The sequence below is a fragment of the Oryzias latipes genome, chromosome 4 (assembly GCF_002234675.1).
Source record: "Oryzias latipes chromosome 4, ASM223467v1".
NCBI classification, from domain to species: domain Eukaryota; kingdom Metazoa; phylum Chordata; class Actinopteri; order Beloniformes; family Adrianichthyidae; genus Oryzias; species Oryzias latipes.
The window spans coordinates 18,263,824-18,318,002 of NC_019862.2; the positions used below are offsets into that span (position 1 = coordinate 18,263,824).

General features: G+C 38.8%; 3 protein-coding genes across 4 annotated transcripts; 1 reads left to right on the forward strand and 2 right to left on the reverse strand.

The window, feature by feature from the left end:
* Positions 1-859: 859 nt before the first annotated feature.
* On the reverse strand, positions 860-13,263 carry zmat3 (zinc finger matrin-type 3). Its single transcript, XM_011474183.3, has 6 exons — positions 12,907-13,263; positions 7,859-8,586; positions 7,640-7,780; positions 7,145-7,311; positions 5,853-5,956; positions 860-1,570 (listed from the first exon to the last, which is right to left on the reverse strand). The coding sequence occupies exons 1-6, from the start codon at positions 13,028-13,030 to the stop codon at positions 1,362-1,364; spliced, it is 1,473 nt and encodes a 490-aa protein (XP_011472485.1). The 5' UTR covers positions 13,031-13,263; the 3' UTR covers positions 860-1,361.
* A 3,100-nt stretch (positions 13,264-16,363) lies between these two features.
* Positions 16,364-45,587, forward strand: pik3ca (phosphatidylinositol-4,5-bisphosphate 3-kinase catalytic subunit alpha). The gene is made up of 26 exons (XM_011474185.3): positions 16,364-16,755; positions 17,151-17,228; positions 28,833-28,939; positions 29,084-29,252; positions 29,520-29,646; positions 29,898-30,107; positions 30,228-30,322; positions 30,544-30,699; positions 30,874-31,119; positions 31,712-31,797; positions 32,381-32,486; positions 34,778-34,930; positions 35,105-35,239; positions 36,722-36,846; positions 37,030-37,111; positions 37,446-37,610; positions 38,075-38,178; positions 38,260-38,431; positions 38,642-38,748; positions 39,987-40,108; positions 40,235-40,313; positions 40,396-40,566; positions 40,696-40,813; positions 41,143-41,294; positions 42,167-42,329; positions 42,416-45,587. The coding sequence occupies exons 3-26, from the start codon at positions 28,884-28,886 to the stop codon at positions 42,521-42,523; spliced, it is 3,207 nt and encodes a 1,068-aa protein (XP_011472487.1). The 5' UTR covers positions 16,364-16,755; positions 17,151-17,228; positions 28,833-28,883; the 3' UTR covers positions 42,524-45,587.
* Positions 45,588-45,792: 205 nt separating this feature from the next.
* LOC101173293 (kininogen-1) lies at positions 45,793-50,097 on the reverse strand. Of its 2 annotated transcripts, none has more exons than XM_023954360.1 (9): positions 49,942-50,097; positions 49,683-49,778; positions 48,878-49,024; positions 48,356-48,475; positions 48,173-48,254; positions 46,752-46,921; positions 46,560-46,670; positions 46,377-46,472; positions 45,793-46,277 (listed from the first exon to the last, which is right to left on the reverse strand). In XM_023954360.1, the coding sequence occupies exons 2-9, from the start codon at positions 49,746-49,748 to the stop codon at positions 45,978-45,980; spliced, it is 1,092 nt and encodes a 363-aa protein (XP_023810128.1). In that variant the 5' UTR covers positions 49,749-49,778; positions 49,942-50,097; the 3' UTR covers positions 45,793-45,977. The 2 variants fall into 2 exon arrangements, with proteins under 2 accessions (XP_023810128.1, XP_023810129.1); XM_023954361.1 differs by having other exon boundaries at positions 49,683-49,773; positions 49,942-50,067.
* Between the last annotated feature and the right edge of the window lie 4,082 nt (positions 50,098-54,179).

Genomic DNA, 54,179 nt, shown 5'->3' on the forward strand with positions numbered 1-54,179 from the left:
TTACATTTTGCAAACTAATCTAAACATTACAGTTAATTGCACTCAGTGGTGCTTTTTCCTTTAGAGAGTGAGGGACCCTGCATCAAAAGCCGTTTCAGCAGCTTCAGATGCAGTCTTCTCCTGACACACTGCACTCCAGAAAATGATGATAGCAAGGGCTTTTTTTTTTCCTGCTGATGGCATCAAAGGTTGTACTGCGGAACAAAGATGGCGCTGAGGGCCTTAAGCCAAACCCACACACAAACACAAAGTGCTTGTAGGTCATCCAGCCTACATGGTATAATAAGATTCTTGATAGTTATTAAATAAATATAACATTTTACACATTTTTAAAACATTAACAATAAAGTTTTGATACGGTATTGATTATTTGACTATATTTACATTTGTTATTATAGTGAATATTGTTTACACAGCATTTGTGTCACTTTTTATGACAGACTGGAAAACCCTAAAACAGCACAAATTGTTTCCACTGAAGGATATTGCCAAGATTCTTGATCAGCATCTCATCAAAGTACTGATCAGAGGTCAGCTAAGGCTCAGATTCACGTGATGCCTGTTAGAGTTTATTGTGCTTTGCTCTAAGAAATATCAAGAAGTAGTGCTTTGGATTATTCTAACCCCTGCTATGTGATTAAGATGTTGCTCCTCTATGGCCCCACTTTCATTTGCTGCAGAGCCAGAACAAAAATATTTTAGGTTCAGAAACAAATATTTGAAATGTACATTTTTTTGTCTACATCCTTGATCATTTATGTACCTTGTCTTCCCTTCCTTTAACTTTGCAACTTCATTTAGCATTTTCTCTTGATGCTTCAGTTCTTCTGCCGTCTCTTCTGGCTGCCCCCCCCCCCCCCCCCCCCCCCCCCCAAATCACAAGCTCCGACAAGCGTCTCATTTACATTCACTTGTATCCTGAGTCAGAATGAAAATCAAACTGAGAATGACCCAGAAAAAGTAGAAGGAAAGATGTTCTTCTTTCTTAAGCAATGTGTTCATTGCATTTGTTCCCTATGTATGTTGCTCACTGACCAAATAACCATAATGCCGACCATATTATCCAATTAAAGTTCCCAATGGTGGAGCTGAATTTACCCATCTCTGATGTGCAGAGGAAGGGCAGGAGATCAAACTGTCGATCTGGCACTGAGTGGACAGCTGATCTACCCTTCGAGCGGAAGCCATCCATTAATATGTGCACCTGTCAGGTTTTAATGTCTCAGCCATAAATCAAATGAGTTGCAACAAGACCCGGTGTCTGTTGAGGCTGATGGCTCCAGCTAAATATGCCACTCAAACACAAGGCAGGGGTTTGTGTCTCGTACCTCTTCCTTTATTCCTCTCCCCCTCCCCTCCCTTTAGCTGTAGCCGAGGTTCTCCATCTCGTTGCGATAGCGTAACTCTGACACTTTGGCTTTGTGCTGTTTGCTCTCCAGATGTTGCCTGAAGTCTGTCTCCTGTTCAGCGCCACAGTTGCACATAGAGCAGTAGAACTGTCCGCTGGGAGTCACGCACATGGCCAAGTCTCTGGGGATGCGCTGCCTCGGCCGAGGGTTGTAGTACGGCCCTGGGGAGACAAAAGATATCAAAAAGATCCTTCCAGTAAGAGAGGGATGTGTGCATTGTGGTAATTAGGAAAAACAAAAAAACTGTTATAACTATTTTGTTTTTAACTTAGTTTCTTCTCTTCCCTTCCAGTTCTTGCATTGAAAAAAAGGCATTTTTCTGCATCATTCCACTGGCCTGATCTTTAAAGTTTATCAATTTTTTTTCTTTTCCACCTGTAGATACTTAAATATTTTTTCACACCGCTTCTCCTCCTCACTTTAATGTGGGAGCAGATAAGTCAGTAAACCTAACCCATCCTGGAAATTAAAGGGATCAGGGACATTTCCACATTTGAATAGGGTGGCCAGAAATTGAAGGAGAAAGTCCAAACAAGGGAGATAATTACAGTCCCTGTAACCCACAAAATCAAAGAACACTGAGCAAAAATAAACACGGCCAAAACAGAACCACCATGAAACAAAAAGACGACAAGACAAATGCTCGAACAATGAAGGGTCGTCCTTAAATACACTGAGGGGGCTAATTAACTCAAATAGAAAGTTGTGGCCATTCTGAACTAAAAGCTGCTGTGACTGTGACAAAAGAATCTAAATGTTTGGAAATGTAATAATGTACACACACAAAAGAAAGAAAGAAAGAAAAAAAACTAAACAAACAGCTTACAACCCCCCAAATTCACTCATTAATTTTATAACAAACTAAACATTCAACAAGCATAAACTGCATTGTGTTATTGAAGCAGCAATGAAATATTAAAGAGTTAAAGGCATTACTGAGAAAAAATAGTGTTGATGCATAAAGGAAACAAACAAATAAATATATAAACAAATAAATGGATTCAATATAATTTTAACAAAATAAATGATGACAAATTATTAAGGAATTTGCTTGAAGTTGTGTTTCAAAAAGTCTTAAAAAAATACGTCTAGATATTAACTACAGATTAGATTGTCTGATGCCACCAGGGTTGGGATTAACGCTGTCTGAGTAAAATTGCATTACTAATGGCGTTCCAAGTAAAGTAACGGAGACCATTATAGTTAGTATAAATTGTATAAATCGCAGCTGAGGAAAAATATTAAATTTATTGCTTTATTTTAACCCTTGTGCTATCTTAGATGACCCCACCCTTACATTGACGTGTTCTCCCTACCATGACAAGGGTGGATAAAGGTGGAAAGATTTCATGTAATCCATGGACACCAGTGAAGATCACAAATCATTGAAGAAAAAAGGTTCAGAGCACTGTCTAGTGGGTCTAGATGACCCAACTCCCAACGCTAAAGTGCCTAGGATAGCACAAGGGTTAACTGGCAAAGTAACTTGAGAAGTTACTTTTCTGAGTAACTAATTACTTCTAAGATGCAGTAACTGAGTTACTAACTCAATTATTTTTGGGCAATGTAACTAGTAACATATAACTATTTACTTTTTTAAAGTAAGATACACAACACTTTTAGTCACATGCACTGGTCCTGATGCTGTGAGTTTTGGGCTTGTTCTGACCCGTGGAGGGTTGTAGTTGCAGCTGCATCTTAAGGGGAGCGCAGATGTGTCACAGTAACCTTGAGGCTCGTACGGTCACTTGAAGGGATGTTATGTAGTAAGTGTATCGTGAAGTATTTGTAAGGATTACACGCACTCATGACACATGGGTGACGCTGTTGTGTGGTGTCTTTACGTTGCACTTTAGTTATTATTGAGGAGCGCGTTCTGGCTCCTTACTGACTGATCAAGGTGTTGCTGCAACTCTCACTGTTTTTTGGCTGTTAAGATATGCAATATATAAATGTGTGTCACGAAAAAAGAGGCATGTTGATAAAAAAAACTACGAAATTAAAGGAAAAAACAAAGTACAGTTTGTACTTTTGGGAAACCATAAAATATTTAACAGATATTCCTAAAATAAACAAATTATGTATTAATCATAACCTGATTCACTTCTGTCAGATCAAATAAGGAGATGTTCAAAAAGATAAATCTATCTAGGATTAGTTCAAGGTGGACCAAGAGGATCATTTGTTTGTTTGAAGCTGCATAAACTGCTGAAAATGACTGAAAATGAGAATGCAGCCGCAGGCAGGAGAAAAAGCTATTTTAGGGCTTGCCATCAAAAACCTGATGACATCAGCAGTAAAAACAAGGAGGCTGATAGAGGGCGCATGAGAGAGGACAGGGAAATTTGTTTTTCTCTATATTTCTGATCTGACTTTCATTTTCAACAGACATGCTCATGCTTTTGACACAAAAGTAGAGGAGTTTGGAGTGGCAAGAAGGCAGGGTGATGACGTCGGTAAAGGGTCAATCGTTTCCTTTGCTGTATCTGTTTTCACACGTGCACAAGGGGGAGAGCAGACACTCACACAGGCAATGAAAACTGAATTGCTTTGACTTAAAGCTACAAACCCTCGAAATGTTAGTCTAAGTAATAATGAGCAGTGAAGAAAATGCTGTTAGTATTTTCCAGAAAAGGATCTAAAATTGCAAAATACTGATTCAGAGGGTAGAGATTTGGATCAAAAATGCTTCAGAGTATTAGACATAAAAATGCAGCTACTGAATATGGTTGTTTTAGACTTCAATATGTGACTTCAGATTTAGTGATAGCACTCCTCTGAATTTATAATAGACTTTACAGCAAAAGAAAATAGTAAAATTTGTTGTCAGATGACAACGGCAGACCATGGCATTAGTTAAAATTTAATGAGAACGGAGAAGGAGCATCATGCAAAACAGCTAATATTTAAAATAATTATAATTAAAAAAAAAAAAGAGGTAAGAAAGTTATAAGTCATGCCAGTAAAATACAGGAGCATGACATTGTGTCTTTCATGAAGTTAAACAGATAATGTAAAATCATGCATGTAAGCTCAGTGCATGATTTGATGACAAAACTGAGTTACAACTATCTACACAAAAACATGATGTCAGGGAAGGGAAAATAATACAATAAAAACTTAAACGCTTTAATGTAAATAAGAAAGCTGACACAGGTATTGGTAAAAAATAAGTCAAACGCCTACAGTGATGGTCTAAATGAGCTGTGTTGGTCTCATCTGCAATTTTTATTGAGTAAATATGTAGTGCACGTTTATTTATTTATATGGTAGAATACGTCACAAAGTGCTTTGCCAAATATATAAAAGACATACTTGAAAGCCAATCCAATCCAAATGGAAAAGGAAAAAAAACAAACGTCAAAGTTTGGAGGAATCAACCTCAAAAGGACCGTCTCCTTTTGTTCTCAGCCGAGATCAAGGAACAATCAACAAAAGACTTCTGAGTCATGTTGCTGCACGACTCTGGATTTCAAAGCAAGAATTTTCAATTAGACATCGGAACACGATCTTACATCTTATTAGCATGACATGAGTTCTGTAAATCCTCTCAGCAGTTAAGAGATGCACAACTTTGACAAGGGAAAAGGAGGAAAATTGGATGGGATATTTCTGCTACAGCTCTTGAGTGGATGAATAGTCATCTCTAACTTCCCTTCTACTGTTCTATTCTTGGCCCAGTTTTTGTCTGTTTTTTCAAATATATTTGGTTCCTTTATGGTTTAATTAAGAAATCTGATATCTTGCCAATGTTCAACATATTTTTCTTAGTTGTTTAAAGAAAACCAACACACTAGAATGTGTGTACTATTTGGAATTTTAGCTGTATTTAGAGTGCTACCCACAATAAAATGAATTACATTTGTTACAAAATATTTCACAAGTATCAAAAGAAAGATAACTATTTTATGCTGCTCTTTATCACTTAATATCTGGCTCATGAAGGTTTCCCTGAAGAACACACACTCTTGTAAATAATAAAAGAAAGATAATAAAAAATACCCCCTAGTAATATTATTACATAAACAACAAGACAGAAATGGTTAAAATATCAATAAAGACTTTTTAGTCAAATCACATTTTTATAAAGCTCTACTTAAAGGAGTATATTAGCTTCCAGCTATAAACTTAGGAAGTTGTATAGCCACTGATGTAATATTTTTTTTATCCTTGTGATATTGTTTGGAAATAAAAATCTTCACTGATGTGATTTTGTGACCTAAAAAAACACGTTTTAGTTGCATACCGTACTTATCGGTAAAAGCTGTTTTGGCAGATTTCACTTTCCCAATGTTTGTAATGTGTTGGAAAAGGGGTCAAAAGTTCTTCAAACGTTTTTATACAAGACATGAACTACATGATTTAAAAAAAACTACATTATTTGATATAGAAGCAGGTCTTTTCATGTCAAATAATTTTGTTGCAACCGTTTTAAATTCTTACCTTGCATGGTAGCAGCCATCTGAGGACTGCGGCGGTTTTTCACCAGTCTGTATTCACTGCCATCTTTTCGGTTTCTTCTTGGGACTGTCTCAGTGCTGCTTTCTCTATGTCAGGCACAGACAGAATCACGATAAGTTTGTCAAACAGAGGAAAAGAGTACAAAACAATCCTTTTTAGTTTAAATTTTTGTTGAATATCTTTCAACAAAAATTCCAGTTAACTGCACTTTGAGTGTGACTTTGTGACAGTTGCATATCCCCTATTTTTCTGAAATAAACCTAATTTTATCCATGCACGTTTGTTTTGGAGGACATTCAAAACCTCTGATGTCAACAATTCACAGGCTATGGTGAAACACATTGTCCACAGTACACTAAGCAAGCTACTTAGATGTTCAGGAAGTATTTCAACTTAGGTTAGAGGCAGATAGCACACACATTTTGCATTCTCAAAACATTTTGACATCAGGCAACACTAAGTGCAGTCTTTTCCACACTAGAAATGCTACGGCAAGACTGACTGGAATGGAAATTGATGAGCACCGTGTGTCTTAGCATGGGCATCTATGTTTGTCTACACATGCATTTAGTGTCATCAGAATTCACTGTATAACAAAAAAAAAAACCCTTTTAGGGTAAATTTTATTTAGTTTTACATTATTATTATTAACCAAAAAGAAATCATCTCCATTTGCTCTCAATAGATAATTTCTTGAACCGTTTAACTTTACAGTGATGATGTAACATATACTGTTTTTTTTTTTGCTGCCGTGCCTATTTATATCCTTAAAATACTTCTTGCAAAAAAACGAAAAAATTTCATCATGAATGAATATAAAAACTTCCCTTAAACAAATGCAGGCAGTCGTTGGAGTTACTTTACTGAACCTCTTGAAAAGAAGAAACAAAGTACTTTTTGACCATGCTAATACTGCGAAGTCAGGCTGCAGCACTTGTTGCCTGTGAACTATATATAATGAGAATTTTATCTATTCTGATCATTTTATTTTATTATTACATATTTGACATTGCATTTTCACGCAAACGAGGGTGTGGTCTTTTGAATGACAGCAGTTTGGGTTTACGTGACATTTGTGCATTTAGTACTAAGCCTTAAACTGCTTTTGGCCTCCAAAAATTTAATTTGACAATTTAACTCTGCACATTTTGATCTGATGTACTTCCTGTTTTATATTTTTGAATGCAGCTGAACATATCCTAACAAAAGCCTGAATAGCTGAGTATAAAAAAAGCTTGTTGCCAGTAAACAATTAAGACTTTATCCATACTTACATGTTGTTAGAGTTCTGTTGGGCCTCGGCCAGTCGTAGCCTCTTTGCATGGTTCTTGCCTTGGTAGTGAGCCTGTGCGACTGCCAGGGAGCTGAAGGAGGCGTCACACAGTTTGCAATAGTCGTTTTCTGTAGCCAAGATGACTCGGGGTGCCCCCTTATACAGCCCCTGTGGCCACGAGACAGAGCGGTGCAGTGTTTGTGGTCAGTTAGGGAGCAAACACACCAAAAAAAGAAAAATGTTCATGGCCACCAGATGTTTTTTTATTTCATTTAGAAAATCACCTTCAAGACCTTATTAACTATTACTAATATGAAATGTCTTAAGGTTTCAGTTTAAGCGTATTTTGAATTTAGATTTTCTCTTTGAGACTTTTCAGGTTTAAGAAAAAATGATTTGGTGCTTTCTTGTGTCAAAAACCTCAACAGGTGTTGATGCAGACAGAGATAAATATAATAATGACTCATCCTGTCATGGTGTTAAAGTTGAGCCTTACTTGCTTTCCAGCATCAGCATCTCCGGATCCTAAGACGAACCCCGTCTGACCCACACCTTCAAGGGCTTCTGGGATTCTGATTGCTGGCGGCTGTTTACTACCAGCGTAGAAGTTTCGTAACTTTTTACTGTGGTTCTTTCCCTTAAGAGAAGGAACAGTTTTGGTTTATTTAGTTCATTTGGTTGAATCACATTAATATGCAGCCATCTTTGAAATCACCTGGTAGTGAGCCTGTGCCTGCTGTGCAGAGTTGAGTGTAACGTTGCAGAGTTTACAATACAGTGGTTTACAAAGTTCTTCCAAGCCCATAGAGTCTTCTTGCTCCTCCATCCCCACTGATGAACCCTCATCAATGTCCAGCTCACTGGGTGGGGCTGCCTGAGCTGGTGGTGGACCGCATGCAGGCCTGGACACTGGGGCTGGGATTAAGGCTGGTCCTGGCGGCCTTGGGAGCATCTGGGAAGCCCCAGGGCTTGGAGTAGGAGTTGATGATAAAGAGCTTGGAGGAAGGGAAAATCGTCCGGCCGCTTGCGTCACTACAGTCGGGGGCACCAATGCTCGGGCGGGAGTCAAATGTGGAGGCCCCAGCTGCTGTGTCAGATCAATTGTGGGACGTAGTATTGCCTGAGTGGGGTTTCCAGGTGGAGGTCCGAGAGTGTGTGCCATTGGGGGTTGCCCTGGGGGCATCGGAGGGGGGCCCAAGGTGTGTTGTGGGGTAATAGGTGGAGGTCTTAAAGTGTGAGAGGCAGTTAAGTGAGCTCCTAGACCCTGGGCAGGACCCATTGTCGGCGGTCCGATTGCCTGAGCAGGGTTAATGTGTGGTAAGCCAAGAGGTTGTGTAGGTGCCATTGGCGGAGGCCCCAAAGGGTGAAGGGAGTCCATGTGTTGGAAAGGCTGCTGGGGATGGCTAAACAAACTCAAAGGAGGCTTCATCATGGCTTCAGTACCTGTGGGTGTCAAAATATTTTCAGTTAAAGTTTAATAGTTTTTGGACCCTTGAAGAAAGCCTTCTGCTATGTTCACACTGGGTATGTGACTGACATGGTGTATTACAGAACATTTAAGTTTTGAAACAATACACTGTCCTTGCTTTGCAAAGAGAAGTATCAAATTGAAATTTTTGTCCTAAAATTCACACCTTGGTCTTATTGGTTTCATCAAGATACTTTAGAAGATTATTTGGATTTTATTCTGGTAGCATGCAAGTATGCATCCTCACATGACCAAATGTTAAATACAGATTACAGATTTCACATTTTGGAGAGTTTTGAGAGTAAAGGAAAGTCTTTAGTGAGCTCTATGAGCTTATCATGTATAAGTGCTTGGACTTGTCTATAGTAAGTGATGTTGTTTTTTCTACTTTTTCTTTGTCTAAGTGCATCCTTGCAGAGCTGTTAAAGTGGTTGTGATCTTTATCTGGTTCAGCACAAAAATAACATAGAGAGCAAAGTTGTGAGTTTGTGATCATATGAACTGGTGTTTGATGCCTGCTTAGGGGTTTATTTGGGGAAAAAAAACAAAAAAACGTAAAACATTAATGCAACTGTCAGAATTCTGCAAGAAATGTTAGCTAGCATAGACTACTGGTTGACCAAGCTAATATTTTGTGAACCTAAACAGGAGGAAGTGGATAAAGAAGATTGAAATGAAGAAAACATGTCCAACATCAGGTTTCCAGAGCGGTATATAGTTAAACAAAAACAGCAAATATGTACTTGTTTTACTGACTTAAATTGTGATGCTAACTGGCTTAAAAAGTTCTTGAATACTTGTTTATTAAGGTTACTGTCCACTGCCAGATGGAAACCCTGCGTTGAGGAGTAATGTTAAGAGATGGTTGAATGGAAAAACATATCTACACCGAGGAGGTTTACACTTGAGCAGACATCACAAAGATCAGTCTGCGCCTGCAGTGCCTGCAGTCATGCATACAGGACATCAAACATACACACACATAGAGGCACTGACAAGATTATCCAGGACTTCTATGTAAACGTGTGCACACTGTGGTGTGTAGAATGAATTAAAAAAAATAACGTGAAAAGAAATGTGTGAGTTACACATGGGTGCATGTGTGTGTAGTCAAGTGATAAACTAAATACAGTATATTGTAAAGCTATTGAAGGCCAACAGCTGGGTTAGAACTTACTGCACTGGCAGCTTTTGTTTGGACTCCAATCAGATGGCCAACACTAGTGAATCATGGACCCAAAATAAAACCCTGCAGTGTTTGTGTTTCCAACTGTTGTTCCCTGTCAGTTTGTCTGTCCCGCACCCTGTCTGCCATCCGGCCAGGCTGGCCTCAGCAGAAAAGTATGCTGGACTGCACACGGACCCTTACCATGAGTCATGTCAACTGCAAGATGAGCCGGTAACAGTCCCATCCAATCTAGCTGCAATGCCAATAAAGTTCTGCTGTGTGACATATAAATAAATGCTACTACTTTGTTGCTTGCAAGTGCACTTTATTCTGCTCGTCAAGTCTTATGTATTGCACTTTCTGGAGTTTATAAGACTTAACATCACCAAGGAGAGTCAAGAACTATTTATTATTAGTAAATGAAGCAGAAGACGTTTGAAATTGGCAACTCAGTGGGTGGATGGCTGAGTAAAAGCAGCCCAAACAGTACCATGTAACAAACTGTAGTTTTTGTTTTTTTATATCAAAAATCTACTACAGTTTAAAATTATTACATGAATATCATTGGTTTTTAAATTGATATTTTTTTATTTCATTTATTACCATTAAATTTCCCTTAAATATTTCCATTCATTTATTTATACCTTCATTTTTTCATTTATTTTTCAAAATAAATGTTGGGTTTCAGTTTATAAGGTTCAATTGTGATAGTTAATGTTGTACTTAGATGGAAATAAAAACATTTATTTACCAAGTCACATTTACTTATTAGTATTTACAAGTACAGTGGTCTCTCGTTTACTGCAGGAGTTACATTTTAAAAATAACCCAAAATCTGCAAAGCAATTTTACAATTTTTATTGATGTTTTAGGGCTGTAAACCCTAAACACAATAACTATACACTATATTTATTTTTGTCAGGCAGACATTAACATTTCCACACTTTTCTCTCGTTTAAACTCACTAAGTTCAAACCTTTGTGGAAAAAAACGAATTTTGACAAGAAGACACAGCATAGAGAAGATTGATTGACAATAATCTGTAGTCAATCAAGACACAGAACACACTGCTCTGTAAAAAAATACAAAAAAAACAAGCAAACTGCTGGCCACAAAAGATGAACCACATTTCAGTGATGGGACTGTAAAAATGCCGGTTAAAGGAAGAACATTAGTTAATTTGATCCATAACTCTGCTATATTCAGATTAATGATCCTCAGGGACACTGAAGCTTGTTTGGCACTCTTAAACATATTTTTGTAAATTAAATTATTTCCTTTTTTCAGGAGAAAATTTGGAAATGGACACAATAACAAAAGACACAATGAGAGTCAGCTATTAGGGTAAAAACTGCAATATGGAAACCCAAAATAGGGAAATTAAAGTAAATTATTTCCAAAACAGGCAGCATTCAACATTTAAACACAATAAGAAATAGTTTTAATTATTTTTATTGAAAATAGTAAAATAAAAAACTTACAAAAGATTAAATTTTCCTTCCCTTTATACTGGTTCCTTTTGTCTTTCCAATGCTTTACCTTGTAATCACTGGTTCAACTTTTCAGGCAGTGCAAAGAGAAAAATAAAATCTTCCTTTTGAACAGTAGGCAGATGAGGGAGAGCAATCAACTGTTTATTCATCAAATGTGTGCAATATTAGACCAAACTACCAGAGAGCAAAATGTTCAGCAACTTGACATTACTGGGAAATCTGATGTTTTGGCTCTCTTGGCTTGCCATGAGCTTGCAAAGTTGTATGTGCTTATAAAATAGTCACAGCCATGGGTCCTTAAATTACCAGTCTAAAATCCTTTTTTGCTCTAAATTTGAGGCTAAAAACTGAACTATTAACTTTGAACATCATATTCAGAATAATGTCATATTAAGCCACAAAGTCCAAACCATCGGGCAATCAGTGGATTTGCAGCAGATATGATATGTACCATCCTTTTAATCTGCTGTTGGTTCAAAAGATGTCAAGCTAATCAAAACTGTCAGCATGGGCGTTCATGAGTCAGTCAGCCATCAGAATGGTCTGAGCTCAACTCTGGAATTTGTATCATGCTGTGAACCTGAAAACAAAATGCCGCTTGTATCTTAAAGCCTTTCCATTTCCCAGTCTCTACTGAGAATCTTTAAATAGGCCAAGTGTTCATTTTCTCTAGAGTTTCTCTTGCCCTACTGTGTTGTGTCACATCAATTATGGAGCAATGAGAAGCACATGCCTCCTGCACTTTTTCAATATGCTTCGCTGGACATTGAACAACCAGTTCACTGCAAATACCAAACATGTCCGATTGCAATGTGTAATTCACCTCCTGTACCCTTACAGTATTCCACCATCTCCTCTTAGTGCTTCTAATCAACCTTTCTTTTTTCTAAAGGACTAAAAGCACTAGTCATCTGGCCTACATGCATTACCATCTTGTTATTACTGTGATAATATCCACCCCCCACTTAGTACAAACAGCTCTTGCAGCATCCACCTTTTAAAAGGCTTTATATCACGCTACAGTCTGATGTACATTTGTTTTTAACTAATATTGATTAAGATGTATTATCAAAAATCTGGAAACATTTAGACATTGATTTGAAAATATAGATTAATTTCACATCTGAAAAGCTCCGGTGATTGTGGTTATGGTGTAGTCTCATTTGATTTTCTCTAAAAAATAATCAAAGGCAGTTTCACAAGGGATGGCTTAGTGAGCTGTATATGGCATTTATATAGATCAGTAATACATTATGGTTGTGCAGGTGCATCTTCATGATTCACTACATGGCAATTTTTTATAATCTTTAGCAAGGCGTGCATTTTAAAAATGCCTCAAACTGACATGAGCAAAGTGGGGTGCAAGGTTGTGATTTTTTCACCTTTTCTGCTCACTTTTTTTTTTACCAAAACGTTTAGGATGTTCATGCGTGAGATCAAACGGAAGGTCTCTTGCAGCACCTAGGACCACGCACCTTGGATTTTGCACCGCAGCATCCGCGCTGAAGCATGTTGGCTGATTAAAGAAGATGACTGCGCTGCCTGTGTAACCCTCCTTTACTTAACACCCACCTTCCACTGTGTAACACATCTGCAGTCGTTTGATTCCTCTCAATTTGCCTTTTTTTTCTTACCTGGTAATTGTGCAAAATAATGGCTGCTGTCACCGTAGCGGACGGGCTGCGAAGTGTAGTTTGGGCAGAACCCCGCACTCTGGTAATAGGCTGCATCCCCGCTCCTGAGCTGCAACGCCATCATCGCAGGAACATCCCTCCGCCAACTTCTCTCCAAAAAACCGGGTGGTCAGGCAGGATGACAGTCCCTACCCGCGCAGACAATCATCCTCTCACCGGAGGGGAGACCTGCGGATGAGAGAGACACGCAAGAGAAGACAAACGCGGGGAATGCGGGTCGGGTGCCAACAGTAGTCTTTGTGTTTTGGTATGAGAATTCGACAAGCATCTTGTCAACACGCGTAAAACCAGATTTATTTAAAGACGGATGTCAAGCTAGGATTTCTCCGGCTTCCCCTTTCATCTTGGTACAGTCCATTTCCGATGCCACTGCTGCTTCTTTGCATGGGTGGCAAAAATGTCACTTTGTGGGAATAGATGTTGCACCTCTAAAGTACACTAAGATCCCACGAGCTGGCAATTGATAAACCGAAAACCTTCATAAAGACTAGTGGTGACGGCCATAACACTAAAGCACGTGCACATGATATCAACAACTCTAATCATAATAATAGTAATAATAATCACAGGAGATGGCTTAAAAATATGTGTATTTTAACCAAATTGTGTTAATTGTACAGCAGTCATAAGTATGACGGTAAAATGTTGATCTAAATTAAATCTTTAATCTAAACTTTGATCCCAGAGGTGTGCAGCCTTTTACACTAAAAGAGCAATTTGGTCCAATTTCCTTCAGACCAGCAAGAGCCCAAACTCCCACTTCAGTGTTTAGAATTATATATATATATATATATATATATATATATATATATATATATATATATATATATATATATATATATATATATATATATATATATATATATATATATATATATATATATATAAATATATATATATATATATATATTAGATCAGTATTCTAATTGTAAATGTAATATGTTTGTATCAATTACTTTTGACAGCAGCAAATACAAGTTTCTTTCAAAATAAGTACAACTTGTGTCAATTTAGATCTTCCCACTGCAGCAGATTTACTTGCAATTATACTTTAAAACACGTTATGTCTGAACAGCAACTAGACACAAAATAAGACTTTAAACTTATTCTAATAATAAACCACTCTGATAACAGATCATACCCTTTACCTTAATTTTGCCTATCAGATATGTTTGCATTTTGCCAGAATGGTAAAGCTTCTTGATGCTTCTTGATTTAAGTATAATGTCAGCAGTGGTCACATTTTTACTCTTGTAAGGTCACCTTAGTTTACATTTCTAAACATAAATGGCTGAACTTTACCAGCAAACCTATTATTTATATTCAAATCTTCAGCATTTTTCTTCAAGGCCAAAGACTCCCATATAGATAAAAGAGTAGCATGTGGCTCCACAGCCTCAGGTTGCAGAGCCCTGCTATATACAAATTAAGTTGCACATTTTCATTAAATCCTAAACAAAAGCTTCTTCCTGGGCACCACAAGGTAACAAATATTTAAAGTCCGCCGTCCAACAGCTGTTAAATATTTGCATTTTATTTATGCTGCTAACTGTTTCCTTTTTAAGATGCATCGTAATTCCCGAAACATGGCGAAGAGCAATTTATAACATTGGTTAATTTCTTTAAGGATAAAGCTTCCTCTTTGATTTTATTATTAGAGTTTCTTATGTCATGTTGGTTCCAATTTGCTACCAAAATAGATCTTACTAAAATTATACACTGCTCTTTTTTCCTCTTAATTATCATAATTATTCTTTGAAAAAAAATGTACTGTATGCATGGAAAATTTCCAATATTTTTTTTTATAATTAGAGGAAATTCTGGGAAGACGTTGCAATAATAACTAGTGATTATTCTGAGAAGGATGTACTGCTTTGGTCATACAACCCGTTCGTAATCTTTTTTTTCTTTTTGTGTGAACACACACACACAAACACCAATATTTCCCACATATTCAAACACCATTGCAAAATGTATGGAACCCTGGGTGATGTTGGACACAAACAATGCTTTACATCATCCAATCTGTCCAAAAGTTCAAACTTTGAGAGGTTGTGTTGGCACGTTTTGGGCATTCCCATTTTTTATACTATTTTCAAACACTTAAACCCTTCTGAGTAGATTGTTTGTTTTCCAAATTTGTGGTGCATATGGATCTTTTCATCAACAAATTGCATATTTTTTTTTTATCACAGAAATGTAAATAAACCAGGCAAAGAAACTGGGGTGTTCACCTGATACTCTCAGAATTAGGAAATCCTCTTGGAGAAGAGGTAAAACGTGTACATTAATAAAATATATACCAAGTCCAGTTGAATGCTTATTCTTTTAAGCAACTGCATTGTAGAGATCAGCTTGGATGAATGAGAATCTGTTGGTAATCTGCAGAATCTGAATCTGATACTAGGAGTGTAAGGATTCATTTTAACAACAATTTGATTCTTATCATAAATTTTGGTCGTCGATACAATTCATAGTTGAAATTGGTTCATTTTGAACGATCCGATGCATTTCAAGTCGATGATCTAAAATTAATCCAGTACATCTCTAGCCAAAAATTCAACCAGTGAGACTCAGAGATAAAGTACTGAACAGTGCAGGTGAGGTTTTCCAGATTTCTTGTATTTCTTAGATAATCAAGTATAAATTAAATATGTGTACAAATAAACAAGTAAACAAGAATTAAAGGCAAATCCATTTACATTTTAATTTCATAAAGTTCAGCCCACTGTTGCTTTTCCATAGTAGAACAATAATTCTACCACACTGTATGGTTACATGTATTTGTAAAATTAAGTGTTACTGCACATTCTACTGTAATGATGGCTTGATATTTTTTTTGCTGCCATCAAATAGTATTTCCCAGCATTGATATAATCAATTGATTTTCTTTTCAAATTATTTAACATCCATCCATCCATCCATCCATCCATCCATCCATCCATCCATCCATCCATCCATCCATCCATCCATCCATTCATCCATCCATCCATTTATCCATCCATTCATCCATTAATTCTCATACAGTGATGCATATTTACTATTGAAATCTCTCTTTTAATAAGATGAAAACCCATTGATTACTAAGAATCTTACTAATACTTAGTATGATTACAAATACTGTGTTTGCTGAGAGGTCCAGCACTATCTGTCAAAGGTTTATGTATTTGACTCACATAAAAAAGATATGCAGGTTAAATCACCCAAAATACAATAATATCTTGTAGTTGGAGAGCAGGAGACCCCCCCTCCCCCCCCCCCCCCCCACACACACACAAACACAAATAACACAGTGATGTGTGGACAAAAAATTTGTTCTTTGTGGTCCAAATTGTGAGTTAAATGTGACACTCAGACGCCCAGATGATCACTTTCACTCTTGTGTTTCTGTGAGTCAGGGAAGGGAGGAGGGCTCCAGACAGAGCGTGGCTGCATTGTCGCAGTAACACAACTTCTCCCACCGACCAGCTCTTCAGCAGCCCCCCAACATCCTCCGGTTCGACTTTCCCTGACTCACTGGACAGAGCTGGTCCAGGCTCACGCCTCGTAACCGTCCGGAACCCTCTGAGGGTTTCCCATTGGCGGGGAGTCCCAGCTGCTGTCACTGAGATAGATCTGGCGCAGGAGCTGACAGACAGAGATAGCAGCTTCTTGCTTCGCCCGGCGCCGGGAGACACCAAACCGGTCGTCGGGAAGCGGAGGTTTCGGCTAGTTGGAAGCTAACTGGCGTTAGCCGGAGATTTCCTGTCAGACCAGCGCCTTTAATGGGTTTGACGCCTAATTGAAGAGGTACGTTCTTATATGAAATGCGGTGTATTATTAAAGCTTCATCATGTTTAGCATGGAAAGTGGAATGTTCCCAGTGACAGGTTTAGCATTAGCATGTAATGTAGCTACAGTACATTCCAAAACTGGTGTCTTTTCCTTTTTTAAGCATAAAAAAATGCATTTGTAATAATGACAAAACAAAAACAAACAAGGCGTTAACCCACTCTAAAGAATTTTATTTTCAGCTAACGTAGCTTAAAATAAACATTGGCTCGGTGTTGTGTAGTTGTCATATCTGAGCTGTCATTCCCAAAACACGCATTGTTAGCTGCCCCATTTCCAGCCAGTGGGAATGACTCAAGTTGCTGTACAGGTTATGCTGCAGTTTTGTTTTGATTTTTCTCCTTTTGTTTCAGTCGCGCCGTGGAGAAGATGGAATAAAGCATGAAGGGTGGGACTATTTTGCCATTTAAATAGGAGGGCGTCGCTTTAAGGTACGAACATCTTCTGCTTCAACTAAACCTTTTTCATTATTTTGTTATCCATCATCTGAGTCTAAAAGACTAATCGCACAAATCAGGCGTTGAACGGTCTCTTTCTAGTTACTTTATGGTGTGGTTAAGCTAACCCCTTCTTTAACAGCTACAATATATTTAACCATGGGAGGTTCTGCACATGCTTGACTTTTCCACCCTGCCAACAACAAGTATTGTGTAGTTTGTCAGTGTTCAAAAGCAAGTTTGTGTCTGGGCCAGTGTTTCCTCACTCCCTGCATCCTGTGTTTTGAGGAAGCTTCCTCTTTTGTCCTAAAGTGCTATGCTGCATCCTGATGAGGGTCACTGCTCAATGCTTGTTTTGTTTAAGCTCAAATTTTTTTCCCCTTTTGTTTTTGATTGCTTTGTCGCACACTAAATGCTACCTGTATTTGTGGATTTCCATTTAATTCCTAGCTTCATTTATCATTTTGCCTCTAAAGCTGAAGTGATCGGACAGTTTTTCCAGTTTTTTAAGACCCTTTTTTTAAGCCGCTCTTTCTTTTCCTCCCTGAGTTCAAGTAGGTTTGAAAAGTTTGACACATTTATTTGTCAGTAAGTTCTTAAACCTATATATTTAAAATCAAATTATATGCAAAAGAGAATTTTAGAATATATTTTTAAAAAGCTTAAAGACCCCCTCCGATAAAAATAGTGTTTTTGCTGTTTTTAACATGATTTCGTTGCATTTTTCTCATGGTGGAGGACATGTATAAAGAAATTCATCTTCAAATTGCATTCTAGAGTATTTCTTTATTCAAATCATCAGGAGCAGATGCAAAAACTCAATTGGAAAAAGCTTGTAAGTGTGACATGAAAGCTGCTACTTCAAGCCACAAGCTTCCTGCTCCGCTCCATTTCTGAGGCATCCTCTTGTAGACAAATAGAGGTCTCTGTTTTCCTCATCTGAGCTGGCATCTGGCTCAAAACTGTACGGCTGGATAAGTCCAATGTTGGTCAACATTTTTGACAAACTGGTATTGTTAGGTTGGGGGCGTGAGGGGCTGTAAGATAGTGGCAGAGAGTGTAAACAGATGGATGACGGGAAGAGGATGGGCTTACCTCACGCTAACAACTTAAAGAGAGGTTGTAGGCGGAGACTTTAAACAGTTGTATACTGTTTCTATGGTCTATTTTGTGGTTGTCTACCTTTTTTCTTTTTTTTTCTTTTCAAGAAACCTTGATAATCTAACTTTTTTCAAATTCACTTTTGTTGTTAGAGTACTGTTTTTATCTATCTGTAAAGTTTTTATTTGCTTGTTTTATTTAGTGTGACATTTTTATTAGCTTGTTATTTACTTTTGGAAAAAAAATTCTACCAATTTATGACTAAATAACCAGACCTGGTTTGACATACTTTTTTATATTTCTTTGTTTTTTATTTCCATCTGTTTTTTATTACTAAAAATAAACCAGTTTAAAGAAAAATCCTTCGTGATGAAGAATAGAGTAGGGGTGAAAAAAAGAAAAATATTGGTGACATTGTCCAAGGTTTTAGGAACTGATCAGTAGAAAAAAACACCAATATATACCCTAGTGTAGTTGTTTTTCCCTTGTGCGGTATGAGTGTTCACCACTGCCATAAAGTTTTATGCGGCACAATAAAAAAAGGTGGCTCAAACATTTTTCCTTCCACTGAGCGCATGAATGATGAGAAGTTAATGTGAAGTTAAAATCAGTAAAAGAAGTCGATAGTCTGGCTGACAACAGTGAAAATAAGACCCCAGACTATGAGATGATCTTGTCGTATTTAGGTCTTAAGTCTGGATCCACTTAAGCTTATTGATGTCCATTACACATAGTCTATCATCTTATCAGTCATTATAGACTGTCTGTATCTTTATGTTAAAAAAAAAAAAAAAAAAAGTGGGCCATGCATTGTGGATCTCATTTTTGGTTGTGGTGGAGTCAATGTACTGCCTTAAAGAATAGATAGATCTGTTATTCCAAACAAAAATCCAAGTAGGTCAAAAACATTATCCTGCAGCAGCCACTCAGACAGAACTGCTTGGAGGAGTGTTCTCTTCTCCTTGTCTTGTGATCCAGTGTATGATTATTTAAAAAAAAGCGGATCATTGAACATTCTATACCTAAGTTAGCACAACAGGAACCCTTCTGAGCTCATGCTGATCAGTGATTCAGAGGCTGAAGTGGTGGACCTCATGGTGTCATTGCTAATGTTGTGGAATTGTAACATGTAGGGGAAATGCTGGTCCAGGATTGTCTCCAATGGGCTGGCCTGGCAGTGTTTCATTAGGGCTAAACCCTTTTCAGGGAATGTAGGACTTTCATAACACAGTTTTCATTTTATTGTGCCAATAAATCCTAAAGTGTTTTCCCTTAAAAGATTCTTTTTCATTCCCTTCATTCCTCAAATGCAGCTCTGTGCAGAGCTCATAGGCCTTCTGGCATTTCCTTATGTTTTGTATGAAGTTAGATTTGTTGCTTAAGTATTGTCTGTCTCTTAAGTATTGTAGGAGATTTGTCTGTGCCAGAGGCTCTAATAACACTATAAGGTGTCTTAAACAATATTTCTGTAGTTGGAAGGCATAAAACGCATTTAAATTCTATTTTAATTATTTAGTTTTTGATCCAAACCTCTTTGTTTTTATAAAAACTTTATTTGGCCACATACCCTACTTGTATTGTGTTTTTTTTATAGCTCATATTTTGTGCTCTAGTACAGTGGTTTTCAACCTTTTTTGAGCTATGGCACACTTTAACCTTGTCAAAAATCCCGTGGCACACCAGCATCCAAAAAAAAAAAGGAAACAAAAAAGGAGAAACTCGTAGTCTGTATTGATCTAGGGCCCCCCTGCAATCTCACATGCATTTTTGTGATAATTATGGCAGAAAAAGCTGGAAGCTGCAGCTGTTTTTATCAAAAAGATGTAATAAAAGTTAAGTTAGAGGATTTAAAAACTGTTTGATTTGTGTTCGTTGTAGTTTTAAGATGTTTAAGAGGAGAGAATACTTGTGCGCTGAGACGCTGTCACTTTAACCCAATGCATCATGGGAGATGTAGTGCAAACAGGCTCTGAACGCAAACAGATTAGCGTCTCTGAGCTTCATTGTTTGTTCACTTGTTCCACCGTCTGATACCGGATTCTGTGGAAAGCTGCACCGCTAAATATAAGCTTTAGCTGGCATTTTTGTTGGAACTGAGAGACTTTATGAGCAGAATTGGAACAAGGAAGTGAGAACTTTAACCACTTCTGATTGGTCAGACTGATGATGTGTGATTAAGCCTCCGAGAATGATTGGTGGATACAGTTAAAGGGGCGGGACTTTTCCGAAAACGGCTGACGCTACGGCTAAATCGCGGTACCATAATTCTTATCAAAATGTCTTCAATAGAATCAAATAAACATGAAGAAAAAAGTATTTTACGATCTTTCATATTCCTAACTACTCAGTGTTTTATCAGGGCCTGTTTGAAAGAACACAGAGTTGATATTCTGGAGATGGTAAATGTTTTTAGATCAGTTAATGAGGGCAATTTCCCACAGCACACCTGACCATCTCCCACGGCACATTAGTGTGCCGCGGCACACCGGTTGAAAAACACTGCTCTAGTATTTGAGTTTCCTTAAAGTGACAGCCACATTCTTTGACTAATTTCTTTTGTGGATGCAAACATACTGTTTTATTCAAAATTGTATCGTTTTCTGTGCAAGTAAAAAGTTCCCTAAAAGGTATAAAATTAATTTTTGCTTTTATAATGTTAAAACTAGTAATTTCCTTGAATGCAGTAGATTTTCTTTGTCAAATTACTTCATGGTTTAGAGTTGAATGCTTTAAGAAACGCAAATTGACAGATACAAGTCTTGACTTTTAAACCAAAGGGATAAAATATATATTTTTTGATCATCAGTATCATTAGAAAAGTATTTCTCAACAACAGAAAACAATCTTTAGTTTCATTAAAGAAATACATCCATAAAGAAGAATGACTGAAAATATGAAACCCTTACTTTAGTAATGGATCTGCTTAGTTGTTGGTTTCTAAGTTGTCTGAGGCGGTCTTGCTGAGAAATGACATAATTATTATTCCCACACAGATATGAATTCGCCAATTTAACAGAAGACATTGTGGTTTTTGTGAAACTTGTTAGGAATTGGTCTGAGAGGGTCAGCATGACCTGGTTTTTATTATCCTGGAATTACCTTTTAGATCCAACATTCTTTCTTAAGAAATACACCACAAACCAGGACTGAAGTATCTTTGATGAGTTTGTGGAGGATGAATTTCCTGAAATGAAGGGCCCTTTTTTCCATCTTTGTTGAGACACAAGCCAGAGACTGTTTTGTAACAAGTGTACTTTGTCCCTGACTTTTTAATAAGGGGGAACTATTGACTGGAAAAGCCTGAAACTGAGCCTGTGCAATAAGATGCATCATCAAATGGAATTAAACAAAGCCAAGTGAAAGAATATTTCAGGGAGGCCATAGCTAACATTACAAAGGATTTGGCTTAGTCAAGGATTTGACTCCCTAGCAAAAAACAACAACAAAAACTTGTAAACATGAAATTATGAAGGATTTTTTGAATTTTTTGCTTTTGATCTTAGAGTATTTATGCAGTTTATTCTTTCTTTTTTTACTTAATCATTTAAACATAATGTTCTGTAGGATTTCAAATTTGCTTCCTATTAAGAAACATTCATTCATTCATTCATTTTCTTTACCGTTTTTCCCTTTCGGGGTCACGCTAAAATGCTGTGTTTATCTTCAAAATAATATTCTACATTTATTCTGTATGTCTATAAAGAAACATACAGAATAAATGTAGAATATTATTTTGAAGATAAACACAGCATTTTCATTTTATTATCAGTGTAAAATGCTTTAATTAAATGGTAAATGACGTATACATATAAAGCGCTTTTCTTCGTTCTTGGTAGCCCCAAGGCGCTTTACAGTCACGGTCCCATTCACACACTGTTGGCAGCTCCACTGCAGAAAACTGTGGGGTTCAGTGTCTTGCCCAAGGACACTTAAACACAAGGCAGGAATTGAACCTGCATCTTCTGATCAGAGGTTGACTGCCCCACCACTTCACCACATTATTTCAAGGAGGCATAATGCTCTACATTGTAGAGTCTACAATATGGAAGCATTTTTGTAGCCCAATTAAAAATAAAAGTCAAAACCAGAAATGCTTTTTTATTTTCAAAATGAAGCTGCATTTTTTGACTCAAAATTAAAATGAAAAAGGAATCCTTCAAAATGAAGCTGCATTTTCTTCTTCAACACCGCTTATTTTGTCACTTAATTCAAATGATAATGAAAATGGTATTTGACATTTCATTTTCAAAAACTTCTCTGGTAAATGTGTTGCAAAATTCATTTAGAAATGTCTAATTTGGGGGCTCCGTTGGTCGGGTCCGGTGCCTGGGTGGGGCGGGCTGGGGCGCTGCGCGGTTTTCTGGGCTTGGGTGTGGGGGGGTGTCGTGGGGGGGGGGAGTGGTGGTCTGGCTTGGCTTGGGGGGGGGGGGTGCCTTTGCCTGTGCTGGGGGGGGGGATTGGCGGGGGGGCCTGCTCGGGGGGGAGGCCCAGCGGCGCTGGATGGGCTGCCCATCTACACCTGGGGCTGGGATCAAGCCTTCCCTGGCTCTGGGACGGGACGGGACAACCCTCTGGGGACCCACGGTTGCTCTGGGTGTCATCCACTGCGGCTGCGGGGTCTGGGGTGGGGGGGCACTATTGGTACGGGACCTTGGGGGGTTGACGGGTCGGGGTCTCCGCTGAGGCAATCAACAGTTTCCCCGGCCGGTTGGCTGCCTCGGTCCTGTCGAGGACTGACCAGAGCTCTCCCAGGGCCGGCACCTGGGGGTGGGGGCCTGGACTTGCTCCGGGGGGGCGGCGCTTTCTGGTTCCTCTCTCTCTCTGTGTGGGGTGGGTGGTGCTGGGCCTGGCGTGTCGGCGCCCCTGGGGACGGGACCCCTGGGCTAAGGGGACCTGGCCCCTATGCTGGGAGGGGGCTGGGGGACAGCTGTTTGACCACTGGGGGACAGTCTACCAGCTGTCCCCAACTTACCCCCTTCCTCATATAATCTCATGAGGGGGTGGGGGGTTTAGCCTGCGATGCACCTTGGGGGGGGGGGCTACTTGGCAGTGGTCCCCCTCCCATGGTTGCCATTATGGAATGGGCCCCCCCTCTTTCGGTTTTATTTGCACCTTAGACATGTAGGGCCCTTGGTAGGGGGGGTGCTTGGACATCACTGCCAGCAAGCAGCAGATATCCTCCTAGCACCCTACCCGCCAATTTTAACCACACCTTAGACATTTAGGGCCCCTTGGTGGGGAGGGTGAGGGGACATCACCGTGAGTAATCAGCAGATGTCCCCTCAGTGCCATACCCGCCAATTTTAACTGCACCCCCTTAGTACACACACCCTTTACTCCTCAAAATATACATTCAAACATAAACACACACACACATGCACACACACACCCTCACAAACACACGCACACGCATTTTGCAAGGAAGGTGGGACCATCTGTCCCCTACCCCATCCCTGGTGGGGGGTACTGGACCCTTGGCAACGGCGGCCGTGTCCCCTGGGTGCCGGTTTCCTGGGCCCGGCGGTGCTCTCTCCGCGCAGGGTGAGGGTTCACATTACACCTGAGCCGGGGGTGTCCGTATCCCTGTGGGGTGGGTTCTGGCCCTTGTCCCTGAGTGCTGGGCCCCGCCAAATTTCAAATTGTGGCCGAGCCTGGTCAGGCCATGTTTACAACACCCCTCGTGGGCCCCCTTTTTCCCAGGGTGCCCCCCTCCTGGGTGGGTGGCTGGCTGGAGTGCGGAGCGGGTCTCCCTTGGGGGGTCCTGGCTCATACCTGGGGTTGGGGCAGGGGGATGCCCAGAACTCCTGGGTGGTGATGGGGTGCTCGTCTGGGGCTGTGGGCACCCCTCTTGGGTGGGGCCCTGCGTTGGGCCCTCCTGGCGCGGCGGGGGGCTGCTCTCCTGGTTGGGCTGGGGCGGCACTCTCTTTCCCCCATGCCTTCCTGCTCTCTGGCTCTGGGGGCCTCGCGGCGGTCCTGCTGGCCTTGGCTTGGGTGGCGGATGTGATCGCCCGGGGGCGGTTGTTCTCTGCCTGCTGCCGTGTGGCGTTGGGGGGTTCTGGCTGCCGCTGCTGCTGCGCCGGGGGTCTTGGTGGGGGGATGGCTGGGCACTCTCCCTCCTTCTTTTCACATTCCACCATCCATTTTAGAAGAACATAAACACTCAATTGAGCACAGGTGTTAGCTCACCTTTGCACTAATAGTTTGTGTGATTGAATGAAATATTTCACACTAGTTGGTTTGAAGGCATAAGTATGCGTGTGTGAACACTATCTGTTCTGTGTACATGTTGACATGTGGACATTTTTTGCAGCTAGCAGCTGTGTTGATAACATTTGAGTGTGTGTGGGCAGGCCCCGCCCTTTCTTGTTGGTTTATGCTGCTTCATGGTCCCCCCCCCCCCCTCCTATTATCACCCTCCTATCCCCCCCTCTCTCTAACGTCCCTCTCTCTTCTTCCCTCCTTTCCTTTTCCGTCCGGTCCAACACCAAAGATTTTCAAATATGATTGAAATTAATAAAGTTTGGCCTCAATTACAAAAGGGGTTTATTCAGACGGACTTCTGGTTTGTCTATGGATTAATAACCCCTGTTGTTAAAGTAAAATATGTCCAACACAAGAGGGCTTCAGTTCTCATCTGTCGGCCCAGCTGTTGGACAGGACAAGTTAAAAAAATAAAAAAATAAAAAAATAAAAAAAGAAGTGCCTAATTTGACAATTAAAATGGATTAACAGAAATTTTGTTGGCTCAAAATTAATGAAAAGCCAATCCGGGTCATTGCAGCCAAGAAAAAAGCACTGACTGCACGGATTTAAAAAAATATGAGCGAGCAGGCCCTTAATAATAATCATAACGACGAGCCAGAGATGAGCCAGAGGCAGGATCCACAGCCAGGTGTAGGAGCAGGAGCAAAGGCGAGGTAAACGGTCAGGAACTGGAGCACGGATGAGCCAACTGGAGTCTGGAAGCACTCCCACTCCCCAGGAGGGGAGAGGAAAAGAGGGACAATTCATGAATCGCACTGCACCAAACAGAGGCATGGAGAACTAAATGATAAATTATGATCAAGAATAGAGGAGAGGAAGGGTAGAAGTAAAAAAGGAAAGAGGACAGAACCCCAGTGCACCATAGTTACCCCAGCTTCAACTTCTAGCAGCCTTTTAAAAGAAATAGTTATTATTAAGTTTAATTTAAACAAACTAACATTAAGTTAAATAATCTCTGAATACTAACTAGTCTGACAATAAGCCTGTCCAAAGAGGAACGTTTTCAGTCTAGCTTTGAATGTAGAAACTGAGTCGGCCTCTCTTACATGAGCTGGGAGTTTATTCCATAAGACAGGGGCTTGGTGGCTAAACGCTCTACCTCCAACCGTACTTTTACTAATTCTAGGAACCACAAGCAGTCCTGCATTTTGCGAGCGAAGTGTTCTGATTGGTTGGTAAGGGACTATGAGGTCCTTAATATAGGACGGGGCCATTCCATGTAAGGCCTTATAGGTTAACAGGAGGATCTTGAACTTAATTCTAGAATCAACTGGGAGCCAATGGAGCGAAACTAACACAGGAGTGATGTGATCTCTTCTGCTGGTTCCAGCTAACAATCTAGCAGCTGCGTTCTGAACAAGCTGGAGACTTCTTAAGGAACTCTTAGGAAACGCTGCTAACAAGGAGTTACAGTAATCCAGCCACGACGTAACAAATGCATGGATGAGTTTTTCAGCATCACTCTTAGAAAGTATATTTCTGATCTTAGCAATATTCCGCAGGTGAAAAAAGGCAGTTCTACATGCCTGAGATATGTGAGCCTTAAATGATAAATCCTGGTCAAGTAAAACCCCAAGGTTTCTAACTGTGGAATTGGGGGCTATACTTATACCATCCAGGGAGACTATCTGAGCAGACAGAGCATCTCTGAGGTTTTTAGGACCAAGTATAATGACCTCAGTTTTTTCTGGGTTCAAGAGGAGGTAATTAATTGTCATCCAGGTCTTGATGTCACTGATGCAGGCGTTCAGTTTCTCTATCTGGTCATTCTGGTCAGGCTTCATGGATAAATACAACTGCGTATCGTCGGCATAACAATGAAAATTAATGCTGTGTTTCCTGATTATGTTTCCTAGGGGTAACATATAAAGCGTAAACAGGATCGGTCCCAAGACTGAGCCCTGTGGGACTCCATAGTTGACTCGAGTGCACTGAGAGGAATGGCCATTTACATTAACGAACTGATACCTATCAGACAGATAGGATTTAAACCACTGGAGAGCAGATCCTCTGATCCCTATGTCCTGCTCTAATCTATGGAGTAAAATACCGTGGTCGATAGTGTCAAAGGCAGCACTGAGGTCCAACAGGACCAGAATAGAAAGTAGTCCCTTTTCTGAGGCCAATAACAAGTCATTAGAGACTCTAACTAGTGCAGTTTCCGTACTGTGGTGAGGTCTAAACCCCGACTCAAAGTCTTCAAAGTGGCTGTTGTCCTGTAGGTGGCAGTAAAGCTGCTTAACTACAACTCTTTCTAGGATTTTAGAAATAAAGGGCAGGTTTGATATCGGTCTATAGTTGGCCAAGATGCTAGGATCCAAACTGGGCTTTTTCAGAAGAGGTTTAACAACTGCATATTTAAAAGACTGTGGCACGTAACCCGTTTCCAGAAAGGCATTTATCATTGTTAATATGGGATCATTAATTAGGGGAAAAGTTTCTTTAAAAAGTCTAGTGGGAATTGGGTCTAACAGACACGTTGAGGATTTGGAGGACGTAATAATTGATGTTATTTCCGCTTGATCCACAGCAGTGAAGCAGTCTAATGTTACAGAGGTTTCTATGGATGCCTCCATTTCTACCGCTTCAGCCTGTTCTGGGCTGATAGTAGGAATAACTTGATTTAACTTATGTCTAATATTTGAGATTTTACTATCGAAAAATGTAAGAAAATCATCAGAGCTGAGAGAAACAGGAACATGTGGTTCTACTGAGCTCTGACTGCGAGTTAATTTAGCTATAGTGCTAAAAAGAAATCTTGGATTGTTTCCATTCTCTGATATTAAGGTTGAATAGTACTGGCTTCTAGCTCTACGCAGAGCTTTTTTATAATTTAATAGGCTATGTTTCCAGATATCCAGAGACTGCTCTGAACCGGAGCGGCGCCATTCTCTTTCCAACTTACGGGTTTCTCGTTTAAGAGAACGAGTTTCAGCGTTAAACCACGGTGCTACTCGGTTTTGTCTGACGAACTTAGGTTTCAAGGGGGCAACAACATCGAGTGTACTCCTGAGGGCTTGTAAGGCATCATTAACAAAGTGGTCATTTATACTAGGACTGATACTATGGGAGCTGGTCTCAGAGTATTTTCTCAGAATATCACTAAGTAATGGCTGAACTGTGTGTTTAAACTCAGACACAGAACGGTCAGTTAAGGTTCTTCTAAGTTGTTTCTTATTCACTGGGGCAGAAGGATGTTCCAGTGTAAGCTGGAAGGTAATCATAGAGTGATCAGAAAGGATGGGGTTAAGAGGAAGGACACTCAGCTGGTTGATCTCTATCCCATGGGTTAGAACAAGGTCCAGGGTGTGCTTCTACTGACGTCATCGCACCGCCTCCCACTGGAAATGCTAAGTCGAACTGAATTATGCGACACATTTCGCAGGGTGGATGTTAAAATGAAAATGCAGTACCCTCTTTGCATTTTAGTTTTAATTATGACACAGAATAAGCGGTTTTTAAGAAGAAATGAAAAAGCATTTTAAAGCATTGATTTTTCATTTTATTTTTGAGTCATTTGATGCAGTTACATTTTGAAAATGAAAAAGCATTTCTGTTAATCCATTTCAATTGTCAAGTTAGACATTTGTAAATGAATTTTGCTACACATTTACCACAGTACTTTTTGAAAATGAAATGTCAAATACCATTTTCTTTATCATTTTAATTAAGTGACAGAATAAGCGGTGTTAAAGTAGAAAAGGAAAAAGCATTTCTGGTATTGACTTTTACTTTTAATTATGCTACACAAATGTTTCCATACTACAATGCCACTGTGCAATAATAATATTCCAACAATCCTACAATAATTTTACAATGTATGCTACTTTTTTAATTACACTTTTCTGTATTCCTGTTAAAACTGAATATTGTCCTCTGCAGTCTTGGTGTATTAGTAGTTGTGTTTGGGTGAAATTGATAGAACACTCTCGTTCTATTTAACCTGACAACTGCAGCTAAGTTAAAACCTCATTAGGTGAGCTGTAAAGTAGGCCTGGTAATTATTCAACCAGTTATGCCATACTGGGCAAAACCCAGTCTTACTATAAAGCTTTTATTAGAAAACCTCCCAACATTTATGCTGTAATGTTGATGTTCCCATCAGTGTTTAGAACTGATCTAACAGGGAAACATTCTTTAATGAACAATTCTCACTTCAGATGATTTTACTCAGCAACAGGATTTTTTACCTGCTGGAGGAGTGAGGGCCTGCTCTGTGTTGCTGTTTTTCAGGCTGTGATCTGCAGCTTCACTGTGTAACTGAGCTGGGGGACTGAGGGGAAGATGCCACCCAGGCCATCTTCAGGGGAGCTGTGGGGCCTCCACTTGATGCCCCCCAGGTACAACACAAATGCAAAACACATCTTCAGATGAAAATACAAAAAGAAACGTCCAGGGCTAAGCTTTTGTTGTGTCCAAAATTTCCAAACCAAACCATATTAGAAGAGTTTCATGAAAATAGCAGAGTTGTGGTTTGTCTGCAGGATCCTGGTGGACTGCCTTCTGCCCAATGGGATGATTCTGACCCTGGAGTGTCTCCGTGAGGCCACACTTATCACCATCAAGCACGAGCTGTTCAAGGAGGCCAGAAAATATCCACTCCATCACCTCTTACAGGAGGAGACTTGCTATATCTTTGTTAGTGTGACACAGGTGATAAACTTGAGCTAACCTTTAATTTAATAAAGAAAACGCCCTTAAGACCTTATCCTTATAAAAACAAAAATTTGAAAGGCACTGCCTTTTTTTTTTGGTTTTGTAATTTTTGAAAACACAGTTTATCACATCTTAAGGGAATCATGTTTTATACCCTTCCTAAATCTATTTTTTAAATTTCTAGTGCCAGGAACAATCAGTCACATAAATAAAATATACTGGATTGACAACATCCTGTGTTTGTGTTTTTTTTTTTTTAAATAGGAGGCAGAGCGGGAGGAATTCTACGATGAGACCCGCAGGTTGTGTGACCTCCGACTCTTCCAGCCGTTCCTCAAAGTCATTGAACCAGTTGGCAACAGAGAAGAGAAAATACTCAATAGGGAGATTGGTAAGATGCTCTTCTCATTTTCCTTTCAAAATATTGCTTGTCTTGCAGCAATGCACACATTTTTTTTCAGGTATTCTATAATATCTCAGGTTTTGCTCCAATAATGTAGCTTTCAGTATTAAACCATCTGAATAACTACTGCGATTAGATGAGGCCCAATTGATCCAACGTTTTAGGCTGCTGCAATAATAATTAAAAACAAAAAAAATAAATGTGTAAGTTAACTTGGGTCCCTCTGTGTTTTTTGACAGGGTTTGCCATCGGTATGCCTGTTTGTGAGTTTGATCTTGTAAAGGATTTCGAAGTTCAGGACTTTAGAAGAAACATCCTCAATGTATGTAAAGATGCTGTGGAGCTGAGAGACGCCAACGGCCCCCACAGCAGAGCGCTATACGTTTACCCACCCAATGTGGAGTCATCACAGGATCTTCCCAAACACATCTATAGCAAACTTGACAAAGGTAGGCAGGAAATAAGAAAACATTGCAATGGTAATAATTGGAAATAAACAATGTGAAGTACTTTAGGCTGGGTGACTGGCTGGTTTATTTACTTCTTTTTCTTCTGCTTGTGATCTGCAGGTCAGATAATTGTTGTGATATGGGTGATCGTATCCCCAAACAATGACAAACAAAAGTATACATTGAAGATCAACCACGATTGTGTGCCTGAACAGGTTTGGTCAACAATTGTTTTGTACAAATATAATTTGTGGCATCATCTAAAAATTTAAAGTAAAAAAAAAAAAGCATCAAATTTGAATGTTAAGTTTTATGAACGTTAATTAAGCAGAGAATTAAAAAAGCTTTCAAAGTCTAGTTCTTTAACAATCATAGTGATTGGTGTAAATAGAAAACAGTGAAGTCAGCTGTTTGTGTGTTTTCTGTGTTTATGAAGGTGATTGCGGAGGCCATTCGTAAGAAGACGCGCAGCATGCTGCTGTCTCCAGAGCAGCTAAAGATGTGCGTCCAAGAATATCAGGGAAAATACATCCTCAAAGTCTGCGGCTGTGATGAGTACCTGCTGGAAAAGTACCCCATCAGTCAGTATAAGGTAAAGAGGTCTGCCACGATGGCTTAAAAGAATGAAGTCAGAGATGAATGAGAGTTCCAGTTTAGTCTAAAGTATGCTGTTTATACTATTCTTGATGGTCAAGAAAAGGTTGCATCTTCATGAGTTTTCTGTGGCACTTTTATACCAACTCTTCATCTCTGTGTCTCCCTCTAGTATATCCGTAGTTGCATCATGTTGGGCAGGTTGCCCAATCTGATGCTAATGGCTAAAGACAGCCTGTACAGCCAATTGCCTACAGACAGCTTCGTCATGCCGTCATACTGTCGACGCATCTCCACGGCAACGTCGTATATGAACGGCGAGGCTGCTCCAAAGTCGCTGTGGACCATCAGCGGAGGTCTCAGGATAAGAATCCTTTGTGCCACCTACGTAAATGTAAATATACGGGACATAGACAAGGTGAGACCAGCCATGTTTTGCGAAAAAAAGATTCTAGTCTTGGTCACACAAAAAAAAAAAATCTTTAATTTTTAGTTTCCCTTTAATTGTTCTAAATGACATAAGGTTGAAATGAATGGAAACAACATGGAAAACCTTAAGTACTTAAATTTGAGTAAAAATTAAGTATTGATTTTAGTTTTACTATCTTTGAAGGATTATCTACCATAAGAGCAATCTCTGGTTAATTTGTTTTTTGTAAAATTGTTTTGTTTTGAAAGAGTACAAGCCCAATATTTTTTCAGACGCCCACAGTATCCCATCTTCCTACTTCCTTACTTCCTGTTGAAACAAATAGTCATTGTTGAGGCCCCATGTGAACAGCTCAACCAAAGGAAGGCTGTTGTGTTTTTCAAGCTGGTTTGCCGTTTGAAATTTTATTGTAAATGTGAAAAAACTGCCAGGCTGCACCAGATATTTATTGATGTAGTAGTGTTTTTTTTTTTTTTAGATTCTAATAAAAATGTTAAGAAATTGTTTCTTAAAACCACTTATTTTGTCGTTGTTCTTGTAACAAATCTTTTAATTAAAACTCTTGCTTTTTTGCTTATAGATATATGTGAGGACGGGGATTTATCATGGAGGTGAACAAATGTGTGATAATGTCAACACACAGAGAGTACCATGCTCCAATCCCAGGTAACTTTACAATGCAGTTAAAAAAAAGAACATTCTTTTTATTTATTTATTAGACTTAAAATGCAAAAAAAACAATAAATTAAAGACGAGAAATAAACAAAAACTGTAGCAAACAGATCAAAATAACACTGATTCACATTTACGTAATAGCTTTTTTGAAAACTTATTAACAAAAGGCTTCCTGAGAAAGGAGGGGCAATGACAGCTCAGTACTTGAAGGTAACAGAAAGCTGATGTATTGCATTTCTAACGGATCTTCTTAGTTGTCACTTAAGCTTGAGATGCAAAATAAGCTTTTACATGTAAAGTACAGTCCTGTTTTTTTAGAAGGGCAATAATGAAACATTTAGATTCTCAGTGAGTCATTTTTAAGTACATGCTGATCTGATCAACTCAGCCAAAGTTAAAACTTTAAAGACTTACAGTGTTTCAAACATGTACATTAATGTTGAAGAGAAGTTGGAGTTCCTGAGCGGGCCTCAAAGAATTGCATATTTTCTTCATTTAAGCTTCTTTTAAAACGATGTTGGAGTACTGTGTTTTATCTGATACGTGAGCTTTTTAACTTGTCTTCTTTGTCCAGGTGGAATGAGTGGCTCAACTATGACATGTACATCCTAGACATCCCTCGAGCAGCGCGACTCTGTCTCTCCATCTGCTCTGTGAAGGGCAGGAAGGGAGCTAAAGAGGTAGGGGGGTGGGAACACATCAGCTCTGCTAACACTCAACAACCTACTGGCAGCAAACTATTGGAGTAAATATTGTGATGTATTAGTTACAAAGGGGAGTAAACCACCAAATGTGAACTTCAAAAAGATGACGCTGGAGCTGTTCTGCATCCTTCAAACCAATGTTGGGATCTGATCCTAAAGAACAAAAAAGAGAGTTCTCTTAAAATATGTTTTATCATTAACTTCTCCTAAAGAAAGTGGAATAAGCCATGGAGGAAATGTCAGATTTATTTAAAAAAACAAACCTTTTTTTCTCTCCAGGTTTTATAAAATATAAACACCAGTGCAAATCTTACAAGCCTTGTGGCTTCACTTTGAAACTAATAAAAATGTTTATTGTCAAACAAAAACTTTCATATGGAATATTGTTTGAACAATGATGCAGCTTTTTCTTTAGCTGAAGAAAGTGTTGTAATGTTATCGGCTACGGACAATGTTTCATTTAAAATGTGCTCAGAAACACGCACATTGGAATATTTCCTGTTGCTGCAACCAACGCAAACAGTTATAGAAAATATTATCTTATTCAAAAATTTGCCATGCCTGTCAGTAGCTGTTAACTCTGATAGCATCACCACCCTTCTTGAGGGTGGTGATGCTATCAGAGTCTGAGGTGAATGAGAGCTGTGGTGTCACTTTTGGCTCTGTTTAATTACTAATCAGTCATGGGAACTTGGGTGACAGAGCCATGAACGGAGGGAGACACGTTCAGCTGGAGGGGCTTTTTTGTATTCATGCTAGTAGATGTTTGCCAAATGGACGACTTCTTTTAGAAAAGGGACAATTGTTTTCTTTCCAATCTATATACAAAAATAAAGAGTCTCAATAAGTCTCATTTTCAATTGGGCTGGTGGTTGAAACTAACACTCAGAGAAGATAAGCTCTTCATGTGGGTCTTCAATCACAATCTGCTGGAAGGGCTTGGATGTGTGTTTGTACATTGTATGTATGTGTGTGAAGGTGAATTGTATCAATGAATGCCAGACATGGATATTGTAACGGACACCTGCGGTGAGTCCCGACTCTTGCTGCGTGATGCTAGGTTGACGTTAGGCTAGCGGATGCTCTTTCACGGCCTAACTGAATTAAAGATAAACAGGTGTATTTGGTCTGTCTTTTTTTTCCCCTCTTGTCACCTGCTCCTGGTCAGCAGCCTACTTTTGCAAAGTTGGCTCTCTTTTGAGGGTTCACACCGATGTAGTGACGGAACTTCAACAAATCTTGGTAGAAGAACCATATTAAGAAAATTATGCTGCATTTCTGAGTATATCTTTATTCAAAATCATGTAAATCCGGAGCCAAAAATGAAGTTGGAAAAAAGCGTATTTGTGACATAGAAAATACAATGGGCGGGCCACAAGCTCTCTGCTCTGCTCCATTCTGATGCATCCACTTGTGGACGACTAAATCCATGTACGTCTTCAGTTTCCTTGTCTGACCTGTTTTCTGGCTCTTAACTGTACGGCTGGGTAGCTCCGATATTTATCACCATTTTTGTTTGGTTGGGGGGGCTGACATGAGTAAAAAATAATAATTAAATCGTTCCCAAGAATTAGGATTTCGTTACAACGAAAAAGTATTTAGTTCCCAGGAAATGATATTTTGTTCCAGTGAAATAGTAATTAATTCCTATGGAATAATTACATTAATCCTTCAAAATATTAATTTGTTCAAACAAATAAGTATTTAAAATTCTAAAAAAGCTCACGCTTCAGACATTCCCCGCGGCTTCAGCAGGTTAAGAAAATTGATGCAAACTGTCTACCTGTGCAGAGTTGTTGGTCAAGTGACTTATTCAATTTGAAAAAAAGTGTTTCCATTTCGATACCCAGCTAAATGTATTTTATTTAAACCAGTTGTTATTTACAGTAAATATGTAACTGGAAGTATTTAAGTTTATTTCCAAGTAAATATACGGGGTGTGTTAAAGGTCACAATTGTTTCGAGGGAACAAATTACGTACTATTTGTTGGAACAAATTAGTAATTTTTTTGAACCCATGCCAGGTCCCTGGCTCTGTAGCTGTAAGCTAACGGGAGAGCATGTAAACAGAGAGCTCTGAATGAACTACTGTTGCTCTGCAGAGACTGTCCTTGAAAACAACACAATTGGTTTTTGCCTAAAAATGGCATAATTATAATAAAAAGACCACTGGGAAAGCTTTTACAATAGATCAAAAGATTTTCGGAGTGGCTCTTTAAGTCTCAGTGATTCACATTGTTTGTTGTTGTGTTCATTTTGTTTACTAGGAGCACTGTCCTTTGGCCTGGGGCAACATCAACCTGTTTGATTACAATCACACTCTGGTGGCAAATAAAATGGCCCTGAACCTCTGGCCTGTCCCTCATGGACTGGAAGACCTTCTCAATCCCATTGGGGTTACAGGATCCAACCCCAACAAGGTATTAATATTATGATTTAGATTAAGAACTTGCATTTATTTATATTAAGAACAAGGTAAACCTATAATGACTCAAAAATATTCTTTTTCTTTCTTAAATAATGAAAGGTTTGACTGGACTTCTGCTGGGCTTTTTGTTCATGTAATCTAAGGGTATTTCCTTTGTGTGGTTCAGGAAACGCCATGTCTGGAGCTGGAGTTTGAGCACTTCAGCAGTCCGGTAAAATATCCAGATATGAATGCGGTGGAGGAGCATGCAAACTGGACCATCTCCAGGGAACTGGGGTTTAACTACAACACCTCAGGACAGGTAGAGAAACATCATCATTAGATCACGAAAACCCCCTTTAGTGAAAGAACTCCTTTTTAACTGCTAAAATTGTTAACATTAATTTTCTGATTCGTGGGATTGTTTGTGTAAGACAGATGGTTTGAAGTTATTTATAAATCATAAAATCTATAAGTGGTTTCAGAGATATGTTTTAAGATGCAATTTATCTCATTACATAGAATGCTTTTAGCTAAATCTGCTCAAGTAATTCCTCTCTGAGCCAGGAGGTATGAGCAGGGCTCTCCCCACACTCTCACATGAATAACTTAACACATCATCTCATGCTATTCACAACCTCTCACATGGTGCCGGGTAAGCACAGATATTTGGAGGTTGCATAACACCCACGCTCATGTAATTACAGATAGTGGTTTTTGGGTGATAGAGTGACAAAGACACTTAACGTTGTGAGGGCGCAGGAGAGGCCGTTTCTCTGTTTTCCTTGCTCAGCGATTGGATTCTGTTCAAAGTGTGAGACAGGAATACCCCACGACTCATAATAGTTTATTTGTACAGATTTACAATTTATTTTAAATGGGTTTATAAATAATTTAATATTATTAGGGTTTTTTTCATGTTTTCTTCTGCCAGATGAAATAAGGACTAATGAGTGTTTTCTTTTAAGTTCGTTTTTTTCCTTTTAATAAAAGCAAGGTTATCGTTTATGTACAATTTTATAGCTTCTACTCTAATGTAAATGCAGATTGAGGATTTCAGTTAAATGTGTAGAACTGAAGTAGTTGTTAAGAGCGTTGAAATGGACTTTGAAGTGCTTGAGCAGTGCTTGAATTTGACTTGAGGAACAGTTTATGAACCTATAAATGAGTTACTCTGCACACTGGAATTATGACTCCTTAGCTCCAGTGTAAGTTACTGTCTTTAGTTATTCATGATGGTGTAGAAGATGCAATGTCTTATCAGATTTCCAGATGACATTTGGTGCGAGATCCATGACGTCTGCAGCGTTAATGTGATTGAGCCGGAGGATGTTTTACCATGTGGGAAGATGTGAATGCTATTGAAGGATGTGCTGAGCAATTCATGGAATTCATCAGTCACGTAGATGACTCAGTGTGCACTTTTAAGTGGGATGACAGCTTGTTTTGTGGCTTTATTTTAACTAGGAAAGCACTTATTCATTCATAAATTTGGATGAGCCTCGTATCATTCAGCCACACATCAGATGTGTTCTTGTGGAAGCGGTCTGTTCAGCTGCAGACTTTGTTTGTGGCCTACCAAACGTATTCAAAAAAGTAGATCAGAGGAATAATGCTGCATCACGTGGGATAAACGTTCTCCTTGATGACTGATTTTCTCCTAACCTTCTATTGTGGTTCTTTTAGAGATCTCAAAGCAAACGTATCTACAGATTGGTGAGGTCTGGTTCTATGTAGGTGTGGAATGTTACGGGTTTAAAAAGGCGGTATCTCTGTGTTTTTTTGTCGTTTTTTTGGGTTTCAGAGTAATCGTGTGGCCAGAGATCACGCCCTGACAGACAGTGACTCTGAACAACTGAAGCAGCTGAGTAACAGGGACCCTCTGTCAGAAATAACTGAGCAGGAGAAAGACTTCCTCTGGAGACACAGGTAGTCAAACATGACACCCCTATCAATGTTGTTTCTGTGGTAAATGTCTTTTCTTTATGTTTTTTTATAGGGTCGTTTACATTTATGTTTACAAAATATGTTAAGTCGAGCATAATTAAACCCCCTTAGACTGCAACTGAGAGGCCTGATGGTGCTTACACTCCCTTTTTCCTTCTCGGTCAGGCACTATTGCATGAACATCCCTGAGATCCTTCCCAAGATCCTTCTTGCTGTCAAATGGAACTCCAGAGATGAAGTAGCACAGGTACTCTCATTTTGCACAAACCACTTCATTGGAAAAGCTTCGGCTTTCAGGTGATAAATGGGCGTGTCACTTTGAGTAGGAGAAAACGTTACAGACCAACAGCTAAAAACAAATTTGATGTGCAGCACAAACAAACGAGAAACCAACCAGACCTGACACCAGGATCAGTTTTTCTATTTTAGTTTTTCATTTCTCAGTTGTGCAAAACAAAAAAGTAAAATGGAAACGTGTGTATAATATAATGTATAATGTATAATGTATAATTTCCTCGCTGCTTTTTAGTGCTTTTCTGTAATATTATCCATATATTTTTATCATTTTTTGTATTTTCCAGATGTACTGTTTGCTGAAAGAGTGGCCATCTATCCGTCCTGAGCAGGCCATGGAGCTGTTGGATTGTAACTACCCAGACCCCATGGTCAGGCACTTTGCTGTACGCTGCCTTGACAAATTCCTGGCGGATGATAAACTGTCCCAGTACCTCATCCAGCTTGTACAGGTACTTCCCAGATGTATTTTAGCATATTGATTATCGATGTTTTAAATTTTAGAATTGGTTTTGAAGACTGAGTTCTTTAGTTATTTGTTTCTCAAACACTGACATCTTTTGTACGTCTTTTTTTTTTTTTTTTTGTACGTCAAAAAGACGTCACACACTACCACCTGATGACGACTATGATGAAAGCGGAAGTAAATCCACCGAAACATGTTAGCTATGTTGACAAACACAAACAATTTCACACGTTTCTGAGAAAAAATAACTAAAGAACTCAGTTAAATTTGTAGACACAATGAACTTTATTGAATTGTTTTGAAGACTTTCATTTTTCCTCTTCATCTCCAGGCTGAAATGCTGCTAGTGTTTACCGTTGAAATTGGGATTAGAGGCTACATTTTAATGCATTTTTTAGACACAAAGTGTGAAGAAGCTCTTATTTGCTGGATTGTTTTCCTCCACATTAGGTTTTGAAATACGAGCAGTATCTTGACAATCCACTGGCCCGCTTCCTCCTCAAAAAAGCTCTGACCAATCAGAGGATAGGGCATTTCTTCTTTTGGCATCTCAAGTGAGTAATGTTCTTCCCCTTCTCAGACGGCTAAAATCTCTTCTTTCATCTGCATTCATCCCTGTTTTCTGCTCCTTACAGGTCAGAAATGCACAATAAAACTGTGAGCCAGCGGTTTGGGCTGCTGTTGGAGGCTTACTGCAGGGCTTGTGGGATGTACCTCAAGCACTTGAGCCGGCAGGTAGAAGCAATGGAGAAACTCATCAACCTCACTGATATTCTCAAGCAAGAAAAGAAGGATGAGACACAAAAGGTAAAGAACATTTTTCTCTCTTATTACTGATATTATAAATGTATTAGTACATTTCAGTTTTTAGCTCATTCTGCAACTGGATCCCATTGTTTTTAAAGTGAAAAGTTGCTCTCAATGTGTAAAATGTCAATCTTGTCTGTGTTGCTTTGGGTGCAGATGCACATGTATGCACAGATACTGTTATTTTCCTCTTTGTGTGTCTTTTTAAAGGTCCAAATGCGGTTTCTTGTGGAGCAGATGAAGAGACCCGACTACATGGATGCCCTGCAGAACTTCACCTCTCCTCTCAACCCTGCACACCAACTGGGAAACCTGAGGTCAGAAGCAACTTAAAAAAGAGCTTCAAGCTGCTAAATAACCTGAATCGGTTTAAAAGGAAACCCATTCTTCCTTTTTTTTTATATATTATGTAAAGAAATCTTTGAATGTGTCAATAAAATCCTTCTTGCAAGCTTTAGTATGTAAGACCTCTGATGAAAACATAACAGCTTCCTATTTTCAGAATGAGCATCAACATTAATATTTTTTTAAGAAATTCTTCTAAAGTGGTTTTTAGGAAATTCCTAATGGAAAAATCCGATGAATGTGTTTGTTATTAAGCATCACTGTATTCAAAGGGTAATGTAGCCTATATAAAGAGAGTGCATGCTCATGGAAAAGTAAAGTTAATTAAAAGAATGTGTTACAGTGAAAGAATAAATGATTTGGACGCTTCATTCAAGTGGAGACGTGAATGTGACTGGTAGTTTGGTAGTGTTTCTATTCAAAACAAAAATCCCTGGTAAATCCCAGGTAAACTGTGCTTTATTAGCACGCCTGCTAAATGAAAAACACTTTCAGTTCAGAAAAAGATGTTTTTCGGCTCGGAATCTTTACCAGAATCTTTTTTTTTACTTTTAGGAGTTTTATTTTTTAGTAAAAACTAGAGCTTTTGAATAAGACGGTTACTGAAATTCCTGGGAAACCCCCTTTTTATTTTTGTCAATCCCAAAGAAATATTTAGGGAAAGAACAAAGACATTTAAGGTAATCGAGTTGTGTTACAATGCGTGATCTTCATTTCACTTATTTTATAAATTAAAATATCTACAGTAGCAGATACAATTTAAACATTGTCTTCCCCCAGACGTGCACAGTTAGTCTTTTGGTCTCCTGTTGGAACAAAAACGATGTAAAAAGCTTGTTGAAAGGGTTTTAGGACCAAACATTTTTTTAGGTATAATGTTTGCATAGGACGACAGTGGATCAGGTAAAGCTGTCAATGTTTTTGTTTATAGCAGGACATTGAACTCTTAGTTGGACCTGAGTGGTCAGGTTAGCTCGATTCTGGTGTGGAATCGTCTCGGTTAATGTGAGAGAACGGGAAAAACATAAATAAATAATTTCCTTCATAAAATACATTTTGTAAATAAAGTTTCTTTCACTGACCAATAATTCTTTTAAGACTTTGAATCTGCATTGTGTAGCATACATCGCTTCTGAACATAAGCTGTCAAACTTGGAAAATGGGACTTCATGTGAACTCCTGGCTGAGGTTTCTCTTTTTTTGCCCACAGGTTAGAGGACTGCAGGATTATGTCATCTGCAAAGAGGCCGCTGTGGCTGAACTGGGAGAACCCGGACATCATGTCAGAGATGCTTTTTCAGAACAACGAGATCATTTTCAAAAATGGAGATGGTAATCACAACCTAATTAATCATGTTGGTTCTTTGGTTTAAATACTTTTTTACAAGTTTGGTCATTTCATAGAATCAAGCTTTTGTTATTTTCTCATTCCTGTTGTTTTTTCTGCTTGTTTTGCAGACTTGCGTCAGGATATGCTGACATTGCAGATCATTAAAATAATGGAGAACATTTGGCAGAATCAGGGACTGGATCTGCGGTACCTCTCTCGGGTCTTCCGTCTCTTCAACTCATTTCTTTCTGCGCTGCCTCGGCCTCACTACATCCTCTTTGTCCCTCAGGATGCTGCCCTATGGCTGTCTGTCGTTAGGAGACTGCGTGGGGCTCATCGAGGTGGTCCGTAGTTCCCACACCATCATGCAGATTCAGTGTAAAGGAGGCTTGAAGGGAGCCTTACAGTTCAACTCCAACACTCTGCATCAGTGGCTCAAGGACAAAAACAGGGGAGAGATGTGAGTTTGAGGAAAAAGTAAAATAAAAGCCTATTTAGTTGTGTATCAATCTGTGTGTGTTAAAAGTCCCATCTTCTTGATCCAGATTTAGTGGTATCAGATTCTTTTCATCTTTTCTTGTGTCTGCAGGTATGACATGGCTGTGGATCTGTTCACCAGGTCCTGTGCTGGCTACTGTGTAGCTACATTCATCCTGGGGATTGGAGATCGCCACAACAGCAACATTATGGTTAAAGATGACGGACAGGTGAGCGTGCATGAGTCTGTTACTTTTATACTTGTGCTTAATGATGTTGAAAAAATTAGGTTTTTCGGGATCTTTGAGTAAAATTGAAGTCACTTTTTCTTCAGCCCATGAATCTATTTTTTGCCAATCCTTGTGGCATTTCCTTTTTTTTCAATAAAATGTTTTAGTTCAGTAACTTTTTGATGACAGGAGGTTGTCAAGTGCCATATGAACCCAACAGCTGTTGGCATTTTTGACCTAAATATGATAAATTTCGGGTCTCGAACATGTTCAGTTTTGTCACGTGTGCATTTTCTCTTTGTTTATTAATTTGCTGTTTTCCGCTCCAGCTGTTTCATATAGATTTCGGGCATTTCCTGGATCATAAGAAGAAGAAATTTGGCTACAAAAGAGAACGGGTACCTTTCGTGCTGACGCAGGACTTCCTCATTGTCATCAGTAAAGGATCACAGGAATGCACAAAAACCAAAGAGTTCGAAAGGTTCCAAAACTTTGTCCTGTTGTTCATTTTTCTCTCCTTATATTTTCATCCTTCTCTGGTTTCAGAGTAATTTTTATTCTTCGGACAACTCTGAGGAAAAGTAGTCCGATCAGATGTTTTTTGAAGCGATCTTTTTGTCCGAAAGTACAGCAGAAAGCAAAATGGTGACAAATATTTTAGTGTTGTTCAGAACTGTACAGAGACATTCCTCGTTTATAGCTGGAGTTTCGTTCTTAAAATGACCTGCGACAGCTGAAATCTAAGTATTTTTTACAGTTTTTAGAGATGTTTTGAGGCAGTAAAAGCCCTCACAACACATTTTTTCACTTTTCTTTCCTGTTTAAACTCTCAAAGTTCAAGCCTTCATATAAAAATAAGTCCAATACTATAGAATGGAACCAAAGACCTGATTGCAGTTGAAGGTTTATGTAAATTTGTTTAACTGAACACCTTCTGAACAGGAGAAATGGAGATTGATTGACAAGGTCAGCAGCCAATCAGAACACAGAACATAATACGCTGTTAATAACAAAACAAAGAAAAACATGTGAAATTACATTAAAAACAGTGAGACTGTGAATCGTGAACCGTGTTAAAGCGGAGAACACTGTTTGGAATCTGTATGATGTCTATATGTCCAAGATGAACATTGTATACACATTTTTGGGCTTTCAATTTTAGAGTTGTGTTCATATTCAACACTATTATGTAAGTAAATGCCAGTATTTTATAGATGAACTAGTCGTAAGTGACTTTTTCTTCTGTCCTTGTGTTTCCAAACTACTAAATGAAGCAGTGTGTCGTTTTTCTTACGATTTTTCTTCCATAACTTAGTCTCAGGAAGGTTTTTTCTTGTCACCATCTTCCTCCAGGTTCCAGGAGATGTGCTACAAAGCTTACCTAGCCATCCGCCAACATGCCAACCTCTTCATCAACCTGTTCTCCATGATGCTGGGCTCCGGGATGCCTGAGCTGCAGTCCTTTGACGACATCGCGTACATCCGAAAAACGCTGGCGCTCGAGAAAGGCGAGCAGGTGAGCAGACATTTCACTGGCAACCAAAGCCTTCGATCGTTTGAAACGTCTCCAGATCAACTCAAGAGACTCTTCCAATGTTGCAGGAAGCATTGGACTACTTTATGAAACAGATGAACGATGCTCACCATGGAGGGTGGACCACCAAGATGGACTGGATATTCCACACAATTAGACAGCATGCACTCAACTGATACCTCACCCACAAACCAGTCCCACCGTGGAGTATTATTACACCGAAGCAGCAAACTCTTCCAAGAAGTTCATTTCTGCATGACAGCAGACTAGCAAGCAGTCTACCAATGAGGGAACTGTTTTTATACACGTATATATTTCTTTTTTGAAGCACCTTTTTTTTTGTTCAGTCAAATGTGGTTCCATTTTTTTTTGTATTTTAAATACACGTTTGTCTGCTTTCTGGTGTGTGCACTGGTCTCAGATTGAGTAAGGGTCTTCATGAGAGCAGTGTGATGTTTGCATATCATGTTGCCGTGCATCATCCTGTTTTTGTTGTTGTTGTTTTTTTCATCCATCAGAGCGATTTGACAAAATCCAGGGTCACGTCATCCCTCGCTCTGCTGCTCTCAGAAGAAAAGCCCAGGTTTCACAGCGCAGCTTAAGAAGCTGCATCTGCCAATGTATCAATGTAGCCACAACGTAAGTCCAACTTACTTCCCTCCTCGGCCATAAGAGTGCTGCACTTTGGTTCGTCATCGCTAGAAAGGTAGCGGCCACAAGCACCTTTTTTTTTGTTCTATTCTTTTTTGTTGGCGTGTAAGTGACAATTTGTCGTTTTCCACTACAGCAGAAGTGTAGTGGAATCGTTTAGATCGTCTTCCATCGTTTTGGATGTATCAACTCGTTTATGGAAATCAGAAACATCTAACAAAGTTAGACTCTAACCAGAATTTTTAGGGGTTTATTGTGTTTTTCTTTTTTTACTTTTATTTATTTATGTACAGTGTTTAGTTTCCAAACCCAACCCTAACATTATCAACAGTATGTGTAGAGACATGTCTTATTTTTGGATTATTTCCAGCTTCCTGTGCAGCTGCCAACCTTATTCCTCATTATCACATCATCAGCCTAATCCTGCTGATTCCTTTTTTTATTTGTGCTCTCAGTCACTTTATTGTAATATTTATTTTGGCCTCGTGAATAGTTAATTTTTTGTTATTATGATATGGTTGCTGCCCCATTTTTATCACTTTTTTTTTGGCAAGTTAAAAAAAAATCCTATTTTATATGTAACTGGGTTTATAATTAGTTTCTTTTTCTGTTAGCAATTGGATGCTCAGGGGAATGTCTCGTCTTCCTCTTTATTTAAATGCCTTTGAATCACTGAAAAACTGCACAATGTTGCACAATGTTAAACCCAAAAACCTGGCACTAGTTTAAGAAAAGAAACCCTTTAAAGGGAAACTGTCTAATTTGACTCAGATTACCAAAAAAAAAAAATATTGAACTAAACCTCGTCTTTTGCATATATTGACTCTTAAGCTGTGATATCGTGTTAGAAGATGGAAATCATCCAAATTATTACAAGGGGGGAACAAAAGGGAATTTTGACCTAAAATAGAAGTATTTTTGTATGTTTTTGCTTCATAACAGATTTAAAAAATACTATTTGTGAAGTTTAGTTTGGGATGCAGCTCTTTAATAAGGAAAACTCTAGTGAAGCTGTTATCGTAGTATTTGAATGGGAATGTCTCCAAGTAGACATCCACAGGAGCTCAGTGAATATAAAGACATTCGGATCAACATGATCATTACATCAACATGAATGATCAGCCAGTTGAACTGATTGTGGTGTTGGGCCGAAGCTGCATCAGTGGCATGAATGTATTTCATTAGAAGGGTGGAGACGACGTGCGCTCAGACGCTGAGAGCTCTTTCCTCTCTCTGATCCTATTTTTGGTGCATCAGAAAAAAAGATCATACTCTAAGGGGTTAGAAAAAAAGTGTTGGTCTAATCCTTTTTTTACTTTAAAGCCTAGTATGCATGTTTGTAAAACGGCCTCACCTGTAGGAAGACTCCATATTGAAGAAACGTCGAGCAGGTCGTTGGTCTGACCTTTTGTTTGTCTCTGCTATGAATGATGGGTAAAAATCCACCTGTACATACTAAAGGTTGCGTGTGCCATACGAACTCTTCTGCACGGGCTGCAGGCTTTCATTGGCAGGTCCCAGTGACTCCGGCAGCTGTGTCGTCTTTAGATGTTCCGACTCCCCCCTCCTGACGACAGGCGTGTGCCAAAAAAACAAAAAAAACAGTTTATAGAGAAACAAACCTCTCTGATGGGTCGTTTTACTTGAAATTTTGTGACTCTAAATCCCCTCTGTATTTAGGTAGCTGTATTTGGTGGGGGGGGGGGGGGGGGGGGGGTTGTTTAGTATTTTTTGTGAGTGTGTGTGTGTTGTGGAGTGTGTGTGAGCCACAGTGGGTGTATGTCCGATTCCAGTGGTGATTGTTTTTTGCATTTTTTGCGCTGCAGTCCATTATTTTAGAATAAAGACTCCATTAAGATAGTGCTTTATAACAATGAGGTGACAAGAAAGCTTTTTTTGTTTCATTGATCCAACAGATCCTTCAATCCAAGCACGTCTGTGTACATTTGTTGTTGGTGCCCGTCTTTGTTGCTGAATCAACTGAGGTTTTTTTTTTCTCTCTCTCTCTTTATGGTAAAAAACTCAGTGCAATATTCCTGCTGTTTTTCCCAACAGCTGCCTGAAAATCAGTTCTTCAGAACCTACAGCTGCAGGTTTTTTATTCATTTTTTTCTACTAACTTTATTGATTAAGACATGGATAAAGAAAAATCCGCCTGGGTTTAAAGGTAAAACATGGTGGATAAAGACAAATTCCCTCATGGATTTATGTTCACTATGCATCACTATGATATTTCCTAAAATGTTCCATATTGTCAGTATACAATTCTGTATGATGGGCCAATGAATTGTTTCTCTCAATCCTACCTGCATGAGATGGATAAAAAACAAAACAAAAAAAACAATATTCCTCTGGCTACATTCAGTTTTTGATATATTTTTTAAGGCACCTGTGAAAATGTTGCTAAATGAATGCCTTAAGTTTGTTTCCTGTAGTTTCTAGGACAAGTTTACTCTAACTTGAAGTAACCTGCCTTTTTTATTTATGAATGTTTCTCTTTTTTGCTAAGTTGCCAGAGTTCGGGTTTGAACCCTGACTGACTGGTCATCTGAGTGTTCTGTGACGATGTACAAATAAATTTGTTAAACATTCACTTCTTCCTGTGTTTGCTCTTGTGCTTTAAAGGTGTTGTACTTTCCTCTAAAAGGGACTTTTTAGGACTTTGGTTTTCTGCTAAATATAGAGTATTTGTTATTTTACAGTAATCAAGCCCAACAGTTTAAAATGTTTTATCTATTTTTCTATAGTAAGGGAATGTTTAAGTGTATTGTACTTAAAAATAAAAGAACACAACAACATTTACTTGAGTTTAATGTTAGAAAACGAATGTTATTTTTATGAGTGTTTTGCTGTTCATTTCTTTCTTTGTTCTAGAGCTTTCTGAATAGTCACTTCCACCACTTTCTTAAACGATTATCTGCGTTCAGCAATCTTTGACGTTAATATTACTGGAAAGAGAAAACACCATATTTAATCTCTTCAAGACAAAGACAAATCTGGTGAGAGCAGGTCTGTGTCACTTAAAGCTCCCTCTACTGGTGGTTTTTGGGCCTTTGGACGACCAAAGTGACGCTGCCGTTTGATTGGCTTCCAGGGCTTAGAAGGGCATTGGTAGGGGTTGCTGGGTTCAGCCAGGCCTATCTCCTCCTCAGATGACTCTTTGGTTGCAGCCGTGGTGGCGGTCGGCCGTGTTGTCGATGGTGATGCAGTGGAGGGAACTTTGTGCAGGAACTTCCTGAGAGGAGACCAGCCGGGTGGACGACGTCTTTGGAATGTCGACTTTGAAAAAAATGTGAAAGAAAATAAAGCAGAATGATAAACTCATTATAAAAATGAAACTGACCCAAAATTTGGGGATTTTCTTTTTCATGCTCTCACCCCAGGCAGTGGTCCATCTTCACAGACTATTTGGACTTGTGGAGCTTCTAATCTCCATGGTGCTAAATCCACCGTGGCGTTACAGTTAACAAAGCCCTGTAAGTGCACGAAAACGTTTGAGAACCACCATCTGTTCCAAAAATATATATAAAAGGTCAGATCTTAATTAAAAGGGACTTTTACTGGTTTCTCCTCATTAGGGGCACAAACTTCATTGAGCTCTTCATGGTCAGCTTTGGCGCATGTGGTGTTCTTCAAATCAAATCTCAGTCGGAACCGGAAACCTGCGATCACCTTTGGATACACAAACGCACACCTTTCAGAGGTCAGATGAACCTTGGTGGTCGTGTCCTCACTTCCTGTGAGCCAGCCTACCTGTCTGGTGGCGTGGCCGATTTGATTGAGCGTGTAGAGGTGGGAGGAGTCAGACATGGAGTTGTACTTGGAGATGGAGGCAGCGAAGGGAACCTTGAGGTCTTCCGAATTCTCATCGACGTCTTCAGGACACCCCAAACAGGGAGCTCTTTCTGGAAAGATTAAGTCACCTGAAGAAAGAGGAAAATGGACATTTTTAGCCGTCACGGATGGAAGACAGAAATGCATTCATTGTATGAATGCAATCTTGAAAACTATAATTTACTGAAGACATTTTTAGTGGTTTTAGATTATCAAAATATTACATAAAAGTACCTAAATTGCTCTCACAAATATTAGTGCAGTTCAATAAAAACATCCTAGTTTTTAGAAAAAGGGAACTTGTATCAGCATTTTAATAGTTAATTTTAAATAAAGTAACTTTTTTTAATTTTCACTAAGTATTCAAGTTTTTATAGAAATTAAATCTTTTTTTTAAAAAATACTCTTGTTCACAGTGCTATCTCACTAAAGAAATCATCATAAATGGCTTTTGTGTAGTTTTCACTGTCAAACACCTAGACATTCTGTTTCTTTTTCCCAGAGGCAGTCAACAATGCTTAAATCAGCAGGAAAAAGAAGTCCAAATGGAGCCTCAAAAGTAGCAGAACTCTTTTAAGAACAGTGTTTACTATCCACCCACGCTGAAGCTGATAAGGAGAAAACAGTTTAAAGTCTACTCGATGCCAATGCCCTCTTGAGTGATAAGTTAATATTGTGCTTTTCATGATTTCATGTCAATATATTGCTCAATCTTTTTTCTCACTGTTTTTTAATTGAAAAAATAAGTTTTTCTCATAGGAAAGGAGAAGAAAACCAAAATAATGACTATATCTGCAAGAAAACCATGCGTATGTAACAAGCACTTTAAAAAATATATTTTTTAGTTGGTATCAAAATAAATGGTTTGATTTGATTTATTTGTATTTTTCAAGCACTGATTGTAGTCAATACAACAAAATCACACAGATTTATCACGCATTGCCGAACAAATGAAATGCATTGACAAAAAAAAAAAAGAAAAATTTACGTAAATGTACGAAGAAAATGAATGTGCAATTGCTTATAATCATAGAGATTTTTGCTTTGAAACATACACATTAGTGGTCACGTTAGTGTAAGTAAAGTCAAGTAGTTAGATTTATTGCTTGAAAAGGAGAAGAAACAAGCAAGCTTAAATATTCCCACCCCTATAGAGTCATTTAATTTCTTATTTTTGCATAGTTGTCATAATCCAGTCTTCAAGACAGTGCCTTAGGGACTACAGGCATTTAAAAATGTTCACCATTAATGTAACTAAAAACTTGTGTATGTTTAATTTTCTCCTGCTTTTTACAACTTTTCTTCAAAATAACTTTGTTAAAGTAATTGTGTTCACTTACCAAAGTGACAATACACATGTTTGATGAATGTTCTTGTCTCTGTGACATGGGCTGTGGCGTTGCATGAAAAAGGCTTCTGTGGCTGTATTAAAAAAAAAAAAATATATATATATATATATATTTAAATAAAGTTCATCAGCTTTGTTTGTTGGGATGTTTAGACGCTTGTTTTAGGTTTGTTACCTTCCCTCCATGTTTCAGATGGTCGCACTCTGTCCACGGTTGGGAGGATCCTGCCGGACAGTTGCTCCTCCTGCTGGTGAACTCCACATAGTACCCTCCAGGGTCTGAGTCGTTCTGTATCTGCGGTTACACAAACCACACAGAAACACAGGCGCCAGAAGCCAAAGGTCAAAGAGTCGAACAGTGTTTTTCCAAGAATTTCTCAATTCTCCTTCCAGAGTTTTTCCAGGATGGAATCGTGCTTAAAATATGAGGAACGTTGAATAAACATCAAAGAAACGACAACATTTTGGAGCTGCTATGTCACGTTGGACACCCCAGAACAACATAAGAACACATACGTTTGTTTTCTCCTGTAGTACAGTATATTAAATATTTATAACAATTTATTGATTTGATGCATTTGGTAAATTTATTTCTTTAAATAGATGCTTCCAAACGGTTCAGCAGCTGAGGAAACCTTACCAGCATCTAAAATAGCATTGATTTAATTAATATGCATTATTTTTGTGGCCCTTGTACCTTGTTGGCAAACAGGATCTGAAACAGAACCAGCTTGTAACCAGAGCTCAGCTTCTCGTTAAAGCTGTCCAAAGCGCCGTAGACGGACTTCTCCACAGTGGGGTCGTTACAGGCCGCCAGGGTGCCCAGCATGGGCGGCTCTGTGTCCTGGACAAGGGCAGAAAAGACAGACAGCTCACTAACATCTTCCAATTACATCATTTATTTAACTGTTATCTTCTAACTGTAATCATTCCCTTAGAAAATTACAGCAAACCCCCCGAAACTATGAAAATACAAGCTTGGACTAAACTGTGTCTACATGTGCTGTAGTGGAGAATAAATAATTATTTCATCTGGATAACTTTGGCTGTTGTGGTAATTTCCACTTCTCTTATACTCCAATACTTCTTAAAATAAACTGTTTATGTAGTTTAGGCATCAAACAAATGGGTTATCTCTGAATATTTGGCTCTTAATCTGGTTTTATTTTGTTAAGTGAATTTTTAATTAGCCAGGAGAATATAGTCTTGGTTTAGGGATGATCTTGAAGGCGGCTCTTTCCAAACTGTTGGGCATTTTATTTTTGTTTTAAAAAGCGTAAATTCATATTTTTTTTGTGCACGTTTTGGATTTTTGGATTGTTTAAAACCTGTTAAATGTCTCTAAACCTGTTAAATTGTTGTCTAAACCTAAAACAATAAATTAGTTTTGATATTTTTAAAAGACAATAAAGTTTCTACTGCTCCATCTACAATCAATTTATTCTTTATTTGTTGGTAAAATGTTTTAGAAGGCAACTGTTTGATTGTTTTTTTTTACTTACCTGTGCAAACACAGAATTGTGGAGGCACAGCAGGCCAAGTAAACACCACCCCGCTACTCTCCTCATCCTCTTGTCTGAAAAATCTTTGCTTCTGTTCTAAAAAGAAAAAAAAAATCATTATAGTCACCAATCAAATGCATTTTTCTGCAGAAAATATCCTCCCTACTCCAAAAACTGTCCTATAATAATTGGCTTTTTAAATTTTTTTTTATCTATTAAAATTTTGGAAAGGCCAAAAATATCATAAGCTGCAGCTCACCGTTTGTAAAGATGAAGGTCTGGTGCAGATACTGGTTGGCCTTTAAAGGAAAGACTCTCCTCTCCTCTGCGCTTTGTGGTGGACGACTGTGTGAGCGTCTCCTGAAGCAGTGGGTGGGAGTCATGAGGAGGAGGATGACACAGAGGGATTCAAACACAGAGGACAGGGGGCACACAGGACACACAGGCAAATGTTTGCCCCCCCCCCCCCCCCACACACACACACACACGCACACACATTTGTTGACTCAGTCAGAATCAGAAGCCGGGTGAGCATGAAGATCCGTTTTTGTAATGTTTCCAATGTACTGCCATGTTAAAGAGTGTGTTTTAACACATGCATGAAGTTAGATGGCAAAAGCTGGAGGAAGTCATGCTGAGAATTTGGGTCTGGTGGTTGTTTTGAGAGTACTTTGCTCTGACGACCTTTAACCTCACCTCCTCTGATTTCCTCACAGTCAAACAAACTGGAATGTACTCAAATGGCAAACTGCATTTGCCTGGATGATTCCAGCTCACTGCTGTTTGTGTGTCAGACGTAAGCACAGATGTTTCAAGTTCCATTTGGATTCTGTGTATTTTTTATTTTTAGACAATCAAGTTTGTCTCAAGGCACCAAATTAGTTAAAAATAATTTTTATTTTAAAAAGTTAACCTTTAAAAGTTGAACTTTTTCTCAGTATCCAGTTTATCCAGAATGAGGACAACCCTCCATACTGAGCTTGCAAGGTTGACAATTTAGAGGAAAACTCCCCTCTAAACATAAGATCTCTAAAAGAACTTAAAGCAGAACTAGACTGAATGATTTTTGTGCAAAAGTATCAAATGCAACAACTCAAAAGAGGTGGGGTTATATATATCCTCTTCTTCCGACACCTTTTCAAGCAGCAAATCCAACTCTACTTGCCTTTAGTTATCTTTTTTTTTTTAATCTAATGTGACCTCTGTAGGTATTGTATACATTACTGCAAGAATCTCTATTTATGATTTTGAGGACGGTATCCTCTTCCCACATCTTTGATCACTTTCTTTATTTTTTAATCAATGCATTTTGTTATTTCGGTAATGAGTTTGATATATCTGTGGGAAATAAAATGCTTTAAATAAACCAATAAATCAAAACAAATCAAGATGGGAAAACTAATAATCCATTAAAAAATCTGCTTCACAACAAAAACTTGTCAGCTTTTGCAGCAGTGAGAACAGAAAGCAGAGGCGAGACATCTGTTATAAGACACATGTTTGTGACTGCATTAAGAAAACCCCACAGACAAACTCAAACCCCTGTATTACAGTTTCTATGACGACAATAGAGATTTTTTGGTACATTCAGCAATGACAGAACAAAGTAGAGGCAAAAACACTGGAACATGTTTTTGGGGACAACACACATCAAAATGTGTGAATGCAACAATGACGTATACGGTACATTCTAGGGTAACACAGACTTGAAGTAAGGTGCTATGAAACATTGGTAAAATAAAGGTTGTGCAGCTTAGTTTGCTTTTTAGTGATTATTCTGGCTTTTGGTCATGTTCTGTTCAAAGTTGTCCTCGTCTCAGTCACATAAGGTGCAGGTTGATGATCTTCCACAGCTCTTACATGTCATTTGCCTCAGTGCACTTAAGTGTCTGGTTTTCAGTTCTTCTTCGTCAAGTTATGTGATCCAAATCTGACTTTATTGTTTTTGGTGCATGTTTCACTTCTACCATTGCATTAGATTTGATCTGGAATTATCAATTAACCCTTGTGCTATCTTAGATGACCCCCCCCCCTTACTTTGACGTGCTTTCCCTACCATGACAAAGGTGGATAAAGGTGGAAAGATTTCATGTACGGTAATCTATGGACACCAGTGAAGATCACAAATCATTGAAGAAAAAAGGTTCAGCGCACTTTCTAGTGGGTCTAGATGACCCAACTCCCAATGTTAAAATGCCTAGCACAAGGGTTACAAATGGTGTTCAGAAAACTGTAGGAATCATTTATTGTTCTTCTTGTCCCGTTGCAAACAAGCTAACCTCCACCTTCCATTGAAATATGCCCATGTGACTGAATTAATGGAGTGACAACAAATCAAACATGTATATCTATACGTACGTGCTATTACAAAGATAAAACATTCAAAAGAAAAAAACAAAAACCAGCTATATCACAATTCAGCTTTTAAGTACTGGTATTTCACATTTGAGCTTTTTCTTTTTAAAACAAATTTGAAGCGATACAAAACACTGCAACCACAAAACAAAATGCAAATCAAAATGTCTAAAACAAAAAAAAAAACAACAAACAAAAAAAGACTTTATTCACAGAAAAGGTTGACATATAAAAGGGTTTCAGCTTTGAGGAGCTGATCTGGTTTTTTGTGTCAGTATTGATCTACCTGTGTCTGCACAGGTTGGTTGTGGAACCGGTTCTGGATCGGATTATTTTCCTGCAGACTCTACACTCTTCCTTTGTATTATCAATTAAAGTGAAATGCTTCCAGATTTTGCTTTATGTCCATTCTCCAGTCTCTACTTTACGTTTTTGTGTTGATGTAGTTTGTTGTTGTTGTTGCACTTGGCACACTGAATCAGTCTTGGGAGAGAGAAAACAAAAAAAATTTTCTTTTCAAAAATGTGACATTTAAAATATGATTCAGCTTGGATCACGTGCTGCTGCTGCGCGTGTAACGATGTGCTCGTAGGTGTAACGACAGACAAGCTTGGAAAAGGGGCTATAGCAGTATAAAGATAACTCTGGGATAAATCCATCCATCCATTTTCTTATCCCTTCCGGGGTCAAAGGGTTGCTGGAGCCTGTCCTACTACTACTGTTGGGCAGGTCACCAGTCTGTCACAGGGCAAGAGTATAAATGGAAGAGCAAAATAGAGATTTCTAAAGGAAAACCCCTACATCCCATCAGTCAACTACCATAAGTGTTCCAGAAAGTCTGACTAACTTGAAAATACTCATCATGCAGCATTGCCAGAGGACTCATCATTTTTATGCAACATCAGTCATCAGATGTTTGTTAACATTTTTAACCACAATACCCACAGAGAAGTTATGTAAGGGTTCCGGTTGCATTTTTCTTCTTTGTTTCAATTAAAAGCAACAATTCACAACCAAGGTTGCCTAATAAAAAAACATTACTGATCTCATAATTTTCTGTTTATGTTTTTTTATAGAATTATCTTTTACATGACTTTTATATGACTTGAGTTTAGTTCCGCTTTTTTAAGAGTAATTAGCAATTATTCATATTCTATTTGGGTTATGGCATTTAGAGTAATCGATTCTCTGTGTAAGGGCTACACAGTGTCGCAGTGGTTAGCACTCTTGAAGCGCCGACAGTGACAAGGACCCGGTTCAAGTCCTGTCTGGGGGACCTGAAACAGAACACCAATGGGGGACCTTTCTGTGTAGAGTGCATGTTCTCCCCGTGCATGTGTGGGTTTTCTCTGGGGACACAGACTTCCTCCCACCGTTCAAAAACATGCTTCATAGGTTGATTGGTTATTGTAAATTGTCCATAGGTGTGAATAGGAGAGTGCATGGGCGTGTGATTGTGGACACTCTACCTGAATGGAAAAATAGGGTTCTGTGTGTGGAATTTACAGAGGAGCGTTTTTGGTTTTTATTGGATCACCAGAGAAAAAAACTTCAGCCTTTGAGGCTAGACCAGAAAAGAGGATTTTATCTGGTCTTTCTTTGTCTTGTTATTGTCTCGTTGACACTTTTGCGTCTGATTGTTGATGTGGAGTTTACCACTCAATCTGTGAAGTCAGTGGTGGGTGTGTCAGTTCATGTAGAAAAATAAAAAGTAGAACTCACTGCCCACAGAGGCCCTAAAGCTGCAGTCACTCTGATTAGAATAAACAATTACTTCCACAAATTAAGCATAGTGGACTTACTGTGTTGAGGTTTTTGTGTTTTCTTGAGACAACTAAATTTAGCGTAAGGATTGGAATTTATTGGTTTTAGGTTGGATTTAGATTCATTTACCTGTTATTGTACAAGCACATTTCCATTCACTCCACTGTAAAGCAAAGCACCTGATGGCCGACTTTAAAATCTTGTTTGAGAATTGCGGATTGATTTAGTATTCAAGATAACTAGGTTTTTTTTGTTTTTGTTTTAGTATTTTATTTTTCTTTCATTTGTCATTTACTTTTAGTATGTCCATCATTGATTGCAGTTTTAGGATTAAAATGATGGGCTGGTTTGGTACTGCTGCCTCACAGAATCTGTGTG

Excerpts from the sequence above, each read along its gene's own strand:
- zmat3 (XM_011474183.3), bottom strand. The coding sequence starts at position 13,030 with ATGATGGCGTTGCAGCTCAGGAGCGGGGATGCAGCCTATTACCAGAGT. Across the intron at positions 8,587-12,906 it reads TTATTTTGCACAATTACCAG|GTACTGAAGCCATGATGAAG; the intron begins GTAAGAAAAAAA and ends TGACACCCACAG. Across the intron at positions 1,571-5,852 it reads GATGGCTGCTACCATGCAAG|GGCCGTACTACAACCCTCGG; the intron begins GTAAGAATTTAA and ends TTGTCTCCCCAG.
- pik3ca (XM_011474185.3), top strand. The coding sequence starts at position 28,884 with ATGCCACCCAGGCCATCTTCAGGGGAGCTGTGGGGCCTCCACTTGATG. Across the intron at positions 38,432-38,641 it reads AGAAGGATGAGACACAAAAG|GTCCAAATGCGGTTTCTTGT; the intron begins GTAAAGAACATT and ends GTCTTTTTAAAG. Across the intron at positions 42,330-42,415 it reads CGCTCGAGAAAGGCGAGCAG|GAAGCATTGGACTACTTTAT; the intron begins GTGAGCAGACAT and ends CCAATGTTGCAG.
- LOC101173293 (XM_023954360.1), bottom strand. The coding sequence starts at position 49,748 with ATGAGGAGAGTAGCGGGGTGGTGTTTACTTGGCCTGCTGTGCCTCCAC. Across the intron at positions 46,922-48,172 it reads ACATGTGTATTGTCACTTTG|GTGACTTAATCTTTCCAGAA; the intron begins GTAAGTGAACAC and ends CTCTTTCTTCAG. Across the intron at positions 46,278-46,376 it reads AAGATGGACCACTGCCTGGG|TCGACATTCCAAAGACGTCG; the intron begins GTGAGAGCATGA and ends TTTTTTTCAAAG.